Source organism: Papaver somniferum, chromosome 6 (assembly GCF_003573695.1).
Source record: "Papaver somniferum cultivar HN1 chromosome 6, ASM357369v1, whole genome shotgun sequence".
Lineage (NCBI taxonomy): Eukaryota > Viridiplantae > Streptophyta > Magnoliopsida > Ranunculales > Papaveraceae > Papaver > Papaver somniferum.
This window is the reverse complement of record NC_039363.1, coordinates 122,840,633-122,912,721: the sequence shown is the minus strand read 5'-3', so window position 1 is coordinate 122,912,721 and position 72,089 is coordinate 122,840,633. Positions and strand designations below refer to the sequence as shown.

General features: G+C 35.8%; 1 protein-coding gene and 1 long non-coding RNA gene across 5 annotated transcripts; one reads left to right on the top strand and one right to left on the bottom strand.

Annotated features, from left to right (window-relative positions):
- Positions 1–14,460: 14,460 nt before the first annotated feature.
- On the bottom strand, positions 14,461–19,093 carry LOC113289121. 4 transcript variants are annotated; one of them, XR_003330862.1, is made up of 6 exons: positions 18,251–19,093; positions 17,549–18,143; positions 17,098–17,433; positions 16,445–16,983; positions 16,270–16,307; positions 14,461–15,260 (listed from the first exon to the last, which is right to left on the bottom strand). It is a non-coding gene; the product is annotated as an uncharacterized LOC113289121 (long non-coding RNA). The 4 variants fall into 4 exon arrangements; XR_003330863.1 differs by lacking the exon at positions 14,461–15,260 and having other exon boundaries at positions 16,116–16,307; positions 17,549–17,662; positions 18,009–18,143; XR_003330864.1 differs by lacking the exon at positions 14,461–15,260 and having other exon boundaries at positions 16,116–16,307; positions 17,549–17,649; positions 18,009–18,143.
- A 1,198-nt stretch (positions 19,094–20,291) lies between these two features.
- LOC113289120 (DEAD-box ATP-dependent RNA helicase 1-like) lies at positions 20,292–25,355 on the top strand. The gene is made up of 10 exons (XM_026538301.1): positions 20,292–21,048; positions 21,184–21,401; positions 21,483–21,741; positions 21,812–22,060; positions 22,859–23,010; positions 23,370–23,541; positions 23,812–23,996; positions 24,151–24,355; positions 24,794–24,899; positions 25,025–25,355. Exons 2-10 carry the CDS (start codon positions 21,253–21,255, stop codon positions 25,141–25,143), a joined length of 1,596 nt encoding a protein of 531 aa, XP_026394086.1. The 5' UTR covers positions 20,292–21,048; positions 21,184–21,252; the 3' UTR covers positions 25,144–25,355.
- Positions 25,356–72,089: the final 46,734 nt, after the last annotated feature.

The following is a 72,089-nucleotide window of genomic DNA, read 5'->3' as shown; positions in this document are numbered from 1 at the left end:
AATTCTTTTAAGACTTTTGCATTAATTTTAATTCAAATATGATTTGAATTAATTGGTTATCATTTAATTTGATGAGGTATGCCTAACTTAAATGTTTTGATACATCATGCTTAGGATTTACAACTAATCTTTTGAGAATCTACCTTAGCAAAATCAGAGTCCATGTTAATTTTATTTATTGAGCTTTAATTGTTGAGAATAAATAAATCGAACTCTATGCTATGAATTCGACGAAATCCTAGTCCCAGTAACTCTCTTCATCTTGTGACAATATTTTGTATATATTTTTCTTTTATTTTAGTTTATTAATTCTTAAAATCAATCTCATCAAGTCCGAGTGAACGACAACTCTATTTACCACTATATAAAATTCGATCAGGTAGCATATACAAATGGTAATCTTATGGTGAAGTCTGATTGGACTGGTGAAGTGGTTTAATATCGCCAAGGTGGGGATTGTTGGAGTATGTGGCGCGATAAACCACTTAAGTATAGCTAGGGATAGTCTCACACGGAAGAAAGAGGAGAACATGTGGAGCTTAATAAGCTTGGGAATCTCCTTACGTAGCACTGAGGCATTTTAGATTAAAACTGCACACCTATTATCCCAAGATGGCCAAGTAGGGACATCATCGGTGCTATGTTGTCGGGCCCATAGTAGGTTCCTATTGTCCATGAAGATCCTAGCATCGTTTACTAAAATAAGGAAGATGCAGAAAGGTAATACCGTTTCAAAAGATCGATAAGATATCTTTTTAAACTAAAAAACATATCAAATAATTATTTTTTTTGGGGAAAAATATGTAAAAATTAATTTCGACATAATTTCATTGCTGGCTTGAGGATACAACTCGAAAAAGGAGAGACATAGTATGGGAGGATATCAAGGTGGAAAATGCTGGAAAGGATTTGTGAAGTGAAGAATAAAAATATCTATCGGGTTTCCCTTTACTTTTGCAACGATAAGACGGGTAAACTTGATATTAATACATATTATATTTAATATTCATATGTCGGAAAATACATAACTAAATAAAAATTATGTCCGTGCCGTTACGGCACGGGTTAAGCCCTAGCCACTTACATTTTACAAAAGGTGACCATATAGAAGGTCCCCTCTCCCTCGTTACGCTCCGTCAGTGAGCCCGATTATTCTAGTCCCCCATTTTGTTAAGGGTCAGGTTCCCGTGACAAAATCTTTTGACAAAGAATTTTGACAACCCCTACGAGACGTTAGATTTGCTACATCTAGTGGTTCACATCATTGTTCATGTGGCAGTCTAACAAATTCCATTTTGTGTTTGGCTTAAACGAAATATTGTAGAGAAAATATCTAATTTAGGATTTGTTAAGATCTTCTTTGACTGAGGCTTCGATTAATCTTGATTGATAAGAGGGATCTGATGAACTTTTATGTCTTGAATATAGACCGAAGCTCCATATATTCATCATCATCACCACCATTCTTTATATCTTCGTGATGGTATACGTCATAAACTCATTCTCCCACCCAAGATCAGGGCATGATGAATAATTGATGATAACGATACACCATTTCATAGTCTTAGTTAGAGAAATAATCTCACTTAAACCATTATTATTACTTGCGTCAGGACTTGAATTATGAGGTAAATAATGTTGTTTTTAATTTTAATTATTATTAGAATAAACATTAATTCAACTCAAATCCATAGATTCTGTTGGATTTACTAGCTCCATGTATTTACTTTTATAACTTGATTAACATTTTTAAAAGAAACAGATGATGCTTATCATCTTGTGTTAATTCTGATGATAAAGTAGCAGAAACAGATGGAGATAAGATACTGACAAATGAAGGAAACAAACCATTAATGTGACAGTAGGAAAAGAAGAAATTGGCGACGTGACTGACTATAAACACGATCAAGGAGATGGCTTTTAATTTTTCCAAGTGGAAATCGATTAGGACGATGAACATAATTAATTGGGACCTATGGTGATTAATTGGGGCCCATGAATTTCTTCATCCACCCCATTGAGAATGATAAGGGGTGTCTAAATTTGATGAAACTACCATTTTACCCTTTATAAAATTTTAATGCTACCAATTCATCCTCATTAAATCCTAATAACACACAAAAAAAAAAACTAAATCAAATCAAAATCATTTCCATTTCCATCGAAATTAAGAATTCAAAATCAAACGAAAACATAAAAGATAATCACCAAATTCACTAAAATAGGTAATTTTTCGTTTTAGCTCGAATTAGGTACTTTTCTATTAACCCAATCCCCTAGAGTAGGTTTCAATAACATGTAATCACTCAAACAATCCAATATTTTTAAATCAAACTTTTTTGGGTTTATAACAACCGGTCTACGTCAATGCACTTGTAAACCGATTTCATTTAGCAACGGTTGTTGTCTATGCCCACAAAGACCGATCGTCCTGGAAGGGCATTCTGGTTGGAGGAAATTGAACCAGAATCTGTTTACGTTAATGCCCACATAGCCCGATTCTGGTATGGAAGAGATAATTATTTTTCTTTGTTTTTTTTGTTAGAATCGGATTACATGAACAATTTTATAAACCGATTCCTGTTGTGCAATGTCAGGAATCGGTTTTTATATTTGTATCGTGTAACCGATTCTGGTTAACCCATTTTTTTCCAGTTAATACTCGATCATAAAATGAGTATGAAATCATACTCGATTTCATTTCGATTACAAAAGAAAATTAAAATAGTTCCGTATGATTTTACCCAATTTGAAAACGAGTATAACTTTATACTCGAATTGAAAACGAGTATAACATCTTAAGCGATCTGAGATTGAGTATGAAGTCATACTCATTCTTAACTCAGGTACAGAATGAATTTTAATTTTATTTGATGTTTAACAACACATAATTCACAGATAAAAAAGAAAAAATTTACCCATAATCGGTTTATGTTCATGCCCATATAAACCGATTCTGGATAATCGGTTGATTTTCATGTCCATATAAACCGATTATGGGTAGAAGCAAGTTTCAAAAAATCTTTGTATGTTTTTGAGGTTCCAATCGCTTGATACCAATGATAACATGTACCGATTCTGAGTTGGTGTTCTTCAAAAAATTTCAAATTTTCAAATGTTTTCATGTTCAGATAATTCATTAACACAAGTTAATTTCACATCTAACACGATCTTTTACCACTAATCACCCGAATTAACACTAATTAATCAGGGGTAAATTAACCATCAAAAAATAGTTGGTTAAGAGGTTTTTCATTTTATTTCAAAATATCTCTTTTTTGTGACGTAGTGATAGGCCCAAATTAATCCTTATAATCTCCAATTTAGCCAGGATAATTAATGCCTATCGGGGTGACTGATATTAACTCTTCACCTCGGCATAGTTATACCAAACAGGGAACAGTGGTAGTTACTGCCACATCAGTTAAAATTATTAGCCGTTTGATAAATCGAATCTAATGGTTCAAAAAATTTGTCAAAACACTTTGCCGCAGGATCCTGACCATTTTGTTAAATCAGAGGTTAAGTTACTGTTTGGTCCCACTTTTTCCAATTGAAAAGTCCTAAATAGCACTAAACCCGTTAGGTAAACCCTAGAATAGTAAAAATGTTTCAATCTCTTCGTCTTCTCTTTCATTTATCTCCTGTTAGACAACAGAGATGAACCTAGTCATTCACTCTAACTTCTTTAATCTCTTTCTCTCATCTTTATAAAGCATTATTTGTTACAAGCTGAGTTTTTCTTTAAGACGATCTAGATTGGTGATGGAGAATTATTAATATAGGTAACCTCTTACTCTTAATAAATTCATTTTTTATATCTATTTAGAGAAAATTAATGTTGGAAACTGGAAAGAATAGGGATGATGGGTTTTGATTCATGTGTAGCTCTAAAACAGTCTGTTTTTGTCGTTGTTTGTTACTTACTCTGAATTAAAAAGCTATGGACTTTGTGTTTCCATCTCAAAATAAATAACTATTTTGCATTACCCCCTTTTTAATTGATTATTGTAAAATCCCCCTCTCCGTCATAACGACCATTATCCCCCTCTCCATTCTTTATTGAATGATGATCAGACTTTATGATCAAACTATTTGACTTTTGTTTATCTACGAGTTATGATTGAGAAAAAGAGTTGCCTGAAAATAACTCATTCATTTTTACTCATTATAGATCTCTGAAACCTTATGAAAATAGATCTGGGTAATGTTTGTGAACCGAACTGATAGACGAGCTAAATTGGGGATTCGATGAAATGGGAGTTTTGATTTTATTTATTTTTATGTTTGTAAATGCTAGTGGTGGTATTAAACGTAAAGTAGGATGGTATGAGATTTGAAGCAAACCGATGTTTTCATGGAGGATAACATTGCGTCAGTACATCGATCATTTGGTAAATTGATATCATGACAGTAAACAGCCAACCATTAACCACCAATAATGGCTTACCTGTTGAGACAATTACAACTAGAAATCTTTTAGGGGGAAAAAATGCCCTAAAAATATCCCCAATTTTCCGCCATCACTTCTGTTTTAGTTCGAATTTCTTCTCAAAATTCAAATCTAAGTAGAACCTAACTGATGATTCTTCTTAAACTATCAAATAATTCTTTAATCCTCACCATCCATCACCATTACCAAAGGTAACAGTTCCACATTCTTTTACTGATTTTTCTCATTTTAAACTTTGCCGATATACTTAACAACTTCAAATACATCATTAGAGAAAAAAACCCAGAAATGCTCAGAGAAGAGTATTTAGAATTTAGAATAAACCTGGAGATGACACTTGGCGAGACTCTATTGGTCTGAGTCCGGAGTTAAACCCTAATAAATAATTTAAAAAAAAAATCCCTGAAAAGAAAAAAAAAAAGAAAAAAAAAACTAAAATCAAACCGTTCCTTCTCTGCCTTTCTGTTCATACCATCTTCACCGTCTTCGTCTTCTCTCTGTTCCGGTGATCCTATTTAACTCAAGAACAATCCATCGCCACCATCAACAACAATCGATCGCACTGCTTCATTGAAGAGCATCTCTTTTAAGGTATCACACTTTTCTCTTTGTGTCTCTTCTTTTCAATTCTAAATTCTGAAGAAAAAAATCTTGGAGAGAAAAGAAAATCACTGCTTTAATAATTTTCTCACATTTTCATCATTTGTAAACCACTTTTTGAGCCATGAATAAATATTTTAAGTGTGTTTTCGACGTGATGAGCTAATCCCCAACACTGGGACGACGGAGGAAGACGAATTTCATACATGGGTAAAATTATTTAATTCTTTTAAGACTTTTGCATTAATTTTAATTCAAATATGATTTGAATTAATTGGTTATCATTTAATTTGATGAGGTATGCCTAACTTAAATGTTTTGATACATCATGCTTAGGATTTACAACTAATCTTTTGAGAATCTACCTTAGCAAAATCAGAGTCCATGTTAATTTTATTTATTGAGCTTTAATTGTTGAGAATAAATAAATCGAACTCTATGCTATGAATTCGACGAAATCCTAGTCCCAGTAACTCTCTTCATCTTGTGACAATATTTTGTATATATTTTTCTTTTATTTTAGTTTATTAATTCTTAAAATCAATCTCATCAAGTCCGAGTGAACGACAACTCTATTTACCACTATATAAAATTCGATCAGGTAGCATATACAAATGGTAATCTTATGGTGAAGTCTGATTGGACTGGTGAAGTGGTTTAATATCGCCAAGGTGGGGATTGTTGGAGTATGTGGCGCGATAAACCACTTAAGTATAGCTAGGGATAGTCTCACACGGAAGAAAGAGGAGAACATGTGGAGCTTAATAAGCTTGGGAATCTCCTTACGTAGCACTGAGGCATTTTAGATTAAAACTGCACACCTATTATCCCAAGATGGCCAAGTAGGGACATCATCGGTGCTATGTTGTCGGGCCCATAGTAGGTTCCTATTGTCCATGAAGATCCTAGCATCGTTTACTAAAATAAGGAAGATGCAGAAAGGTAATACCGTTTCAAAAGATCGATAAGATATCTTTTTAAACTAAAAAACATATCAAATAATTATTTTTTTTGGGGAAAAATATGTAAAAATTAATTTCGACATAATTTCATTGCTGGCTTGAGGATACAACTCGAAAAAGGAGAGACATAGTATGGGAGGATATCAAGGTGGAAAATGCTGGAAAGGATTTGTGAAGTGAAGAATAAAAATATCTATCGGGTTTCCCTTTACTTTTGCAACGATAAGACGGGTAAACTTGATATTAATACATATTATATTTAATATTCATATGTCGGAAAATACATAACTAAATAAAAATTATGTCCGTGCCGTTACGGCACGGGTTAAGCCCTAGCCACTTACATTTTACAAAAGGTGACCATATAGAAGGTCCCCTCTCCCTCGTTACGCTCCGTCAGTGAGCCCGATTATTCTAGTCCCCCATTTTGTTAAGGGTCAGGTTCCCGTGACAAAATCTTTTGACAAAGAATTTTGACAACCCCTACGAGACGTTAGATTTGCTACATCTAGTGGTTCACATCATTGTTCATGTGGCAGTCTAACAAATTCCATTTTGTGTTTGGCTTAAACGAAATATTGTAGAGAAAATATCTAATTTAGGATTTGTTAAGATCTTCTTTGACTGAGGCTTCGATTAATCTTGATTGATAAGAGGGATCTGATGAACTTTTATGTCTTGAATATAGACCGAAGCTCCATATATTCATCATCATCACCACCATTCTTTATATCTTCGTGATGGTATACGTCATAAACTCATTCTCCCACCCAAGATCAGGGCATGATGAATAATTGATGATAACGATACACCATTTCATAGTCTTAGTTAGAGAAATAATCTCACTTAAACCATTATTATTACTTGCGTCAGGACTTGAATTATGAGGTAAATAATGTTGTTTTTAATTTTAATTATTATTAGAATAAACATTAATTCAACTCAAATCCATAGATTCTGTTGGATTTACTAGCTCCATGTATTTACTTTTATAACTTGATTAACATTTTTAAAAGAAACAGATGATGCTTATCATCTTGTGTTAATTCTGATGATAAAGTAGCAGAAACAGATGGAGATAAGATACTGACAAATGAAGGAAACAAACCATTAATGTGACAGTAGGAAAAGAAGAAATTGGCGACGTGACTGACTATAAACACGATCAAGGAGATGGCTTTTAATTTTTCCAAGTGGAAATCGATTAGGACGATGAACATAATTAATTGGGACCTATGGTGATTAATTGGGGCCCATGAATTTCTTCATCCACCCCATTGAGAATGATAAGGGGTGTCTAAATTTGATGAAACTACCATTTTACCCTTTATAAAATTTTAATGCTACCAATTCATCCTCATTAAATCCTAATAACACACAAAAAAAAAAACTAAATCAAATCAAAATCATTTCCATTTCCATCGAAATTAAGAATTCAAAATCAAACGAAAACATAAAAGATAATCACCAAATTCACTAAAATAGGTAATTTTTCGTTTTAGCTCGAATTAGGTACTTTTCTATTAACCCAATCCCCTAGAGTAGGTTTCAATAACATGTAATCACTCAAACAATCCAATATTTTTAAATCAAACTTTTTTGGGTTTATAACAACCGGTCTACGTCAATGCACTTGTAAACCGATTTCATTTAGCAACGGTTGTTGTCTATGCCCACAAAGACCGATCGTCCTGGAAGGGCATTCTGGTTGGAGGAAATTGAACCAGAATCTGTTTACGTTAATGCCCACATAGCCCGATTCTGGTATGGAAGAGATAATTATTTTTCTTTGTTTTTTTTGTTAGAATCGGATTACATGAACAATTTTATAAACCGATTCCTGTTGTGCAATGTCAGGAATCGGTTTTTATATTTGTATCGTGTAACCGATTCTGGTTAACCCATTTTTTTCCAGTTAATACTCGATCATAAAATGAGTATGAAATCATACTCGATTTCATTTCGATTACAAAAGAAAATTAAAATAGTTCCGTATGATTTTACCCAATTTGAAAACGAGTATAACTTTATACTCGAATTGAAAACGAGTATAACATCTTAAGCGATCTGAGATTGAGTATGAAGTCATACTCATTCTTAACTCAGGTACAGAATGAATTTTAATTTTATTTGATGTTTAACAACACATAATTCACAGATAAAAAAGAAAAAATTTACCCATAATCGGTTTATGTTCATGCCCATATAAACCGATTCTGGATAATCGGTTGATTTTCATGTCCATATAAACCGATTATGGGTAGAAGCAAGTTTCAAAAAATCTTTGTATGTTTTTGAGGTTCCAATCGCTTGATACCAATGATAACATGTACCGATTCTGAGTTGGTGTTCTTCAAAAAATTTCAAATTTTCAAATGTTTTCATGTTCAGATAATTCATTAACACAAGTTAATTTCACATCTAACACGATCTTTTACCACTAATCACCCGAATTAACACTAATTAATCAGGGGTAAATTAACCATCAAAAAATAGTTGGTTAAGAGGTTTTTCATTTTATTTCAAAATATCTCTTTTTTGTGACGTAGTGATAGGCCCAAATTAATCCTTATAATCTCCAATTTAGCCAGGATAATTAATGCCTATCGGGGTGACTGATATTAACTCTTCACCTCGGCATAGTTATACCAAACAGGGAACAGTGGTAGTTACTGCCACATCAGTTAAAATTATTAGCCGTTTGATAAATCGAATCTAATGGTTCAAAAAATTTGTCAAAACACTTTGCCGCAGGATCCTGACCATTTTGTTAAATCAGAGGTTAAGTTACTGTTTGGTCCCACTTTTTCCAATTGAAAAGTCCTAAATAGCACTAAACCCGTTAGGTAAACCCTAGAATAGTAAAAATGTTTCAATCTCTTCGTCTTCTCTTTCATTTATCTCCTGTTAGACAACAGAGATGAACCTAGTCATTCACTCTAACTTCTTTAATCTCTTTCTCTCATCTTTATAAAGCATTATTTGTTACAAGCTGAGTTTTTCTTTAAGACGATCTAGATTGGTGATGGAGAATTATTAATATAGGTAACCTCTTACTCTTAATAAATTCATTTTTTATATCTATTTAGAGAAAATTAATGTTGGAAACTGGAAAGAATAGGGATGATGGGTTTTGATTCATGTGTAGCTCTAAAACAGTCTGTTTTTGTCGTTGTTTGTTACTTACTCTGAATTAAAAAGCTATGGACTTTGTGTTTCCATCTCAAAATAAATAACTATTTTGCATTACCCCCTTTTTAATTGATTATTGTAAAATCCCCCTCTCCGTCATAACGACCATTATCCCCCTCTCCATTCTTTATTGAATGATGATCAGACTTTATGATCAAACTATTTGACTTTTGTTTATCTACGAGTTATGATTGAGAAAAAGAGTTGCCTGAAAATAACTCATTCATTTTTACTCATTATAGATCTCTGAAACCTTATGAAAATAGATCTGGGTAATGTTTGTGAACCGAACTGATAGACGAGCTAAATTGGGGATTCGATGAAATGGGAGTTTTGATTTTATTTATTTTTATGTTTGTAAATGCTAGTGGTGGTATTAAACGTAAAGTAGGATGGTATGAGATTTGAAGCAAACCGATGTTTTCATGGAGGATAACATTGCGTCAGTACATCGATCATTTGGTAAATTGATATCATGACAGTAAACAGCCAACCATTAACCACCAATAATGGCTTACCTGTTGAGACAATTACAACTAGAAATCTTTTAGGGGGAAAAAATGCCCTAAAAATATCCCCAATTTTCCGCCATCACTTCTGTTTTAGTTCGAATTTCTTCTCAAAATTCAAATCTAAGTAGAACCTAACTGATGATTCTTCTTAAACTATCAAATAATTCTTTAATCCTCACCATCCATCACCATTACCAAAGGTAACAGTTCCACATTCTTTTACTGATTTTTCTCATTTTAAACTTTGCCGATATACTTAACAACTTCAAATACATCATTTTTTTCTTCTTTCCTAACTTTCCTAATCTCAACAGTTCCTTAAAATCTAAAATAAAGCTTTCAATGGAGCTTTTATGGAGGAAGAGAGTGATAGAGAAGAAGAGAGTTTAACTAGTACAACAGTTGCCACGGTAGGAGGGCCGACCGAAGAAGAATATGAAGAAAGGTTTGTATGCGACTACTTTCGTCCCGTTCCAAAAAAGTGATACTTTCGCCCGTTTCAGTAAAAGTATCGGTGAAAGTAACACTTTTCTCTAAACGGAGCGAAAGCATCACTTTTCCCGAAACGGGACGAAAGTATCACTTTTTCTGAAACGGAATGTGAAAGTATCACTTTTTCACTTAAGCAATGGTACTCAGTGAATCTTCCTTTCGATGACTTATTTTCCATTTCATTCTTTTTTAGATAATTTTGTTTTCTTACAACACAAGGTACAGTAAATCACACTAAAAGATAATTTATTTTCCATGTCGTTATTTTTGTAGACAATTTCGTTTTCTTACAACAGAAGTACAGTAAATCGCTGAAAAAAACATAAAAAAAGCACATATAAACACAGTAAGGAACCTCTAATGCTGACCATCGTTGTTCATATTTCTGGTCAGTTTATAACTTCTGGTATTTCCCCGAATTTTTCCAAATCTCCATACACCTTTCGCTCTACCTGCCTGATACATGTACAAATTGGGTTATGCTTGAGCATATTGGAATATATGATGATGGGCTCCAAACAATACGGTCTTACAATAAATGGAACTCTAACTTTAGGCAAAATGATAAACAAGATATCTGACGAGTACTGGAGAACATAACCGAGAAAATGATAGTGATAAAGCAGATGCTAACCTTATTTCAAGCTGGATTTTTCTGTAGTTTACCATCCAATGCGCTTTTGTAAATGAAGAAAGCTACCATGTAACCACTGTACAAATGTCATGTCCCTTTTGTCATGTCCTTTTGTCCTTGTCTTTTAGGGGCTAACCTTCTTAGTTGGTTTCTTGAGTGAAGTCAGTATTGCTTTAGTTGTAAGCGTGTGAGTCACGCACTGGCCTGGCGAGTGTAGTCCATTTAATTGTCTTGCGGCAATTGTCTGAAGGGAACCAGTAAATGAATTATTGTTTTCGTATCAATCTCTTATCTCTCCTATGCTCTTTTCTCAACCCTAACTCTCTTCTCATCTCTAATTCCTCTATTCTCATCTTAATTCTTCTTAACCTAATATCAAGAGCTGTTCTGTATATCAATTGTAGTGAATTCACTACAAGTGGTATCAGAGCACTCGATTCTGAGTGACCCTAAATCATGGTGAGTAAACCTGAGTTTGAAGCTCTTATTAAACAGCTAACATCAGTTATTCAGTTTAATGAGAATTTAGCAAAGGAGGTGTTAGAAATTAAAGCTAAGCAGGATTCGCCGTCTCCGCTGCTGCTCACAACTATGATGGACGTGTTTAAAACTGAATCCAGGAAGTTATTGGAAGAATTCAAGGACAAATCAACTAGATCTAGTGGACCAATATTCAACAATCCATTGGTTCATAACACACAGGAGTGAACTGTTAGTCATTTTCTACCTGGTGAGAATTCTAATTTTGCTCATACACATAAACTCAAGGTTGATTTTCCTATATTTGATGGAGTAAATCCTAGGTCATGGGTAAGGAAGTGTACCAAGTATTTTCAGTTGCACCAAATGAATGAGGAACAAAAGGTACATGTAGCTTCCATGTATTTAGAAGGTAAATAAGATGTATGGTTTCAGGATTATCAAGTTGGGAAGGAGGTTGTTAGATGGGAGACGTTTATGAAGGATATTTGTTCTCGTTTTCAAGAGTTGGGTCATGATTACATAGTGGGGGAGTTTAACAAATTGAGTCAAGTAGGTACTGTTTCAGAGTACCAAGAAACATTTGAAGAACTCTAGGCACTAATGTTAGCTAAGAATAAGCACCTCACGGAAGAATACTTCACATCAAGCTTTATCAGTGGGCTGAAGGAAGAATTAAGAATTGCGGTACAAATGTTTCCCCAACTACTTTAGAGAAGGCAATCTACTTGGCGAGAATGCAAGAGATGCTTTTTGACAGTTCCAACAAGAAGGCCAAGATTAATAGACCACCACCATTGTACATCCCCAGAGCCACAGAAGTATGGTGTCGAGCCCAAAATCTACATCTCCTTCACCTAGAGGCTCAATCCCTAAAAGTCCAAAGTTTCCTCCAATAAGAAGACTCACTTATGCTGAAATGAAGGCCAGAAAGGATAAAGGATTATGCTACAATAGTGATGAAGAATTCAAGGCTGGTCACAAGTGTCAGAGACAACAATTATTTATGTTGGTGGCTGATGAAGAGGAACCAACTTTGTCTGAAGAAGATTCACCCTCTAATTCTCCCTTAATACAAGAAGTAGCAGATGAGGATGTGGAGATATCAGTTTATGCCCTGTCAAGTAATACATCCCCAAGCACCATTAAGATTCATGGCATTAATTTAAACAAGCATCCCATTACAATTTTGGTGGATAGTGGAAGTACACACAACTTCTTAGACCCTGAGATTGCAAGGTTAAGTGGTTGTTTGATAGAACCAACTGCCAAGTTCCAAGTAGCTATAGCAGATGGAAACCAGTTGATGAGCTCTTCGAAGTGTCATAGTTTTCAATGGGAAATACAGGATAATAAGTTCCAGTTTGATATGATGATCCTACCTCTAGGAGGGTGTGACATGGTGTTGGGAGTAGATTGGATGAGGGGAATCAGCCCTGTAAAGTTTGACTTCAAGGAGTTATCTGTCTCCTTCAGCAAAAAGGGAAGGAACGTAGTATTACAAGGCATCACTGAATCCGCCAGCATTTCTCTCATGACAGGCAAGGAGTATGAAAAGTACAGGAGGAAACACGAGCATGGATTCATGGGGCACTTATCCTCTCTTACTGGTGAGGAAGAACAAACTTTAACACCACCCACCCACCCCCCACCCCCACCCTTCCCTACAACCTTTATTAAGTTCTTTTCAATCCATTTTTCAAGAACTCACTGGCCTTCCTCCCACCAGAACCCATGACCACCATATACCACTACAACCATTGTCAGTTCCACCAAATCAAAGGCCTTACAGAATTCCTTACATTCAGAAAGATATAGTGGAGAAATTGGTCAGATAAATGCTAGCTTCTGGTGTCATTAGGCCAAGCCATAGTCCATTTTCATCTCCAATACTCTTAGTCAAGAAGAAGGATGGCAGTTGGAGATTTTGTGTGGATTATAGGAGGCTAAATAAATTCACAATCAAGAATAAGTATCCAATACCTGTCATTGATGAGCTTCTTGATGAATTGAAAGGTGCCAAGGTGTTTTCCAAGATAGATTTAAGAGCTTGGTATCATCAAATAAGAGTTTCTCCTGCTGACATTCAAAAGACAGCCTTCAAGACACACCAATGGCATTATGAATTCTTGGTAATGCCATTTGGGCTTACAAATGCTCCTGCAAGTTTTCAAACTTTAATGAATGATGTTTTCCAGCCTTATTTGAGAAAGTTTATTTTAGTGTTCTTTAATGACATACTCATTTATAGTCCTGATATGGAAACTCACATTAAGCACCTAACCATCACCTTGGAGTTACTTAAGAAGCACTCCCTCTTTGCTAAACTCAGTAAATGTTCTTTTGGACAACCACAGATTGATTATCTAGGTCACATTATATTTGGGGAAGGTGTTGCAGCTGATCCTGAGAAGATTTCCTGCATGGTTAAATGGCCAGTTCCTACTTCACTTAGAGATCTCAGAGGGTTCTTAGGGCTTACAGGGTACTACAGGAAATTTGTTAAGGGTTATGGCCTCATATGCAAGCCCTTGACTGAGTTACTCAATAAGAACAAGTTTCAATGGAGTGATGCAGCTGAGTCAGCCTTTCAACAACTTAAGGAAGCAGTCACCACTACCCCTGTGTTAGCCTTGCCAGACTTCACCAAGCCATTTGAAGTGGCAACAGATGCTTTTGATGTTGGAGTTGGAGCTGCATTGATGCAGGAGAGGAGGCCAATAGCCTATTTCAGCAAAGGTATGGGCAGCAGATTCTTGGCTATGTCTACTTATGAAAAAGAAATGATGGCCATAGTTTTAGCTGTCTCAAAGTGGAGAACTTATCTACTGGGTAACAAGTTCACCATTTATACAGACCATCAAAGTATTAAATACTTTATGGACCAAAGAATCCATTCAGTATTACAGCAGAAATGGCTCTCAAAACTTTTGGATTATACTTATGAAATGAAATACAGGAAGGGTGTTGATAACTTAGTAGCTGATGCTTTATCTAGAGTTAAATTTGGGGAGGAGGGTGCTTGTCAGGCACTAACTCATGTACAACCATCTTGGCTACAAGAAATCCAAGATAGTTACACTAATGATGCCCTTGCCCAGACGTGGATACCTGAAATATCAACTAAGAACCAAGAATCAGGTGATTTTACTTTTCAGCAAGGGATCTTGAGATATAAGAAGAGGATATATATTGGACAGAATGGTGGCTTGAGGAAGACTGTATTAGATGCCCTACATTCTTCACCTATTGGAGGACATTCAGAGGGGCAATTAACTTATCAAAAGGCCAAACTCTGTTTTTATTGGACAGGTATGAAGCAGCATATCCTTACGTATGTCAAAGAATGTGATGTTTGCCAAAAACTTAAGGGTTTCAACACTTCACCAGCTGGCCTGCTTCAACTTTTACTTATTCCAAATCAAGATTGGGAGCACATTTGCATGGACTTCATCACAGGGATGCCCAAATTGAGGGAAGAGAAGTCATACTGGTAGTGGTAGACATATTCACCAAATACAGCCATTTCATTGCACTCAGCTACCCTTATACAGCTGCTTCAGTTGCTACCAGGTTCATAGATAATATCTTCAAGTTACATGGCATGCCAAAGTCCATAGTATCTGACAGGGACAGTATCTTCATCAGCAATTTTTGGCAGATACTGTTCGCTAAGGTAGGAACTTCACTATATCTTAGTACTGCCTAACATCTACAGACAGATGGACACACAGAGAGAATAAATGCTTGTTTAGAATCATACTTGAGATGCATGACTAGCTCTAGACCTACTAAATGGGTTTCATGGTTACCTTTGGCTGAATGGTGGTTTAACACCACTTATCACACAATCTTAAAGTTAACTCCATTTGAATCCCTGTATGGATATGCTCCTCCATAGTTTGGTGTCCTTTCTTCTCAAGCAGGGATTCATGCTGCAGTTGAAGACTATTTGCATCAGAGACAAGAAATGAGTCAAGTTCTCAAAGAAGCTTTGGAATCTGCTCAACACAGAATTAAGCAGCAAGCAGATAAGAAGAGAACTGAGAGGTCTTTCAATGTAGGAGATTGGGTTTACTCAAGGCTACAACCCTATAGACAGTCAATAGTGCAACTGAGAAGGAATTTGAAACTAGCTGCTAAACTTTTTGGGCCTTATCAAATTGTGGCTAAGGTAGGTGTTGTGGCTTATCAGCTGAAGCTACCAGTTGGTTCCAAGATCCATCCTACCTTTCATGTTTCCCAACTGAAGCCAAAGCTAGGTGCTGGGATAGTAGCTCAGACTGTTCTACCAACAACTGATGGCAAGGGACAGCTCCAGATGGTTCCTGAGAAGGTTCTGGCTACCAGGAGTATTGTTAAGAATCATCAAATGTTAGCTCAGGTGCTGGTGAAATGGCAAGGCCTGACTGATAGTGAAGCCACTTGGGAGGACACACAATTAATGAAAACACAGTTTCCAAAGCTGATCCTTGAGGACAAGGATCTTTTGGAGTAGAGGGTATTTTTCATGTCCCTTTTGTCATGTCCATTTTCCTTGTCTTTTAGGGCTAACCTTCTTAGTTGGTGACTTGAGTAAAGTCAGTATTGCTTTAGTTGTAAGCGTGTGAGTCACGCACTGGCCTGACGAGTGTAGTCCTTTTAATTGTCTTGCGGCTATTGTCTGAAGGGAACCTGTAAATGAATTATTGTTTTCTTATCAATCTCTTATCTCTCCTCTGCTCGCTTCTCAACCTTAACTCTCTTTTCATCTCTAATTCGTCTATTCTCATCTTAATTCTTCTTAACCTAATATCAAGAGCTGTTTCTGTATATCAATTATAGTGAATTCACTACAACAAATAACCAAAAGATAAAACTATTTAATCTCTAATGAAGCTGGGAAAGCTCTTTAGCCGCAGATATTACAAGGAATTCAAATTCAATTTAAAATCTAGAAAGGACCTGATGATAGTCGTAATAAAACTTGAAAACGAGAGGCCCTGCAAGAACAGACAGGAGTGTCAGTCAATATTAGCAGATTGCAGAAAAACTAAGGTGTACATGAGTTTGCATTATTAACACCATTCGAAAATATGGTGTTACTGTAAACCATATATGAGTTTTCATTTGAAATTACCTGAAAAAATAATCGCAGAGGCCTCGAAAAGAGTATACCCGCAATTACTGTAAACCCAAGTTCGCAAAATTGGAAATTGTTAGTAAGGATGTTAATATCTTGAAAATCCTACACTAAACTCCTCCGCACAAAGCTGAATCACACATTATGAAGAGAAGAGAATTAAGAAATGTATACCCAAAGTGCAAATATGAACTATCCAAAACTAAAGATTTCATTTCGTTTAGCTAAACAACAACAGAGATACTTTGTTTAGCTGAATAAACTGTCTTTTGCTTATCGGTAAGAAAATTGTTTTTTCAGAAGTTTCATTGTGCTTAGCATATGTTTCCAACAATAGATATCAATCCAAAATTATCGCTTAATTTTACATGCTTCCCCTTTCAAAGCCAAAGCGGATGACTGCCCTCTTTTGAATGATCTCATGCTCGATATACTTAAAGCCAATAGAGCACCACCCAAAATTGTACCAAACCTAATACCTGAAATGCTTCTGGTTAGCATGAAGGAAAGAAATCCTTCAAGACAAAGAAATGAACCTGCACAACAGACAATAACCCACGAAGAAACTGTAAATCGGCAAATTCCATCCCTCAAATAATAAAACACTGTAAAATGGCGCACTCGACTAAGATACACAGGTCTGTACGTACCATATAGAATGCCAAGTAAGAAATGAGGAACTTTGTCAACATTTTTCTAATCATCCGTTGATGAGGTTGCAAAAGTTTTCACAAAAGAGTAAAGGTTGGTGATATGAACTAGCGTAATGTTTTAGTCTTCTAGAAGCACTGAGAAATGAAATTTCAACACAAAAGGCTCAGGATAACAAAATAAAAGGTCGATATCCATACTCTCCTTCTCTGCATTTTCTTTTAACTCAATCTGATATGCTTGCAGATCATCGAGTGTGTTCTTGCAGTCCTGGATATGCTGGTTTATCTCCTCTTTGAACTTGTCCTGTATGATCTTCAGGCGCTCTTGTTGCTCTGCAAAATAATGAAAGCTATCAACCCTCATAGTATATATAGAATAAATTTCGTTTACTATCCTCAGCAGCACTGGAATTTATCTCAGTGCCTAACTCAAAAATCAATAAATCACCTTCAGGTTGACTGCGGCAGCAGTCATCTAGTTAGCTATTTACTTCTTGTACTCTAGATGACGATCCACAAGCTTGCAGCAAGCTCTTGATTTTTACTAAACTGCCAAAGACACCTTAAGCACATAGAAGTTAAGCCAGAAAAACAGAAAAAACTGAACGATTCAACTGAAACCGACCTATACAAAACATTACAAACAGAACGATTCAACTGAAAAAGTCATAAAACGAGATAACTTTATTCTATTGCTCAAGCACAGAAGCTGAATTCAGTTCCATTGCATCCAACATTTTATTATATTTTTTCTTTAATTTTATTGTACCGAACAGCTACTCACCATATCGCACTACTCCAACAACATTTTGCAAGCAAACTATCACCTAAAACTACTCTCGTTTCTATAAGTACGAGACATTCACCAAAAAATCTTGTAGAATGAAAATACAAGTTCATGAACTAACCCCAACTATCTAAGTTTTCAGGTGAAATAGTTATCTTCAAGTTACTTTCAAGTTATCTTCCAAGATACAGGTAAAATAGTTCTGAAGCTCAGACCCTCTAAAGTATGTCAATATTTCCTGCCAATCAGGTTGGTTCTACAAAGAAACATCAAACATGACATCCATTAGTTTCGTCCCAATATCAGTGTACAACCAAGAGCAGTAACCATACGTGCAGTAGAAAAAACAGACGAAGCACTTACATTGAATCGATCCAAATTAGGCTTCAACTTCCCAGCCTTGGAAACCCTTAGTTTTGGCCCTGCCACCATCACCAGCTTTACTGCCTTATTCATGAACTCTGCTGCAGCATCCACTGCTGCTTCGAACCCCAAACTATTACTCAACTTGCATTCCCACAATAAACACTCAAAATAAACACCTAGCAAAACCAACACTCCAATATTGAAAAACACATGTGACTAAAGGCTCTCAACAAAATGTAGGATGCGGTATCAGTATGGCAGATAAATTGCAGAATGGAACGTAGATTCTAACTTGGGTGCTAAGCAGAATGAATCAAAGAAATCGTCTTCTCTGCCCCCACTCATTCAAACTTCTCAAGAACAACCCCTAACTCACTAAAACGTAAAATCATCACCTGAAACTTGATATGATCTGTAATTTTAAACCTAATCCGTCAATTAATTCAATTCCCAACTCAAATCTCGATCGGAATCTTATAAATGAAACCAACCTTCTAAATCTGCAATCGATTCAATAATAGCGGAAACCCTAATTCCTAATCTTCACAATAATTATGCAATTCAACTATCAATTCATCTGCATAGTTCTCACGTCCGAAAACCCCAGTAATTATTCAACTATCAATTCATCTACCTGATTTATCCTTTCCCGTAGCTTGAATCGATTCCTTCAATCAATACCACTACCAACAATCATTACATGATCTTTTCTCTCAATTTTCATCATCTCCTCTCTAGATCGAACCACGAAGGAGAAGAAACAACGAAGTTTCTCTGTTGGAGTTTAGGGGACTACGAAGAAAAAACAACGAACGAGAAGGAAGAAGAAAGAAAAAGAAAAAGGAGGTGGTCGGGATTAGGAGGGGTCGGGATTCGAACCCGCGACCTTTAGATGACTTTACCCTAGAATTTACTAAACTGCCCCTCAACAATTACAACATTTCCAACCTCTGTGTCCTTTTTTCTGCCCACGAAATTTACGTGATTACCCGTCGTGTTGTGTTATATTTACGCTAGTTTTAGTGAGAAATAGATGCATGGAGGGACTCTTTAGTCCTTTCGTTGTTGATTGAAAATGGTTTGGGACACCAAAATTCAATTTTTTTGTGTCAATTAGGGCTGCACAAGACCCGCCCGCCAAACCCGCCCGTACCCGCTAAACCCGTGGGTTTTTAGTCCATACTCGCCCGTTGTGGGTGCGGGGTTGGTTATGAAAAAAAACCCGTTATATGTGGGTGCGAGGTTGGTTTAAGCTATTACCCGCCCATACCCGTCCAAAAAACCCGCAGATTATATACCATTAGATAAAACTAATCCTACCCGTCCATTATGAAATCCTAATACTAGTAGATAAGATCACTGATAACCCTCATTCCTTTTCTATACTCTTGTCTCCGTTCGGCCTCTCCTCTTCTTCCTCCTCAGTTCTTCTTCTTCACCTACGAACGACAATTACCAGAAATCGACAACAACAACTTCGAATTTTCACCAAAAATCGACAACAATCGAAAAATAAACAGATTCGGCACTTAATCTTCATCTGTGAACTTAAGTAAAACATGTGTGTGTGAATGAGTATTGAATTATAAAGCTGGTTTAAGCGGGTTTAAACCCATACCCGCCCAACTCGCCCGCTATTTGTGGGTGCGGGGTTGGTTTAAAAAAAAAACTCGCAGTATGTGAGTGCGAGGTTGTTTTCATCTTATACCCGCCCATACCCGCCCATGTGCATCCCTAGTCAATTGATCACTTACTATTTAGAAAAAAAGTGGTCATATAGAAGTCCTCACTGGCTTCGCTCGTCGGCCCTATCATTTCCGCTCCGACCGTGATTCCACCGTCCGTCCAGTTTTACCAAAGGGAATTTTGAGGTTTCTAATCTTTAATCTTTTAATATAGCACACACGTGAAATGCACGTGCTCGCTTAACCAGGAGCAGGAGGTAACGGCAAAGTTAACGGAAAAGGGATTTGCCAATTAATAGTTATAAAGGGATTAATGCAAGATAGCTATTTATTTCGAGAGGGAGACACAAAATCCCCCATTTTTGGCTTATTGCATTAAAAAGTACTACCTTAATTTTAGCTTATTGTGATAACAAAACCCAATTTGCCATATTGTGATGATTGCTACAAATTTGTGAATCTGTGAATGATCTTAGTTGATTATTTTGTTATGAGAATGTGATGTTGATTCTAATACTGCTGGTCCTCGTTGATTATTTAATTAATTGACCTTTTTATGAGTTATCTCTGGTTGATGGTGATCTAGTTAGTTTAATTGATCTGTTGAATACTTAAGAGATGATCTTCAGTGCTCTAAAAACTTTGAATATGAACTAATTTGCAATCTTATTATTATCTAGAGTTTGATACACGACAGAAATGCTCAACAGGTAGGAAAATCCTAATTCCGTGGTTGAGCAAAAGTGTTTCTCGGAGGATCACTTCTATATACGCATAACTCCTTGTAAACTCTTAACTAGGAGTTAAGTAATAATCATGTATAAATTTAAACATGGCAACTATAATACACCTAGGGATATACATGCCATCTTAACAACTGAATTCAGGCACTGACATTTTGTTTGTAGGTCACACCTTTCCTTGGAGATTTCAGTTTACCAAAATTTTATTTTACATATTCGAGGCAGTCAATCGACGAAAACAAGAAATAAAACCTTACAATAAGCTTCTTTTTAACAACATTTCCCTTACAACAACTACTTCTAATCTTCACCAACAGTCCAATACCAATCGAAATCAACACTTCATCTTCAACTGTGAACTTCCTAGGTACGAAACATTTGGGGTTTTGATTTTTTCTCATTCATTTAAGATTAAGATTATATATGAATCATACAAAATATAAATGGGTTGAGAGTGATTTGTTATGTCTAGGGTTTGAATAAAGATTTTGTTTGTTTCCAGGGTTTAAATAATTTTCAAGATTCAATTTTAAATCAGTTTCAGGGACTGTATTACATCCACTAGTTCGAAATGGTTAGTACTAAACGAAAATCATCTGAAATGGTTGAAGAGGAGCCGAAACAGAAGAAGATCCCCGTTCTCCCATGGATGAGAGCTCCTATAAATGTTAATCTTATTGAAGATATTCTATTGGAACATGTTCCTGGTCTTGATCCCAGGTATCCCCTCTCCCTCTTTATCTGTCATTCACTTTCGGTGTTTCTGATTGTTTCTTTGATTATTGAATTATTTTTGTTTAGATTGGTGGAGGCATTAAGTAATATCAATGAGAATTTTACTACATTGTATCCAATTCAATATGCAGTATGGAAACAAACAATTGGACCTGGTCAATTCGAGAGAGACCTTTGTATTCATTCACCAACTGGAAGTGGAAAAACCTTATCTTATGCATTGCCTATTGTTCAATCTCTTTCAACACGGAATGTTAGACGCTTACGCGCGTTAGTCGTCTTGCCTTCCCGTGATTTGGCAGTGCAGATTCGTCTTCGAACGTTGGTAATTGATGTGTTAATTTTCTAGAGTTGGGCTGTTTAGTGATTTTTTTTTCTTTTTTTGCATTTTATAGGTAAAAAGTGTATTTGAATCTATAGCACCAGCTGTGGGGTTAACTGTTGGTTCAGCTATCGGTGGTAAAGGTAAAATGTCAGATGAGATAGCACAGCTCATTAAGCGGCCTGAGCTCGAGGCAGGTGTTTGGTATGACCCAGAGAAAGAATTAGAAAGCGGAGTTGATATTTTAGTGGCAACACCTGGAAAACTGATGAACCATATTAAAACAACAAAGGGATTTACTCTTGAGCATCTTCAGTTTCTTGTAAGTGATAAACTGTGTGAACAAAGTTATCTATGCACTATTTTTAGACTGAAATTCTTCTACTCTAGTTTCTTATGTTTATATGAAGCTAGCAGAAGCACCTTTCCGTTTGTTTGTCCCTTCCCTCAAGTTTTCTCGTTGATGTATCAACTTGCTATGCTTGTATGAATAGATTTAGACTTTAAACTCGTAATCTCGCCCTTCAAATGATGAATCTAAGGACATTGACTGTCTGGAGAGGTTCTGTATACGTACCATACTCAAGTAGATATTTTGTTGCTAGAGCAATTTTGTGTTTACAGTTATATGTGTGGTATGGGATTCTGAATTCGTAATTAGCTTGTGCCTTGCTAGTATGACATTCTAATTTTGTTAAGTGATATTTCACTTGTAACCTATAAGGAATTCAAAAAGTTGACGAATATCTTGGCAAGTTAGATTTGTCACATGATTGTATGCTTAGATACTAATGATTAATACAAATTCATTGGCGTCAATTGATCAATCTAAATGATTCACTTGACGAGAATGTTCGGGTTTGTTTCTGCCAGGTTTAACTCCTATCACTCTAAGCTCCCTATCATTTTGGATCAGTAGTCAGTATTGTCGTAACCCAAGGTTCATCATGCCTTTTGAATTAAATCAATGGCATAATGTCTCAATAACTAAAGGCATGGGTCATTGAAACTGTTTAGTTAGAAGAATCACAACAAACATATCATTGGCCAGTTCTATCATAGGACCTCAGCTAACTGTTGTAAGATAATATATATAAGCTTACATACTTGAGATTTTCAGGTAGTTGATGAAATAGACAAGCTACTTGGAGAGGAATATCAAGATTTTCTTCGTGCTGTGCTTCTATTGACCCGTTCAGATGAGGAACACCAGTTTTCACATATGAGGGCTTCTCAATCTTTGTTCGGTCCCCTGAGAACTATAAGAAGATCGTAAGTTTTATATGATCCCATTTTGATACTTATTTTGTAAAATCAATTGTTTGTTAACTTCAGATAAATTAACCTTTAAGAGGACTGGGACAGATTTGTCCGCTAAAAGTTTACCTGATCGAGTGCCAATACATTTCGTCAGTGCTCCCGAGTTTGTTTTATTACAGTATGATACTACATATACATGTAATAACAAACTATGCCAATGACCTTAGAAAACCGCTGTTGCAGGATGATTATTTGAATACTCCACGGTTGTGGATTTGTCAGAGGCCATTTCCGTCTCTCACATAGTCTGCAGATTTCTTTAAGCCAATAGTAAACCTAGTCACCTTCAAAATATCTTTTTTTTGATGTAGCGGTAATGAAAGGGGGTTTAAAGGTAAATCTTCCCCGAGGCTTGTGAAGATGGTTTTGTCTGCCACTCTGACCCAAAGTCCTAGCAAGCTTTCCAAGCTTGATCTGCATCATCCTCTGTTTTTGTCAACTGGCCGCTATAAGTTACCTGACAAGCTACAATTATTCAAATTGGTACGTCTCCTTGAGCATTATCTTACTAAACAGTCCGTTCCTTTATTTTATTTTTTATTTTGTTTGAAGCATCAATTCATTCCTTTGGAGGTTCTGTATTATTTCCCGTACTTGGTTACAGAAAAGAGCAATCTGGTTAGACTACTTTAATATTGTTAAATAATCTATGTATCATGTGAACATTCTTTTAGTAACCTTCTATTTTTAAGAGATTCCAAAGTTATTCTTTTCATCAATTCACGTATATTTTCCTTTGATTTCTTTGTTCAGACATGTGAAGTAAAATCTAAACCTCTTTACTTGGCGGCACTTCTGCATGAGCTAAAAGGAGAACAAAGTGTTGTTTTTGCAAAATCTAAGGATTCAACTCACGAACTTTGTACCATGTTAAATTGTTTTGATTTGCCCTTTAAGATCAAAGAATATTCTGCTTTTCAACCTCAATCTCTACGAAGGTAAATCCTGTACTGATTAAGAAAATCTACGTTTCAACTTCTGAGCTGTATATGTACTCTGCAGCCTGAAGGTATCACTCGGTTATATTTGCAATACTAGAGTCTGTTTGATGCTGGATATTCTCCTTAGTCATATTCCGTCCTTCGTTTGCAGCAAGACGCTCGAAAAATTTCGGGAGGGAAAAATACAGGTGCTTATTGCTTCAGATGCTATGACTCGTGGTATGGATGTTGCAGGGGTGAGGAATGTGATTAACTACGCTATGCCTTTCCATGTTAGGACATATATCCATCGCGCAGGTCGGACTGCCAGGGCAGGGAATAGTGGGCATTGCTTCACCTTTCTGGCAAGAAATCAGGTATACGAACTCTATGATTTCTTTGCAAGACATTTGTCGAAATAGGTAATAATACCAGAACAAGTTCCTTCACCCTTTTTTACCCTATATCTAATAGTAAAGGACGGCCTATCAATTTGTATTTGTTATTTATTAAGGCTTAGTAGTCTAAAAGAGCATTAGGTTTAGTCTGTCAAAAGGTTCTCGATGATGAGGTATAAATGAATAATTTTGAAGAAAAAAAAAAGATCCTTTACCACTTCTTCCCATCGAACTAAAACAAAAAGTTCTTTAATGTTTAATGTATTCAAAAGAAGAGAGGAAACAGGCCGACATTAAAGTCTTTTCGATGAACTTTTATCTTGAAACACGATTTCTCTTTTCTGTTGTGTAATATGTGAAACTCATTTTCTACTAGTCTGCTTAATGTCTTCTTTTTTCACTGATTTTACATTTCAGGTTGTTGAGTTTAAAAAACTTCTGAAAGAAGTTGATAAAGACTCTTGTAGTGTTCATAATGTACCCGAAGATATATTCGAAAAACTTAGCTCAGTTTATGATTCTGGTAGTTTCTCAATCTTTATTTCCATAAAAGAATATACAGTAGTCAATTTAACTTGATCAGAACTTGAGTACTAGGTTGATCTGAGTTAGCCTATCTCTTAAGATTTCTACTCTATATTAAAACAGCAAAGCAGAAATATAAGGAGTGCATGCAACAGGAGAAGTTCAAAAAAAGACGTCAAATGAACTTCCAGTCTTCCAGAGCCTCGGAAGGAAGCATGGAGATCAGCCAGGAAGTGGAATAGTCAAACGATTTAGGGTTTGGTATACTCCCATCACCAAACTTTGGTTCTTCTGTATGTAAAAACTAGTTATTGCACAAGCCATTTCTTAGAAAGTAAATGTGATAGTAATGCGAATAATTCCTTTTTTTATGTTACAGTAATTCCTCAAGTGAAATTGTGTACCAAAATGTTAATTAATATTTCAATCACATGTTTTAACCAACAACTTGAGACATTAATGCAATCCAGGGAGATTTCTGGTGGGGAAAGGGATGTTACTTAAAATGTTTTTATTTTTTGTGCACACCAGTAGTTATGGGAAATTTAGGGTTCAAAAAAGCCAATAAAATGAAAATCGCTATGATGGCCAAATTAGCCTGGAGATTAGCTTCTCAACCAAAGGTTTTGTGGCCTAGTATTCTAAGAGACGAGTACTTTTAAAATACAACAATTTTTCACACAAAAAAGCATTACAATGAGACATGGATATGCAAATGTATTAAATAGGGTGTCAATGATTCACAAATTTAGCTGTTTGGAAGTAGGGGTCCGTGGTTCAAAACTAAACTCTTTTAACACTTGCATCCGAGTTCAAAACTAAGCTCTTTTAGCACTTGCATCCGAGTTAATCTATTCAGATACTCAGAAGTGGAACTTAGATAAAGTTAGAAATAACTTTCCTTCATGTATCTCAGATAAAAAGTATAAAGATCAAACTTTTCCAGACATAAATGGGAAAATGGAAAAAGACATCTTAAGATGGCTTTTAACTAACAATGGTAAATTCACTTTAAAATCGATGTACGATAAATTGCATAACAATGTACCTAACCAGACTACGCAGCCCACGGTCGTCTTATGGAAAGCTTTTTGGAAGTTGAATGTATTGCAGAGAATTAAGATCTTTTTGTGGAAATACATCCATAGCACATTATCAATTAGGAAACTGCTAGGTCGTTAGTTAGAAAACATAGACTTACATTGTATTTTTTTGTAATCATCCATGCGAGTCTCTGAAACATTTTTTCTTTTGAATGTGCTTAAACAAAATTTGTATGAATGCTACCACCGTTGCTAGGTTTGAATTATAACTTAAACCCAGACCTTCTATTGACGAATCTTTACTCTAACGGGATTGTCGAAAATTCAGAGAATAATGTGATAGAAATTGTAGCCACAAAATGTTGTATAATATGGAAAGAAAGATGCTTGAGAATTTTCCAAGAAAAATCAAAAACAAGTTTGCAGAGATCTTAAATTTTGCTCACCTTCTTTGTTAAATCTTTCTTTTGAACTGACATCAGGATGCACAACTGTTTTAAGACCAATACCAATACCTCTTACAATTCATAATACTAATAACACCAAAAGATGGATTTCACCTGAACCAAATACATGTAAAATCATTTTTGATGCTTCATGGATTAATGAAAATAATCTCACAAGTTATGGACAAATCTTACGTGCTGTAATAGGTACAACTATCCAAGCTGGATCTGGGACCATCTATGCCTCCAGCCCTGAAGGCGCAGAAGCACTGATTTTGCTCGAAGCAGCAAGATGGGCGACAGGCACGAGTCATAAATTCTTATGGATTGAGGGAGATTGTAATGGAGTAATTGATTTCGCACAAGGTCAGGAAAACACAATTCAACGGATAAATCAAGCAATTATTTTTGAAGCCATGAGGGTTCTGCTGACATATGAGTCTTTTTTGGGTTTTACTTTCAATTGTAAGAGTAGTAATAAGGAAGCAGATGCTCTAGCAAAACATGCAAGAATCCAATGTGCACACAAACAACAATGGGGACAAATGCCACCTTTTATTCATTATGCTTTAGAACATGACACTATGTTTTTACTTTCAAATGCTATATTTTCACATTCTGAGTGTAACAACTTGTCGAAAGTTCCCCATATCTCAAAATTCACAAATGAGATAAGGGAAGCCAACATGGTTAATAGCCTCCCGTAATTTTGTGTTGTTTCAATATATTTTTAAAGAACAAAAAAACTTAAGACATTAACTCAATATTCAGCCTCTTAACCACACCGAGTGGAATACCATATGAAGTAAATTAAATTTCCAAGCAGGCTTATTGAGTACAAAATGTCTATTCACTTGCATTACTCTCATTTGTATTTTCAGATACTCTGACGTCGAAATGTTTTTCAAGATAACCTTAATGTTGGGAAACTTGCCAAGAGTTAAACAAGATCCATTGGGAAGAATGTTTTTCAAGATAACTTAAATGTTGGGAAACTTTCCAAGAATTAAACAAGATCCAGTGAGATTTTTTATGGGGAAAAGTTGTTAAAAATCCGAAAGAGAGGTCTTCAATAGTGCTATAATAAGAAAAATTAAACGGATTGTAAAAAAGCGGGGGTCTAACAACCACACCCAATATTTCGTTCGGCAACCTGTATGGACTAACTCCAATATAATTCCAAGAGAATCAACTAGACAATCAAACTCAATCAAGGAAAAAGATCCAAGAGTTATACCGCAATTTCTCAATACAATCTGCAATAAAACAGATAGAGATATGTGGGCCTGATAGAAATAACATGATCGGTACCAAAGACATATGTTCAAGTGTCAATCAATTTCAATCAACAACCAGAGGTTGGATTTACCAATTGATTGAACAACGCAGAACCTGTGATATTTCAATTATATAAACAAATATAATACGAAAAAGAAATAACACAGACACCAGAAGTTTTGTTAACGAGGAAACCGCAAATGCAGAAAAACCCGGAACCAAGTCCAAATTTGAACACCACATTATATTAAGCCGCTACAGACACTAGCCCACTACAAGTTAACTTCGGAAGGAATGTAGTTGATCCCTAACCAAGCCTCACACCGATTAAGGTACAGTCGCGTACCTTACGTTTCTGAATCCTATCATGACTCTACGCACTTGATTCCCTTAGCTGATCTCACCCACAACTAAGAGTTGCTACGACCCAAAGTCGAAGACTTTATAAACAAATATGTCTCCCACAGAAAAGTCTATTCTGATAGATAAATCTGTCTCCCACAGAAGTACCTACGAAGTTTTGTTCCGTCTTTTGATAAATCAAGGTGAACAGGAACCAATTGATAATTCGTTCTTGTATTCTCGAAGAACAACCTAAAAATAGGGAAAAATACCGTTTGGTCCCATGTCTGTTTAGTCCTTTCAGAAATCACCTTTTCCGTTTAGTCCACAATTATTTAAAAATATTAAATGGACCAAAGTATCCTTCCGTGTTAATTTCTACTTATTTTTTGTAGCAGTTCATTTGTCAAAATAAACTCATGTTAATTTCTACTTAATTTTTGAGAAAACATATAAACCAGAGTTCATTCCAGAAATGAACTCCTGATAAAAACCTATAGAAACCAGAGTTCATTCCAGAAATGAACTCCTGATAAAAACATATAAACCAGAGTTCATTCCATAAATGAACTCCTAATAAAAATCCATAAAAATCAGAGTTCATTCCTGGAATGAACTCCTGATAAAAACCCATAAAAATCATAGTTCATTCCAGAAATGAACTGCAGCAGCATCATCTTCATCATCTTCGTCGTCTTCAACAGCAGCAGCAACAACAAAAATCGTCTTCATCATCTTCGTTTCAATCTTCATCTTCTTTGACATCAGCAGCAACAGATCTTCATCTTTTTCATCATCTTCAACAGCAGCAACAACAAAACATGACGACAGAACGAAAAATCATCATCATCATCGTCGTCTTCATCATCATCATCTTCATCTTCTTCATCATCAGTGGGAACAGAGACAAAAACATTCAAAAAAAGTTCATCACAAAATCGTCTTCATCGTCTCCACCATGTCTAGGAGAGAGAAACGAAATCTAAAAATGATTTCTTTTTTTGCTAATAAATCCTAAATATATGGATCTAAAAGGCAATTTCTGTCACTCCCAGAAGAAAATTACATCATCCATGATGTCATCCCGCGTGGGTATTGTACACCCTAGGACAAAACAATAATTTCTAGGACCAAACTATAATTTATATTTACAAAAAGGACCAAACAGACAGTTGACTGAGTCAACTGGATCAAACTCACTCTAATATATTATTTCTAGGACCATATGGTATTTCCTACCTAAAAATATCAATCACCTTAAATAAATTAACTATATGGTAGTAGAACAAGTTATTGTACGGAATCACAAAGAATGAGACGAAGATTTTTGTGATTACTTTTTTATATCTCACCACCTATCGGAGATAAATCTCGAGCAAATCTTAGAGAAGATAGTACTCAATATAATAGAACAAGTAAGATCAAAACACGCAACTACACAGAAAATAGTTAGGTCTGGCTTCAGAATCCCAATGAAGTCTTTAAGTCGTTAATCTATAATGGTTTTAGGAAAAACCTAGGTTAAAGGAGAATCGACTCTAGTACGCAACTAGTATCACACATGAGGTGTGGGGATTAGGATTTTCAGTTGCTAGAGTTCTCCCTTATATAGTCTTCAAATCATAGCTTTGAAACCAAGCAATCAATATTCACCGTTAGATGAAATCCCGATTTAAGATTCAAGTTAAGTTTGCTTAAAACCAAAGCAATATCTCTCCACCGTTAGATGGTCTTAGCTTTTTACACACAAATGAAATATACCTTCATTTAGATATGGGTAACCATTTCTAAACGTGTATATTGCGTTGTTTCTACAATAGTTAACCGAAGTTATCAATATGAACACTTTTGTATTAACCACATTCATCTAACACTTCCAGATCAAATGATAATCAAATGAACTTAATTTAGCTACTCATAGAGTTTTTCAATTGTTTATATTATCATAGAAGTATACAAGACACAATTGAAACAAAATCGGATTTGATTCAAAAGAATCAATTCATGAACATTTAGCCACGGTTTGCAAAGATTGCATTCCTTAATTTATAAATGCATTTATTCATGAGTATGAAATCATACTTGAACGATTTTAGAACTTTAACCAACCCAGTTTGCAAACGGGTACGCAAACTTAAGTTCTGGACTATAGTATTGACCGACAGTTCGTGAACGGGTACGCATACTATCGTTTCGGACCTAACTCAGGTAGAACCGTTAGCATACTGGTATGCAAACTTGGTTCCCAGACTTTGACAGTTAAAACCGTTCGCATACTAGTATGCAAAATTAGTTTCCGGACCTGAATCATACCACAACATTTTGCATACTGGTATGCATACTATGTTATATCCATACAATGGTTAATTGTTCTAAACTCCCATTTCAATCATTGAAACATCCTTAGAAGACGACAATATCTGTCTCACACAAACTATTAGCTTACAAGTAATTTCAAGTGATCGAATGATCAAATACGAAACATTCCGAGTCTACATCAAATGACTGTCTCACACAAATCATGTAAGATGTTTCAAAGCAATTTTCACATGATTATCTTTTGACTCATTATTTAGTTTCCAACAAATAAATTGTTTTCCAACTAAACTCGTCAAGAATAATGATGAACGTAGCTAAAGCAAAAAGCTTTCCAACACATATTTCGAGAAAGATATAAGCGAGTTAAACTCAGCTCGAAATATCAAATGTGCATAATGTAAAAGTCTATATAGATATATGACTTAGTCTTATTAGGAGATAGAATAGAATAGACTTCTGAGTGATAGATAAGTTTTAGTCTCCACATACCTTTTATTTACGAAGTTCTCCTCAGTATATCTTCGTCTTGTATCGATGAACGTCGTGAAGTCTAAATCTCAACTACACATTCTATCCTAATCCGAGATATAGCTATAAGTAGACTAAAAATCAAGACTTATAGTTTTGATCACTTAAACTTGAAAAACAAGTTTTAGATAGCAACGCTTGCGAGTTCGACCAAGCAGTGCTCTAACAATCCCCCCCTTTGTTAATTTTAGTGTCAAAACTATCAATACATATGGATTACAAAATAAATAAACTTTGTAGATTCTCATCCAACATGCTTGATTTCCTTGGTTCTTCAACATTCCTTGAATTCTTCGTCACTCCAAGTACTCCAGTGATTCTGAACGTGTTCAACTCAACATCATTGTTGTTTAAGATCTGTATCCATAACAATAAGAAAACATATATGTTCTCAATAATTGTTATACAGTGTCATAGTATTATTACACAACATCAAAGTTCAATTGTATCACAACTTTGACAATAATACTACGGTGATATGTGTCACTCCCCCTTAGTCAATACTTCATCTCACAATGAAAACCACTCCCCCTTACATAATGATCCGTAAAACATATGTATGTAGTGTGAACTTCAAAATAATTCTCCCCCCCTTTTTGTCAATATAAATTGGCAAAGGTACGAAAACTAACGGGATCATAATGAAATTCTCATAAAGATACTTCATGACTAAAAGAGAACATATCAACTTTGTTTCCATGATTTCACATAGTCGAAACGTAGTATTTCATCAAGGGGTTTATAAAGATACAAGATAACTCCTACAATTGCACAGCTGCACTTCCCACAAAGATTTGGAAATTAATCACAAGTTTAATTAAGAACTCTCCCTCATAAAATGTCATTCTCGAAAGAACAACAAGAGCGACCTTACTTTTACGAGGAAATAAGGATTTCTTTGGACATTAACAAATCACATGAAACATGAATTTGTATCCAGTAAACTCGAATAAATCAACCGCAAGAGAACCTTAATGATTAATCGGAAACGCTCAACATAAGAAAACTTACAGAGTCATTCAGTACTTTCACATAGAAGTGGATCAGGGAAAGATCAATACTGCAGAATATACAAAAGTTCATTCTATCTTTTATAAATATTTGCATAAAGACATAATAGACTTAACTTTTTTCATATGAGATATTCATAGTTCACGGACGTAAACACACATATCCCATAACATTTTTGCAATATATAAAACCATAAAATTAATACTGCAAAATCATCTTCTAAAAAACTTAGAATTTAAATAAATAAATCTAAAACATTGCAAGATGAAAATCGGCGGCAATAGATACGGGTAATCAAAATATTTTTTATTCCAAACCCTAGTTATCCTTATTAAAACACAATAATAAATTCTCATAAGAAGTTTTCTAGACAAAATAACCAAAATTTTGAGACATCAATAATCATCTTCATCATCGGACTCCATCCAAGAGGCTTAATCTTTTTCCATTTCTTCCTTGATTTCGGGAAACTTTGTAGCAATCAAACATAATTGTTCTTGCACACATTTTATCTTGGAATTGATATTACGCACACCCTTGTAAATTTGATGAAGAATACCCAAGGTGGTAGGATCACAAGAACCGTCAAGGGAATCACATCTTTGTCTCTTGAAAGCATTCATCTTTATACGTTTGAAGGTGCAAGGACGGAAAAGTTTGGGAGTTCCAATAGAGTTGCCAATGGGAGAAATGGAATGTTCACGACATATTTGCTAAATTAAGCATGGAAAGCCTAACTTATTGTTGGATGACATCATCGAGACCATTTGAAGAATGATAAATCCACAAATATCAAGACCTTGAGCACCCAATTCAAGGAAATTGACTAACTCCGCAAAATCACGACTCCATAGAGAGTTCTCAATTGTGTAGGGAAAAAGATTAGAAATGCCAAGTTTTCCGAAAATCATCAAAGCAAGATTAACATCAAGGGTAGAAAATTTTCCTTCAAACCAATCAACATTCTTGCGACAAAGACCATTAGAAATGGTTTCATATGATGGTCTTTCTCCTCTTGGTCTAGGAAGGCGAAAATTACCCAATAGAATTTTAGTAATCCTTGAAATCAACTCTCTATCAACTAGAATCCTTTTCTTGTATATCATAGTTTTGAGTTCCGAGTCATCGAGAATAACACCATGGATGTTAGCATAAAAGATTCTTATGAGAGTGTCAAAGCCTTCACCAAGACCATTAAATATGTTACCAAGTTTATATTTTTCAAAACACATCAAATCTTCTTTATGACCACTTTCTTTTTTCAATTTCTTTTCTAGAATGAAACCACTAGATGAAATCTTTTCAAAGATCTTACTACTAGAATCATTGATGAATCTAATTCTAATAGAATCTTGGTCACTTGGTATGTTCATACCCACAAGAGAAGAGTTATGATTTTTTGCCATCTTCTTTGAATTCTTAACATAATTATAGATTTTCTTCATGAACCCTAAAATAGAGAGTGATAAGAAACAGAAAATCTTACTTGATATGCTCCTTGAAGATGATGACAAGCCTTTGCCCGTTTTTTTTTACTTCTAAAAGAAGATTAATGGAGATGGTACGTGAACCCTAGAAACGCCCTTGTTCACGAATGCGGACAAATAGATGAGAAAGATGAAGGGTACGCGTATTGGAACCCTTAAAAGAAAACCGGGAATGGGCTTGAACCCGTACTGGTTTGGTAACTCATAAAGGAAACATGGTTCCATTTCTAAATCCTGAACCTAGAGGTCCGCACACTGAAAAGAGTTAAAACAGTGTGATGAAAAGCATAGTACAAGACTACAGAATATAATTTATCCTCAGGTGGACAGAAAAATTATGTCAAACAAGTTTTTATTCAAGGAAAAATAAATTTCAAAGACTAAATTAACCCATAATACAAAGACACAAATCAAATCAAACTGTTACTTGTCCCATTTCAAGTTATATAAAAATGGGTTGGAGTCAATCTCGTTACCAAGAGGCTGGATGGGAAGAGGAACCCTCATACACCTTCTCTGGTCGATATTTGTGAAATGTACCAGAAGTATAATCATTGTAATGATGATACTCAGGGTTAATTGAAAATTTTGACTTATTTCTCATAAGATTAGAGGAAGGTTTTTTCCGACAACTGGAACTTGCAACACCACTAGTAAAAATATTTTTATCGATTTTGACCGCGTTGTTGCCAATACCCGAATGTACGTCACGAATGACAGAATCAGAATTTTTACCAGTAAAAACCTTTTCCTTAATCGAAATTAGTCGTTCCAGAGATTTAAAAATGTTTTCAAAAGCCATAAATAGATCTTTGTCAATTGATCCATCACGATAGTATTCCTCAAAAAGATTGATAAGCAGTCTAGAGAGGTTCCATATCCTTGAGCTTTTATTCACACGTTTCCTGCAATGAACCTTTTTTAAGGAATATTTAATTTTTCCTTTATATTGTTTTACATCATCTAAGATTTCTAATGTCTTAGATGATGTGAGATTATCTTGAGAGACCAGAGGTCTTGAGAAGAATAAACTCTGAACAATCTTTGAGGATTTCTGGTGTGTGTTACAGATGCACATAACAAGTTTCCCAAAGTGATTTCCCATGGGGACAGTCTCTAGGATCAAACAAACACAAACTTATTAGGTTTATCGTGTTTGCCTGCTCTGATACCAATTGAAAAAAGCGGAGGTCTAACAACCACACCCAATATTTCGTTTGGAAAATTGCATGGACTAACTCCAATATAATTCCAAGATAATCAACTATATAGTCAAACTCAATCAAGGAAAAACATCCAAGAGTTATATCTCAATTTCTCAATACAATCTGCAATCGAACATATAGAGATCTGTGAGCCTGATTGGTATGAGAAATAACTTGAACGGTACCAAAGACCAATGTTTAAGTGTCAATCAATAACCAAAGGTTGGATATACCAATTGATTGAACTACGCACAACCTTGTATTTCAATTATATAAACAAATATAATGCGGAAAAGAAATAACACAGACACCAGAAGTTTTGTTAACTAGGAAACCGCAAAGGCAGAAAAACCCCGGGACCTAGTCCAGATTTGAATACCGCACTATATTAAGCCTCTATAGACACTAGCCTGCTACAAGTTAACTTTGGAGTGGAATGTAGTTGATCCCTAACCAAGTCTCACACCGATTAAGGTACAGTCGCGTTCCTTACGTCTCTGAATCCCAGCAGGACTCTACGCAGTTGATTCCCTTAGCCGATCTCACCCACAACTAAAAGTTGATATTACCAAAAGTCGAAGACTTTATAAACAAATCTGTCTCCCACAGAAAAGTTTATTCTGATAGATAAATTTGTCTCCCACAGAAGTACCTACGAAATTTTGCTCCGTGTTTTGATAAAATCAAGGTGAACAAGAACCAATTGATAATCCGGTCTTATATTCCCGAAGAAAAGCCTAAAAATATGAATCATCTCACAATAACTTAACTCTATGGTAGTAAAAGAAGTTATTGTTGAATCACAAAGAATGAGACAAAGAGCTTTGTGATTACTTTTTATATCTTACCTATCGGAGATAAATCTCGAGCAAATCTTAGAGAAGATAGTACTCAATACGATAGAACAAGTAAGATCAGAATACATAACTACAGAGAAAATAGTTGGGTCTGGCTTCAGAATCCCAATGAAGTCTTTAAGTCGTTAACCATATAATGGTTTTAGGAAAAACCTAGGTTAAAGGAGAATCGACTCCAGTCGCAACTATTATCACACAGAAAGTGTGGGGATTAGGTTTTCCAGTTTCTATAGTTATCCCTTATATAGTCTTCAAATCAGGGTTTAATAGCTTTGAAACAAAGCAATCAATATTCTCCGTTAAATGAAATCCTTATTTAAGATATAAGCTAAGTTTGCTTAAAATCAAAGAAATATCTCTCCACCGTTGGATGGTCTTAGCTTGTTACACACAAATGAAATATACCTTAAATTAGATATGGGTAACCAATGTGTATATTGACCTGGCTCAACAATAGTTAACTGAAGTTAGCCATATGAACACTTTTGTATTAACCACATTCATCTAACACTTCTAGATCAAATGAACCTAATTGTGTTACTCATAGAGTTATTCAGTTGTTTATATTCTCATAGAAGTATACAAGACACAATTGAAACAAAATCGGATTTGATTAAAGAAAATCAATTCATGAACATTTAGCCACGGTTTGCAAATATTGGATTCCTTAATTTACAAATGAATTTGTTCATGAGTATGAAATCATACTTAACAAATTTTAGAACTTAAACCAACTCAGTTTGCAACGGGTACGCAAACTTAAGTTCCGTACTTTGGTCATGTCCGACAGTTCGCAAACCGGTATGAATATTGTCGTTCCTGAACTAACTCGGGTGAAACCGTTCGCATACTGGTATGCAAACTTGGTTCCCGGACTTCGACAGTTAAAACCGTTCGCATACTGGTATGCAAACTTGGTTTTTGGACCTGAATCATACCACAACAGTTTGCATACTGGTATCAATACTGTGCTATATCCAGACAATAGTTATTTGTTCTAAACTCCCATTTCAATCATTGAAACATCCTTAGAAGACGACAATAGCTGTCTCACACAAACTATTAGCTTATAAGTAATTTCAAGTTACTGAATGGTCAATACAAAATATTCCGATTCTACATCAAATGACTGTCTCATACAAATCATGTAAGATGTTTCAAGGCAATTTTCACATGACCATTTTTTGACTCATTATTTAGTGTCCAACAAATAAATTGTTTTCCAACAAAACTCGTCAAGAATAATGATGAACATAGCTAAAGAAAAAAGCTTTCCACAATATATTTCGATAAAGATATAAGCGAGTTAAACTCAGCTCGAAATATCAAATGTGTGTAATGTAAAAGATTGTATAGCTATACGACTTAGTCTCATTAGGAGATAAAATAGAATAGACTTCTGAGTGATAGATATGTTTTAGTCTCCACATACCTTTTGTTAATGAAGTTCCTCCAAGCTATCCTCAGTAGATCTTCGTCTTCAATCGATGAACGCTGTGAAGCCTAAATCTCAACTACACATTCTGTTAGAGCATAGCTCGGTTGAACCCACCAAGGTTGGTATGTCAAGTTTGGTTGTCATATTTTAGTGAATCAAAACTCATTTAAAGAGTCGCTTAATTATTTACTAGAGTCAACTTCGTATAGGTTAGCTAGAAAGTTACTAGGATATGAGACTTACAAGTATTACGTGAAGACTTGAAGAATGTGAAGAAGTAAAGAGATACAACAACGACATCATCCTTCCTCTTGAGGTTAGTGATATTTGATTTACACTGTTTCATTCCTAACATATCTTTCAAGTCGTGCATGTTGAAAACATAACTGCGAAGCTGTAAATGATTATACTCTAGTTAGACATAGTATTAAGGAATTACAATAGGAAGTATAACTTTTATCTTTTGAACTTCGTATATAAGACATCGACATAATCGTATGAATTATATTGTGATTACGTATGTGTATGGGTGAAGATTTCGTCATAGGAACAATGTTTTACATTCGTTTAAAGGAAGTACAATTCATAAACTTGTTTTATGAATCAAAAGGGAAATCGCTAGGCTTATTGGTATTGTTATTCATTGCAAATCTTTGGATTACCAATATGTGTGTTTAGTATAACCGCTCATAACTTTTTTATGTATCTTGGTAAAACTATTCACAATCACCTGAGCTGGTATGATCGATATATTGGAATTGGTATGACCAACTCTAGACATTGGGGAACCGATCCTAGTAAGAGGTGCAACCGATTACAAGTATGTGGATTCGATCCTTGTAAGAGGCACAACAAGTCATAGTAATTGGTAACCGATCCTATGACTTGTGCAACCGATTACAAGTAAATACCATAAATATGTGATAACCGATCCTAGTACCTAGTCAACCAATTTTTGGAAAGCTAGTGTGACCGATCCTAGTACCCACATGGAGGTAGAACCGAAGCTTTGTGTTTTGGTAGAACCGTGAAACCCATTAATGGTGATTTGATAGGATAATCAATCACATAGTTCTTGTAAGTCAGATGAACCAATTCTAAACTCGTTTCGAAATGTGGGAAATCGGTTTCAAGATTGTAAATATGAAAAAGGATTTACAAAGTAAAGGTGTCGACATACTTTGAACATGTGCAGTAACTCTTATATTTTATTATTCAAAGATATTCCTTAATAACTAAAGGAGAATCCCGGATCGAAATAAATTAATAATCTTTTAATTAAGGTTTTTAGTTTTATATGATTTTAATTTCCAGCAATTAAATGCATATCTTTAGAAGATAAAAATCGGTAATGTGCATTTACTAATTGGAGATTTTCTACTGAGATTTCGGTCAATATTTGGACAGTCCATTTACAGGAATTATGAAAACCGATTTTGGCTTTATTTCATATCTTTGAGAATATTCGGTTTTGGAAATTCCTTGGTGTCCAAACTTCCTTGGTCTATAAATATTGAAGTTTGCATTTCGAGCAAACTAATCCTCAGAGCCAGCAAAACTACCTAGTTGTGTTGTTACTGGTGGAGTCGTCTATTCGGAGAGGAAAGAATTAGGCGAAATCTCTTACGATCGCTCGTTTTAAAGACTTCTTTGGGATTGGGAAGCTCTACGAGTACCGTTGGTGGGAAACTAGATAATTGCAGTTTATTATTAGTTTTCGATTGATTTGGTTGACTAACGGTTATTGAACTTTGATTGCACCTAGTTTGTTTATGCTTAAGAATCTTCTCTTCTGACATAAACTTCACTTAAACTAGATCGAAGTATCGGATCTTTAGAAATGTTTGTAGATCTAAAGACGTCTTGTGATAATCCATCGTTAACAGACTCCATTATGTGTGTGATTGACCACAAGAGATTCTAGTTGTTTGTGTGCAGGTGTTTATTGAAGATCTAAGAAGATTTGAAGACAAAGAAGATTTCTTATTTGAGTTCATAATATTTGGTGTGCACAAAACTTGGTCGGCTGGGGATCCAACTATAATCGGTTTATCTTTGTGATAACCTTGATTGATTAGTTGAGTAGATCGGCTTCAATATATTTCTTTGTGATGATAGTCTAAACAATTACTTCGGTAGTTGTTAAATAGATTGATCTAAGAACTTGACAAAGGAGTTTATTGGGATAAACAGAAGAGCCTTTTGTCAAACTCATATCACTTATTTAAAAAGAGTTGTTACCGAACAGATTTGTTGTTCCTTTACTGTTTGGAATACGAACCAAAGGAATTATTCCAAGTGTGTGACTAATTACAAGTTGGAGGCGCAGGGATACTGAGGGAACTAGGTGAAATATAGGTTTAGTTGCTTGGTCTCAACTATACGAAGTTGGTTTAGATTTTGTATAGCGGCTTAATTCTGAGAGTATTCAATTCTGGACAAGGTCCCGGGGGTTTTTTGCATTTGTGGTTTCCTCGTTAAAAAAATCTTTCCATGTCTTTTACTTTTCTATTTCTGCAATTATAATTATGTTTATTATAATTAGAAGTAAAATACACAAACGTTAATTCCTAAAACTTGATAGCAATCGTATAGTGTTTGGTTAAGTTCAAACCTATTATCAAGTAATCATACTTCGTTGTTGTATTATCTAGATCTTGTATCCATAGTCAATCACGCAAGTTATCTTGTTGTCGTGTTGTCTCGATCTCGTATCCATAGACAATCACTTTCGGAGAAAGGACTTATAAGCGGAAAAGTTTTAGATTGAGGTATATTTGGGTACCCTAGTCTTTTTCATATTCTATTCGAATCCGAGACATAGCTATAAGTAAACTAGAAATCAAGACTTATAGTTTTGATCACCTAACTTGACAAAAAATCTTGAGATAGCAACGCTTGCGAGTTCGACCAAGCAGTGCTGAAAAAGCGTGGGTCTAACAACACCACCTAATATTTCGCTTAGCAATCTGTATGGACTAACTCCGAAATACTTTCTAGAGAATCAACTAGACAGTCAGACTCAATCTAGGTAAAAGTATCTCAAGGAGTTAATATCTCTCTCTTGTTTTGATTTACTCGAGCTAATAGAAATCAACGAGTCTTTAATCAAACACAAGGAATAACTTGGATGGTACCAAAGACCAATATCCAAGGATCAATCAATGACAATCAACAACCAAAGGTTGGATTACTCTAATTGATGATCTAACGCACAACCTGTATTATTTCAATTATAAAGATAAAACAATATAATGAGGAAACTGAAATAACACAGACACCAGAAATTTTGTTAACGAGGAAACCGCAAATGCAGAAAAACCCCGGGACCTAGTCCAGATTGAACACACGTTGTATTAAGCCGCTACAGACATTAGCCTACTCCAAGCTAACTTCGGAATGGACTGTAATTGAACCTCAATCAGTCTCCCACTAATCCAAGGTACAATTATACTCCCTACGCCTCTGATACCGGCAGGATACTGCGCACTTGATTCCCTTAGCTGATCTAACCCACAACTAAGATTTGCTACGACCCAAAATCGCAGGCTTTAACAATAAACAAATTTGTCTCACACAGACAAGTATATCAAAGGATCAATCTGTCTCCCACAGAAAACCCCTAAAGTTTTTGTTCCGTTTTTTGATAATAATCAAGGTGAACATGAACCAATTGATAACCCGGTCATATATTCCCGAAGAACAGCCTAGATAAATCAATCACCTTACAACAATCTTAATCGTATGGTAGCGAAACAAGATGTTGCGGAATCATAAACAATGAGACGAAGATGTTTGTGACTACTTTTTATATCTTGCCTATCGGAGATATTAATCTCAAGCCAATCAATCTGATTGTACTCGTACGATAGAAGATGCAAGATCAGATCACACAACTACGATAAAAGTAGTATCGGTCTGGCTTCACAATCCCAATTAAGTTTTTAAGTCGTTAACCTGGTTTTAGAAGAAGAAAACCAGAGGTTAAAGGAGAAACGACTCTAGCACGCAAACTAGTATCACACGTGAGGTGTGGGGATTAGTTTTGCAGAGTTGCTAGATGTCCCCTTATATAGTCTTTCAAATCAGGGTTTCGCCTTGGTCACAAAGAAAACAATATCCACTGTTAGATGAAAATCTGATTTAGATTCAATCTAATATTTCTCAACCGTTAGATCGAAAATTTAGCTTGTTATAGACAAATGAAATGTACGCTTCTAGGTTTGTTAACCGTGCCCAAACGTGTACATTGTTGGATCAACAATATTTAACCAAAAGGTTAGCCATATGAGCATTTCATACCAACCATATTCTTCTTCACCATAACTATTTCAAGTGACTCAAATGAACTAGTTAGAGAGTTTTTCAATTGCAAGGAAATATTATGTACTACACAAGACACAATTGAAGCAAAGATGATTTGATTCACTTGAATCGGTTCATGAACTTTATAGCCACGGTTTGCAATTTGCATTCCTTAGTCTTTATAAGTTTAAGTCCAGAAATCATCTTCAGATATATAACCTTCTTAAGTTCGCACACTAGGTTCGCGGACTTAAGCAACCGGGCAGAGTTTACAAACTCCAGCAGAAAATCTCGGCAAAGAATTTCCTCCGGCAGAAAATCTCGGCAAAGAAAATCTCGCCAAAGAATTTCCTCCGGTTCGCGGACTGGTACTCACGTAACAAGTTTGTCAACTTCAGCATAATTCTCGGGATGAGAAGTTCGGCAGTTCGCGGACTGAGTTCGCGGACTTGGCAACAAGCCATTCTTCCGGTTTCTCTTGATCAACAAAATTCGCAAACTTTGTTCAAGTAATAGGACTTATGCACATATGTGTTTCCACAACAATACTTATGTCCATCATTGTTTATGTAATCTAAACTCTCATTCCAACCATTGAAACATTCTTAGCAGGCGTTATATAGTTGTTACACCATTTCTCGTCAAAGCAATTTTCAAAGTGATTGAAACATATAATGAATTTCGTCACTAGGTAAAGATAAACATGGTCGAAGCGAAACGCTTACCAACACATATTTATAGATATAGATAGGAAAGGTATACTCGGCTCGAAATACCAAATGTGTATAATCTAAGTCTATATATAGCATACGACTTTTTGTCTCAAGAAGTAGGAGATAGAGTAGATAGACTTTTGAGTGACAGATAAGTTCAAGTCTTCACATACCTTTTTGTCGAGAAGTTCCACCGGTTCCTTGAGTAGTTCTTCTTCTTGTATGATGAATCGCCATGAAGTCCTTGAGCTCAACTACACTTTCTATCATAGTCCGAGACTTAGCTATAGTAGACTAGAAATCAAGACTTATAGTTTTGATCACTAACATTGACAAACATGCTTGATATAGCAACGCATGCGAGTTCGACCGAGCAATGCTCTAACAATCTCCCTCTTTGTCAATTTTAGTGACAAAACTATCAATACATATGGAATACAAAAAAGATAAAGAAACTTTAGTATCTCCTATTCCACATGTCTAATCTTCCACATTCCTCGAAATCTTCGTCACTTCCAAGTATTCCAATGATCCCAAAGGTTGTAAGTTTAGCATCACCGTTGTTGAAGATCTGTAGCTATAACAATGAGAAAGCATCGGTCTCGACCATTGTTATAGAGCGTCATAGTATTATTACACAGTGTCAAAGTCCAATTGTATCACAACTTCAATAATAATACTATGGTGATATGTATCACTCCCCCTTAGTCAATACTTCATCTCACATGGAAACCACTCCCCCTTACACAATGATCCGAAAACCATATGTATTTGTAGTTTTGTCAATAAAATTGGCAAAGGTACAAGAACGGGATCATAATGAAATTTCCATAAAAGAGACATTTCATGACTAAAGTAAAAAAAAATACATACCATCTAATTTAGATGCAATCATATAGCTGATAAGCACGTAAGTGCTACATTTTATGCTCATATTTATATTAGATAGGACTCGATATTATGACTAATATCACTATTGTAGTGCTTTTATAGAAAGTACGGATGAATTCGATCACATAAATAAATGGCTGAATTGGAGGTCAATTGACATTTTGCTACCGAAAGTAACGTTGCTGTGATCTGCGGCACCAGACAGAGTCAGACCTTAATTGATTGTTGGTGGTCAAGTTAGCACTTTATGTTGTCAACCCCGCTTATTCATTACACTGCACCAGGAAGCACAGAAGTCAGTCCGTGGCCACTAGCTATACCTTGCAAGAGGAGCCAAATTAGTATTCATATAGTGCACCTGAAATGTCAAACTCCTTGGCATATGTGGTGAATTTTAGCTAAAAGGAGTCCATACTCCCTGGTTGCACATTAAGGGATTATCTTACATGCATCTTGCCCAGAAGAATTCGATCCCAAAAAATTGAAATGAAATTTTCACCAACAATAGCAGGTGATGAGAGAATCAATGAATGGCTTGGTGCCGATTGGTTTTGTTTGGCAATGGAAGGGATGATGCTGTGGTGGTGCTAGAAGGCTTGAGAACAGATGGGTATCGTGTGGCGGGTGTTCTTGATGCAAAGAATACAATGGTCTGCAGACGAGAATGGAGAAGTTCCGATGTGCATGTTGGAAGATGCTGCTGATGTTGATTGTTACGGTAAGAAGACGAAGGTGCTGGAGCTCAGTAAGAAGAGGAGTTCGAAGTTGAGCTTGATGTGATTGAAGCTGTGATGATAAAGAAGAGTCGTAGTCTGCAGTTTGGCTCGAATGGGAGTTGTGTTTACTTCTGCGAAGTAAACGGACAGGGATGAAGTACTCGGCCTGAATAGTCAGTCGCCGGAGTGAGAAGATGATTCGCAGTCGATTGACGAGTTTACTAGCTTGGGTCTGCTGAGAAACTTGGGTTTTCGTTACATTTGAAATTGCAGGGGCAGCTAAGCTAAAGAAAGGATGCGAGTGTTGGTACGTAACTGAATTGGTGCTGGTGATCGACTACCATGGTCTTGGACTGTGTACGAGAAGGTTAAGCTGGTATTTCGTTACAGCAACACAGAGAGGAAACACGAGAATGGATGTTTGATTGCTCGAAGAACTGAAATCGGGATACAAGAAGTGAAAACGATGTCTGTTGGCTCAGGTGAAGAAACGTGGACGGCCAGAAAGTAGAAAGTTACTGCTGCAGTTTGAATGGGAAGTAGCCGGATCTGGTGTTGTTGATGGCTGAGCTATTGGCAATCGATGAAACAATGGTGGAACTGGTTGCAAGTTGCAACTGACAAGATGTACGTACGAAGGTCAGGGAATGGAAAGAGTTGTTGCTGCCGTTTAAACAATAAGGAACTGTGGTCGTGAGATGGCTGCAATCAGTGATGGTAATGGGTTCGATTCGAACGAATATCAACTAGTTGGTGTTGTGCATGCCGGTACTGGAGGAAAAGACTCAAGTGGTGGAGTGGGCCTTGTAAGTTTTTGGTCCGAATGGTGTATGGGCTGGGCCTATGCGGACATTTGCGAGGTTGAACTGAATTCTTTCGCAGCAGCCGATCTTCTATTTATGAAGAGAACTAAAGAGAAACGAGAGGGGAGGCTGGAAGCAGCTACAGAGCCGTGAACGGTGAAACGAAGACGAGGGTTAGGAGTTTCATCTTTCGATTCCATTTTGATTAGCTATTGATTTTATATTTGTCTATGGTTTTTGAGAAATCCATGTCTAGATAATTCATGTTAGGGTTTAGATAAAAGTAAATTTAATTTATAAACTCTACGAGGATATCTCTAATAATAAATCATTGACTAGTAGTTTCTCTTCATATAGCTTGGTACTCAATTGTTTATGTGATTTTTCTTGATTATCTATGCTTTTCATTTGATATTTCGTGCTTCGGATAAATCCCTTGACGTGAAGCGAAGGAAGTTTCAGCGGAGAAACAATATTTTAGAATTTAACATTTCATCTTCCGAGACATGAGATTGATTTCGATATTTTTCTTGAGTAATAAATAGAAATTAGTAGAGGTATATATGATTGAATTGGTGGAAATCGAAAACCCTAACAATCCTTTCTCATTTTGGTTACGTCTTTGTTATTTATTATTTCATTTTGTCTGATTTCTGAAAACTCTCAAAAACATCATATTGCGATTACTTAGTTTTTGGTATTGGTTGGTAGAGTATTTCACACTCCTCGTGGGAACGACCTGTACTTGCCATTGTTTTACTAGTTAGACACTGTGCACTTGCAGTATTTTTATTGTAGGTTTCACGACCTATCAAGTTTTTGGCGCCGCTGCCGGGGAGTGGTAGCAAAATACTCACTAGTTGATATCAGCGTATATAGTTTATTTTTAATTTTTGTACATAATTTATTTTTCTTTTTCTTTTAGATTTCTTTTAGTTTTTTTATGCAGTTTGTTTGATTATTTTTTTTATGTACTTTAGTTTGAAGTGAGGGCGAAAAGAAAGTATGCACTCGCAAAACATTTGCAAGAGCCACTTGGAAGATCCATTAAAGGTTTGCTTAGCTCATTTTAAGTATGATTTTAATGATGATAGTGTTATTTGTGAAGTCAATGCCTTATTAGACTCCACATCACTGCTAGACACCATTAAATGGAAGCCCAAACTAGAACGTCTAGTTTTTCCCGAGTCTCGACTAGTTTCATCAGTCGAGAAAGCTCCGACTTTGAACAATAAGCCATTGTCTGACCTATCAAGGTCTGATTTTTCTCATCTTGATAATATTAATGAAACTGTTGTGGATGAGAATGGGTCTATTAGTCGTGATCACTCCATTGAGGCCTTGTTCAGCAAGTGAAATTGAACCAACATATGTTCATGTGCCCGACTTAGCTGAATTTGAACCAATATCAGTCGTGGAAGTTATTTCCGTTGACTTAGAACCAGATTTAGGGAGTACAACAACTGTTTAATTCTTTAGACAATCTTTACTAATTATCTGCGAACTTGATTTACTTCATATTCAAGGTTCGAATTATGTTTTGAATAAGATTGAATTCAGTTTTAGCTCTATGGGTACTAATCTTTCTTACTGCAGGTTCATGTTTTCGACTAATCAGATTAGTTGGGTTGATCCTCAACTTTTCAGACTCTACATATATGATTGTCAGCTTACTTTGGGGTACCAACCTCATCTTGTTTGAGTTTACGTGCTACTGAAAGCAGAGAAAAAAATACCTTTAGCTTCATGGGAGTCAACCCATCAGATTTATTCCCTTTTCTCTATCTTTTATCTTTGTTTGTTTACTTTTCGCATATTGGATTTTAGAATTTCCCACCTTAATTTCTACGTTGAATGACTCAATTACATTGAGGACAATGTAATGTTTAAGTGTGGGGGAGTGGCATTTTCGTTATGAATTTTGAAAAAAAAAAATTGCATATTATGACCAGCTTTTTAGCGGGTCTTTTAAAAAAATTACATATTATGACCAGCTGTTTAGCGGGTCTTTAAAAAAAAATTGATGATATGATCAGCTGTTTAGCGGGTCTTTCTGTCTAGTTGTTTAGCAGACATCTCTATCCACTGTTTAGTGGATCCGTCTAGATGTTTAGCAGACACTTCTAAACCACTGTTTAGTGGTTCGTCTCGTTGTTTAGCAGACTTCTTTAAACCACTGTTTAGTGGTTCCGTCTTGCTGTTTAGCGGACATCACTCTTTATCCAGCTGTTTAGCGGATATATTTTTTTGTTTTGCTCGAGGACTAGCAAAATATAAGTGTGGAGGTGTTGATAAGCACGTAAGTGCTACATTTTATGCCCATATTTATATTAGTTAGGACTCGATATTATGACTAATATCACTATTTTAGTGCTTTTGTAGAAAGTACAGATGAATTCGATCACATATAAATAAATGGCTGAATTGGAGGTCAATTGACATTTTGCTACCGAAAGTAACGTTGCTGTGATCTGCGGCACCAGAAAGAGTCAGACCTTAATTGATTGTTGGTGGTCAAGTTAGCAATTCATGTTGTCAACCCTGATTATTCATTACACTGCACCAGGAAGCAAAGAAGTCAGTCCGTGGCCACTAGCTATACCTTGCAAGAGGAGCCAAATTAGTATTCATATAGTGCACCTGAAATGTCAAACTCCTTGGCATATGTGGTGAATTTTAGCTAAAAGGAGTCCATACTCCCTGGTTGCACATTAAGGGATTATCTTACATGCATCTTGCCCAGAAGAATTCGATCCCAAAAAATTGAAATGAAATTTTCACCAACAACAGCAGGTGATGAGAGAATCAATGAATGGCTTGGTGCCGATTGGTCTTGTTTGGCAATGGCAGGGATGATGCTATGGTGGTGCTAGAAGGCTTGAGAACAGATGGGTATCGTGTGGCGGCTGTTCTTGATACAAAGAATACAATGGTCTGCAGACGAGAATGGAGAAGTTCCGATGTGCATGTTGGAAGATGCTGCTGATGTTGATTGTTACGGTAAGAAGACGAAGGTGCTGGAGCTCAGTAAGAAGAGGAGTTCGAAGTTGAGCTTGATGTGATTGAAGCTGTGATGATAAAGAAGAGTCGTAGTCTGCAGTTTGGCTCGAATGGGAGTTGTGTTTACTTCTGCGAAGTAAACGGACAGAGATGAAGTACTCGGCCTGAATAGTCAGTCGCCGGAGTGAGAAGATGATTCGCAGTCGATTGACGAGTTTACTAGCTTGGGTCTGCTGAGAAACTTGGGTTTTCGTTACATTTGAAATTGCAGGGCAGCTGATCGAATTTTTATATAGTGGTAAATAGAGTTGTCATTCGCTCGGACTTGATGAGATTAATTTTAAGAATTAATAAACTAAAATAAAAGAAAAATATATACAAAATATTATCACAAGATGAAGAGAGTTATTGGGACTAGGATTTCGTCGAATTCATAACATAGGGTTCGATTTATTTATTCTCAATAATTAAAGCTCGATAAATAAAATTAACATGGACTCTGATTTTGCCAAGGTAGATTCTCAAAAGATTAGTTGTAAATCCTAAGCATGTATCAAAATATTTAAGCTAAGCATACCTCATCAAATTAAATGACAACCAATTAATTCAAATCATATTTAAATTAAAATTAATGCAAAAGTCTTAAAAGAACTAAATAATTTTACCCATGTATGAAATTCGTCTTCCTCCGTCGTCCCAGTGTTGGGGATTAGCTCATCACGTCGAAAACACACTTAAAATATTTATTCATGGCTCAAAAAGTGGTTTACAAATGATGAAATGTGAGAAATATATTAAAGCAGTGATTTTCTTTTCTCTCCAAAACTCCCCCCAAATGTGCTCTCTAGCTCTCTATTTACACATACAAATACACATCACTCAAATATATTCTTCCATAACTCCAAAATCTTCTTCTTTTTAATTAAAAATATCTTCAAGAATTTTTCCTTCTCTTTATTCTAGATATGTCTTTACTAAACCCATATCTTCTTTAATTCGCAGAATAAAATCCAAGATAAAATCTTCTAAGGATATCTTTCTTGTTTAATACAAGATAACTTCCTTTTTCTTCAAAACTTCATGTTTGTAAGGCAAGAAGATATTCTTATCTTAAAGATAATAAATCCTTTACCGTTGAAACCAAATTTCCCGCCAATATTTCTTTTCAAATCAAGGAAGAAGATGGATCCCCCTTAACCAGTAATTGGGTGCGATTAGCAGTTGACTCCCTGGGGTGCCCCTTATCAGTTAGGTGCCCCTTATCCAAAACTGAAAGTCCGAATAACATGTGTCCTCCGGGTGCCTATACCAACTTTTCGAGCCGAATTTTCCAAAAATACCTACAAACACATAAAACACCATAATAAGTAGAAAATCGAGTACCAACAATACTGAAAATTGAGGACAATTCGGTCACAAAAATGTGTCTATCAAATCCCCCCAAACTTATTATTTGCTAGTCCTCGAGAAAATCTAATCTAGAAAAATAAAAATGACTACACTTAGCACGTGCAGCAATCTGTTAAACCGCTAGGTGGCCCTAGCGGGGGAGTGTTGTCTCCGGAGGGTTTACCAGAGGTGTACCCACAAAACCTTTACTCCGGACCCTAGCTATCTACGCAAAACCTTGGAAGGCACTAAAGAATCTCCTTGGTTGACATACTCTCATTGACTACAGGAGGAAGTACCCTGAAGCTAAATTCCAATTGTTGTACACGAGTTTGCACTCAAGCATACTGAAATTCATATAAGTGACAGATCTCTACTCAGATAGTTTCTGCACATCATAACCGGAGTCAACCAATCACATGGAAAGATTAAGAAGATGGATGTGGAGAAAAACATAGATGGTTTTGATGTTGACTAAGGTGAACCTATCCTAATGGACTGAGATACCGGTCTGACTAATATCAATACAGCTGGCATATATAAGGGAACCAGTGGGTGATAATCCTAACTCTAGGTCAACACAACTGGAATATACAAGGTCTCCAGTGGTCGACTTTATTGAATTTATTCCGGTTGGTCTGATGGTCTGGTCTCTTTTTTTTTTTTTTTTTTGTATCTCAATCACTCTATTTCACCCAATCACTTATAAGAAAATAAAAACAGAAGGTGAAAAGGATTCAACGAGTTATGGAGAAACTACCATGTTTTTTTTTTAATTCTAACACCTGAGCTTTGTGCTTTTATGAATATACTCTTTAGATGTTTCAATCTAATCAGATTGGTTCCTCAACTCCTATAACCAAGATGCTTCCATCCACTTAGATTGGTTAGTGCCATCCTTACTAGGCTCTGGAGTTTATTTATTGTAACTAAAAAGTTTCTCCCATACCTCCAAGCTTAAATCTAACATTATCCTCAATGTTCTAAAGATAAAATTAAAACCATATGAACAAGGAGAAACTGTTACCATTTGAAGCAAAAGAGTTAAGAAAATATATTACTGTATTGCATGAGATTGGGTTACCTCCCAAGAAGTGCTAAGTTTAAAGTCTTCATCCAGACTAAGAAAGGATTAGTCACCTTATAGAATCATAAAGTAATAGCCGGAATAACTGCGGATCACCAAAACCAAATAGAGTTATCACAAGTAAAAGGAATCTGCACCATGCCAAGAAAGTTAACAAATAAAGCATACCCTTGTCTAGTTTCCTGTTTAAGACAACTACATCTAGCTGTGGTTCAGGTTCAGGTTCTATAACTGGGTCTAGATAACATATTTTCCTGGGTTGCATTTCCTCAAAAGTTAGATCCGAATGTTCAGGTTCTAGAGTCTGGAAAAACTCAAATAAAAACTTAGAAGAACATAATAATAACCTAAATAATTGCGGATCCTTAAAGTCAATCAAATTTGACTTACACAACTGACCACAAAGAGAGTGGTGGTCTTCCTTAAAAAAATATGTCGACCCTAATCTCCTAAAGTAATTAGGTTTAGTCTCGTAACTTAATATCTGACACATTTGAATTTCATAAGTTCCCACAATTGGATAAAAAAATTTGGTGGTAGAACAAAGTCAATCGAGGTATCGTAGCCTGGGTTAACCACGTCAACCAGGGGATGGGTTTCTAACAACTGAACTTCTTTATGGACATCATTAGGTTCAGGAAAACGTGTATGAAGATAATCTTGTAAAATGGTTGAGGCATATATGTTAAGTTCCAAGTGAGGGACCTTTGTAAGAGTTAAATCACATGGATAATAAAAATAACCCCCAAACTTAGAGTTTTCAGTGTCTCTATAAAGACTAGTCACAACTTCCATAGTTTCAAGGTCATTAGATTCTGGAAATGGTCAATTGATTCTTCTAAGTCAGGTACATACTCACTCATCTCTACGATTTCATTTTGTTTTTCTAAGAGTAGTGTTTCTAAATCGCTAGACTCGAAAACAATATTCTCAAGATAAACCCGCTCTCCAAACTATCATCGCCTTGTAATCAAAAGGAAATACTACATCATCTAAGGAAGTCTTATCTTTAGTCAAATCCTCGTCCTTTTGAATAGGTGAATAATTATTAAAATATTTGGATTTGAACTAGAAATAATATTATCATTATAAAGCTCAGTTGGAGTAACAAATTCCTGATCACCATGCCTAAATATTTCAGATTCTTCATCAGCATTATCCTCATCATAATCATAATAACATGAAAATGGTTGAACCTCATCTAAAGTATTGCTTCCAATTCTATCCTTGTCATCTTGATTATGTAAATAAAAAAAATCCTTACTTTCAAGGTTGATTTTTGAAGCAATGTATTGGCAATTCAGTGTAATTCGAGCAATTCTTTCTTCCGTCTCTAACTCAAGCCTACGTGTTGATTCAGCAAACTCACGTGTTGACTCAATTAACTTACATGTTGACTCAACTAACTTCCTGAGGTTCTCTTCTAAATAAGGTTCACTCACTGTTACAGTTCTTTCGTCTATAACTAAGTCATCTGTGTCTGCTGACTTATGTGTCGACTCATATAACTTACACGTTGAATCAAGTATCTTACGTGCCTCATCTAGAGAAGAGGAATTATAGGAATTTTGTTCGTATGACCGGTGGGCATGTGGATAGTAATTGGGCTCACCATGGTATGACCCATAACCTTCAAAAGTTTGGTGTTCCCAACCACTATTCACACTATGGTCATAAAAAGAATAATGTTCATGTTGCTCAGTCGAATAATCATTGTATTGGCTATACCAGTTCGACATCCTAACTGCAAGGGAATTCTAAACAAAGACAAAGAAGGCTGACTCGACCACAACAAGCCTATTTTATCTAGCAAACAAAAAGCATGATGTCTCCCTTAGATTGTTTCTAGACCAGCTTTTATTCTTTCGAAAAGGAATTCATTACAATCTGAGCAAACCTCTCTGGAATCAATCTGAGCTAAAGTAAGTTGAATAGAGACGAGGGAAGCTCAGTGGAGATTTAATACCCAAGGCCTCACCGGTGTTACAAGGCGGCGTATTCAACTCACAGAAAGCATCATGAACTTCAAAGTATGCTCAAAAGAGTAACCAATATTTTTCGAACGACTTTCCTAATAAGCTCGTTACCCTATCGGTCTCGTTCTAGTCCAAATTTTAAGACTTAGATTCGCGTAGGTTACGTGTTCCTAAGGCGGGCAAGAAGGAAACGGTAATGAAATCCGAGTCCTTATCTTGATTTGGCCAGGCCTTGCCCTTTACTAGAAAATTAAATCAGATTTCAGGTCCTCAACATATATGCATACGAAATCATCCAGTAAACCCGCTGACAGGGGATTCACGGGTGTTTAGAATTCTTACCTCCCGTTCCAGACGAGGGATGAACTGTTGAAGTCGACTCGGTCCACGACTCCTATGTCATGTACGAACCCGAGAGGACAAGGCGATATTGTAATCGCCGTCCTTCTCTGCAAACAGTTTATTTAAAACTACACTTTCGTAGGGTTTTAAAAATAAAGTCCAATGTTCAATGTCCAAAAGAAAAGAAGAACAAAAAATGTCCAAAAATAAAAACCTTAATTACAGTTTCTAAAAAAATAAAAATAAAATTATTTACAAAATCTTCTTCTTCACTCCTTTTGGATTTCTCTTTTCTTTCCTTTTTGGGATTTTCCTTTCTTTTCAGCACTTTCTCTTTTCCTTTAGCTTAGCTCCAAATCTTAAAGCAAACAAAAATACCAAAACGCGTAAAAAAGAACAAATAAAATAAAATCTAAAAACAAATCCGCGTCGGCGGCGCCAAAAATTGATCGAATTTTATATAATGGTAAATAGAGTTGTCGTTCACTCGGACTTGATGAGATTGATTTTAAGAATTAATAAACTAAAATAAAAGAAAAATATATACAAAATATTGTCACAAGATGAAGAGAGTTATTGTGACTAGGATTTCGTCGAATTCATAACATAGAGTTCGATTTATTTATTCTCAACAATTAAAGCTCAATAAATAAAGTTAACATGGACTCTGATTTTGCCAAGGTAGATTCTCGAAAGATTAGTTGTACATCCTAAGCATGATGTATCAAAACATTTAAGCTAAGCATACCTCATCAAATTAAATGACAACCAATCAATTCAAATCATATTTCAATTAAAATTAATGCAAAAGTCTTAAAAGATTTAATTTTACCCATGTATGAAATTCGTCTTCCTCCGTCATCCCAGTGTTGGGATTAGCTCATCACGTCGAAAACACACTTAAAATATTTATTCATGGCTCAAAAAGTGGTTTACGAATGATGAAAATGTGAGAAAATTATTAAAGCAGTGATTTTCTTTTCTCTCCAAAACTCCCCCCAAATGTGTTCTCTAGCTCTCTATTTATACACACAAATACACATCACTCATAATTAAAAATATCTTCAAGAATTTTTCCTTCTCTTTATTCTATATATGTCTTTACTAAACCCATATCTTATTTAATTCCCAAAATAAAATCCAAGATAAAATCTTCTAAGGATATCTTTCTTGTTTAATACAAAATAACTTCTTTTTTCTTCAAAACTTCATGTTTTTAAGGCAATAAGATATTCTTATCTTAAAGAGAATAAATCCTTTACCGTTGAAACCAAATTTCCCGCCAATATTTCTTTTCAAATCAAGGAAGAAGATGGAGCCCCCTTAACCAGTAATTGGGTGCGATTAGTAGTTGGCTCCCTGGGTGCCCCTTATCAATTAGGTGCCCCTTATCCAAAACTGAGAGTCCGAATAACATGTGTCCTCCGGGTGCCTGTACCATCTTTTCGAGCCGAATTTTCCAAAAATGTTTATTTTCCAAAAATGTTTATTTTTCAAAAATACCTACAAACACATAAAACACCATAATAAGTAGAAAATCGAGTACCAACAATACTGAAAATTGAGGACAATTCGGTCACAAAAATGTGTCTATCAGCAGCTAAGCTAAAGAAAGGATGTGAGTGTTGGTATCGTAACTGAATTAGTGCTGGTGATCGACTACTATGGTTTTGGACTGTGTACGAGAAGGTTAAGCTGGGATTTCGTTACAGCAACACAAAGAGGAAACACGAGAATGGATGTTTGATTACTCGAAGAACTGAAATCGGGATACAAGAAGTGAAAACGCCGTCTGTTGGCTCAGGTGAAGAAACGTGGACGGCCAGAAAGTAGAAAGTTACTGCTGCAGTTTGAATTGGAAGTAGCCGGATCTGGTGTTGTTGATGGCTGAGCTATTGGCAATCGATGAAACAATAGTGGAACTGGTTGCAAGTTGCAACTGACAAGATGTACGTACGAAGGTCAGGGAATGGAAAGAGTTGTTGCTGCCGTTTAAACAATAAGGAACTGTGGTCGTGAGATGGCTGCAATCAGTGATGGTAATGGGTTCGATTCGAACGAATATCAACTAGATGGCGTTGTGCATGCCGGTACTGGAGGAAAAGACTCAAGTGGTAGAGTGGGCCTTGTAAGTTTTTGGTTCGAATAGTGTATATGGGCTGGGCCTATGCGGACATTTGCGAGGTTGAACTGAATTATTTCGCAGCAGTCGATCGATGTATGAAGAGAACTAAAGAGAAACGAGAGGGGAGGCTGGAAGAGGCTACAGAGCCGTGAACGGTGAAACGAAGACGAGGGTTTGGAGTTTCATCTTTCGATTCCATTTTGATTAGCTATTGATTTTATATTTGTTTATGATTTTTGAGAAAGCCATGTCTAACTAATTCATGTTAGGGTTTAGATAGAAGTCAATTTAATTTATAAACTCTATGATGATATTTATAATAATAATTCATTGACTAGTAATTTTTCTTCATATAGCTTGGTACTCAATTGTTTATGTGATTTTCTTGATTATCTATGTTTTTCAATTGATATTTCGTGCTTCAGTTAAATCCCTTGACGTGATATGCTTTAGGATTGATACATAATGCTTTAGAATCACTACCCATGAAGCGAAGGAATTTTCAGCGGAGAAACAATATTTTAGAATTTAACATTTCATCTTCCGAGACATGAGATTGATTTCGATATATGTCTTGAGTAATACATAAAAATTAGTAGAGGTATATATGATTTAATTGTTGGAAATCGAAAACCCTAACAGCCCTTTCTCATTTTGGTTACGTCTTTGTTATTTATTATTTCATTTTGTCTGATTTCTGAAAACTCTCAAAAACATCATATTGCGATTACTTAGTTTTTGGTATTAGTTGGTAGAGTATTTCACACTCCTCGTGGGAACGACCTGTACTTACCATTGTTTTACTAGTTAGACACTGTGCAATTGCAGTATTTTTATTGTAGGTTTCACGACCTATCAAGTTTTTGGCGCCGCTGTCGGGGAGTGGTAGCAAAATACTCACTAGTTGATATCAGCGTATATAGCTTATAGCACCGCTGCCGGGAAGTTATCATCACTTTGATAAAAAGAAAAGAACCAGTTTGAGGAAGGAACTTTACCATTAATCGCAGCCTTCACTTTCTTCACCCTTGTGGAGGAAATTCATGTACACCGTCGTACATTAGCTGCTTCAACTGTATCCTTGCTTGTGTTTCCTCTAGTTACAGGAGCCATGAAACAGTAATCCTTTGGAAAATAACACAACGTTTACGAACGACTAAAACCCTAGACAACAAGATTTCTGTAGTTCATTATTTGTATAGTTTTAAACAAACCTTTTTAACCAAGAAAATACTACTTGAGCCAAAAAGACGCATAACCCCATTTTCTCAAGTTAAAGATGAGGATGTGAACGTCTATGGAGTTAAATAGAGACGTTGTGAGCCAAAATCTCCCATTGCTTATCACATCGTGAAATTTCAAGGTTTGTTGTGTGAGCATAAATCCTCCTCCTTTTGATTCTGGAAATACTTGTCTCATAGGACCTATGACGATTATCCATTCGAAATAGCGTGTCCTTAGGAAAACAAGCATGAGCTAACAAAAGTAGAGTGGACTCAGGGCATCCCACAGGAATAGGTGTTTCGTCAAACTCAAATTCTTCAATCAGTGATATCCTTGAGTGACAAGTCTGGCTTTGTTTCTGACAGTTGTGCCTAATTTATTAGACCTATTCTTGAATACCCATTTGAAACCAATGAAATTGGAAATACATGGTACAAGATCCCACACGTCTTGTCTTTGAAATTGATTTAAATCTTCATGCATTGCATTCACCCAAAGGGGATCGTTCAGAGTTTCACCAGAATTTCCTGGTTCTACTTGTGAAAGATAACAACCAGACTTGCACATATTGTGAAGTTGTCTTTTTGTTTTGGATGTAGACTCTCTTCCACCTTCATAGTCGATAGATGACACAATCCATGAAAGACTGCCTATCGTATGTAGTAATTAACTACATCTACTGTCAAGAAAACATTGAAAGGGAGATGTAGGACTTAAAGCAAAGGTACCCATACTATCAGTACTTTTCTGTTTAGAATTTCCTGATAGTTTTGTATGTCTTTTTAGAGTAACACAGAGTTGTTTAGTTTCCTTACAAGGATCACTTGCAACATTCAGACTTTTTTCAAAATACATACAAACTTGTTGAATGTGATTGAAGGAATCACAGTACCAATACGGGCCAATACCTTGAAGTTTGTCTGAGTGGTTCCTAGTCATATCAGTTTTCACAACATTTGATCGTTGTTTACCATCTGATTTATGACTAATCTCAAAAGAGGAAAAACTGGAGTTACTCAGATCCATCAAGGGACTATTACCAAGAATCAAATCTTTAAGAAGTGCAATTTCTGCAACAAGACCAGAGTTGATCTGGATTTGTTCATCCAACCCTTTTTGAAGAGTAACCAGTTTATAAAACCTTTTCATACGATTGGTTTTTAAACCTGGTGAGGCGTCAATTGAGACTTCGTGGTCCATATATTCATATCGCTACAAACGCGCACTTTTGAGGTCTTGAACGTGTTTGCCTTCTCTGATACCAATTGAAAAAGCGGGGGTCTAACAACACCAACCAATATTTCGCTTAGCAATCTGTATGGACTAACTCCGAAATACTTTCTAAAGAATCAACCAGACAGTCAGACTCAATCTAGGTAAAAGTATCTCAAGGAGTTAATATATATCTCTTGTTTTGCTTTACTCGAGCTAATAGAAATCTGTGAGTCTTTAATCAAACACAAGGAATAACTTGGATGGTACCAAAGACCAATATCCAAGGATCAATTAATGACAATCAATAACCAAAGGTTGGATTACTCTAATTGATGATCTAACAAACAACCTGTATTATTTCAATTATAAAGATAAAACAATATAATGCGGAAACTGAAATAACACAGACACCAGAAATTTTGTTAACGAGGAAACCGCGAATGCAGAAAAACCCCGGGACCTAGTCCAGATTGAACACACATTGTATTAAGCCGCTACAGACACTAGCCTACTCCAAGCTAACTTCGGACTGGACTATAGTTGAACCCCAATCAATCTCTCACTGATTCGAGGTACATTTATACTCCATACGCCTCTGATCCCAGCAGGATACTGCGCATTTGATTCCCTTAACTGATCTCACCCACAACTAAGAGTTGCTACGACCCAAAATCGCAGGCTTTAACAGTAAACAAATCTGTCTCACACAGACAAGTCTATCAAAGGATCAATCTGTCTCCCACAGAAAAACCCTAAAGTTTTTGTTCCGTCTTTTGATAATAATCAAGGTGAACATGAACCAATTGATAATCCGGTCATATATTCCCGAAGAATAGCCTAGATAAATCAATCACCTCACAACAATCTTAATCGTATGGTAGCGAAACAAGATGTTGCGGAATCACAAACAATGAGATGAAGATGTTTGTGACTACTTTTTATATCTTTCCTATCGGAGATATTAATCTCAAGCCAATCAATCTGATTGTACTCGTACGATAGAAGATGCAAGATCAGATCATACAACTACGATAAAAGTAGTATCGATCTGGCTTCACAATCCCAATGAAGTCTTTAAGTCGTTAACCTGGTTTTAGAATAATTAAACCAAAGGTCAAATGAGAAACGACTCTAGCACGCAAACTAGTATCACAGGTGAGGTGTGGGGATTATTTTTGCAGAGTTGCTAGATGTCCCCTTATATAGTCTTTCAAATCAGGGTTTCGCCTTGGTCACAAAGAAGCCAATATCCACCGTTAGATGAAAACCTGACTTAGATTCAAGCTAATATTTCTCAACCGTTAGATCGAAAACTTAGCTTGTTATGCACAAATTAAATGTACGCTTCTAGGTTTGTTAACCGTACCCAAACGTGTACATTGTTGGTTCAACAATAGTTAACCAAAAGGTTGGCCATATGAGCATTTCATACCAACCATATTATTCTTCACCATAATTAGTTCAAGTGACTCAAATGAACTAGTTAGAGAGTTGTTCAATTGCAAGGAAATCTTATGTACTACACAAGACACAATTGAAGCAAAGATGATTGGATTCACTTGAATCGGTTCATGAACTTTATAGCCAAGGTTTGTAATTTGCATTCCTTAGTCTTTATAAGTTTAAGTTTAGAAATCATCTTCAAATATATAACCTTCTTAAGTTCGCACACTAGGTTCACGGACTTAAGCAACCAGGCAGAGTTTACAAACTCCAGCAGAAAATCTCGGCAAAGAATTTCCACGGGTTTGCAGACTGGTACTCACGTAACAAGATTGTCAACTCCAGCATAATTTCTCGGGATGAGAAGTTCGGCAGTTCGCGAGTTCGCGGACTTGGAAACAAGCCATTCTTCCGATTTCTCTTGATTAACAAAGTTCGCAAACTTTGGTTCAAGGAATTGGACTTATGCACATATGTGCTTCCACAACAATACTTATGTCCATCATTGATTATGTAATCTAAACTCGCATTCCAACCATTGAAACATTCTTAGAGGACATTATACAGTTTTTACACCATTTCTCGTCAAAGCAATTTTCAAAGTGATTGAAACATATCATGATTTTCGTCACTAGGTAAAGATGAACACGGTCGAAGCGAAACGCTTACCAACACGTATTTCAAGATATAGATAGGCGAGGTATACTCGGCTCAAAATACCAAATGTGTATAATCTAAGTCTATATATAGCATACGAATTTTTGTCTCAAGAAGTAGGAGATAGAGTAGATAGACTTTTGATTGAAAGATAAGTTCAAGTCTTCACATACCTTTTTGTCGAGAAGTTCCACCGGTTCCTTGAGTAGTTCTTCTTATTGTATGATGAATTGCCATAAAGTCTTTGAGCTCAATTACACTTTCTATCCTAGTCCGAGACTTAGCTATAGTAGACTAGAAATCAAGACTTATAGTTTTGATCACTAACATTGACAAACATGCTTGAGATAGCAACGCATGCGAGTTCGACCGACCAATGCTCTAACAAGTGCTCTAACAGACTGGTACATGATAAATCTTCTATATTGTTGTAAATATTTACTGCTAAGTACATAAAGATCACGATATCCTCATAATGGATACTAGACCAAATGTGGGAGACTCTTGAATTTGGAAAAGAATTTTGGAGGGAACTGAAAATATTCAGGAACAGTACATGTGGAAAATTTGAAAGGGAAATAAATTAAATATTTGAGAGGATAATTGGAGTAGTAACCCAAGCATTTCCTTCACCAAACCAACAAATTGTCCTAGTGATCTCATCTTGTGAAGAATCTCATTACAATCAGTGGTTTCTAAGATAATGATAAACTGGACTTTCCATCTTACCAGAAGAAAAGAAGTGCCCTATATTCCGAGAAACTTAACAACGAGGTTGATTTTATTGTCCAGCCTATATACCGGGAAGATAAAAAAGGATTAAACTAAAAATATACTCAAAATACTGATTAGAACATGATCTGCAAAATGGATACTTCCCAAGTTATAAAAACTGTTTATGTGGAAATGTGCTCATGATATCCTTCCAACAAATGCAAATATTACAAGTTTCCTCCACTATATTGACCCATTATGAAACTCTTGAAAAAGTGGGAAGGAATCACTGACACACTTGTTTATGCATTATCTTATTGATATTGTTGTTTGGGAAAACATTATTGTGAAACACCAAGTCTGTTTTTGGCTTAAATGCCTATTTTTAGATTTGATAAATTTTTGGTATACTCTTAATGTGTCTTTGGAAAGACAATAAAACTTTGGTACGTGCTTGCTAGTTTATATGAGATCTAAATATAGCCTTGTCCTTAAGAAAATTATACTTGATGCCTATTTATCTGTTAAGATAGAGAGAAAAAAACGTATGTGCTTTACAACAGAGTTAGTAATAACCAGAGTCATATTCTAAATAATCTTTGTTGCAGAAAGTATGGTAAAATCCAGAATAACCTATGTCAGCGACTCTTTTGCTATTATCATAAAATTTTGCACCATACAAGATACCAGCAATCATAAAAGTTGTACAAATTTATCTAGTCTATCTAGTATTGGTGATGACACATGCTCTATCAGTTGGTGGACAGAGCACCATGAAAAGGACTTATACAAATCTTTCATGTTGTTTCCTGTTTTTGTATTAAAGAAAGAAAGAAAAATACAACGCATCTTCGAATAATTAGACATGAATTTTCTATTTTTTCATTCTACAAATATTTTCACGAAAAATATCTCTACGACTGGTTATGGTAGTACCGAGCTAGACCACAAATGTCTCTCGAACTCAAAATACTCCCGTGCAGTACATTTGTTTAAAGGTTCATATGATTTGCTTCATCGGGCACTAGCCCGCTCCACCACTATTTACCTGAAAACCAGCGAGTCATTTTTACCCGAAAATACCTTCTCTCCAATATTTTGTCTAAGAGTATTAGTTTATGTTTTCAATTTCAACCTCGGTGGACAGAAAACTAATAGGCTTTATGAGTTTGGCCAACTCTTTTCGAGCATCTCTTTTCGACATCAGAATTAGACATATAACATGTGTTATTAATTATCTTATCTCTAGGGTTATGAGATGTAGATGTAGCATTAGATGCAACTGTCGACTTTCATAATCTTATAATACGTTAATAAAACCATTCTTAGGGTCTTCCATGACCATGTCTAGATTCAAGTCTTATAGGTTAGATCACACCAAACACAGATTGTTAGATTTTTTCGTGTTTCCCTGCACTAATACCAATTGAAATGACGAGGATACCAAATAAATCATAAGCTTTTCGATATCAACCTATATGGTACACACCCTGCGTGATCTAATATAGACAGAGACTGTCAAGAAGATAGCAACTACAAGCTGTCCACTTGGTATATAATATAAGTTCGGATCAAACCAAGTGTTTGATTAACGTACAATGCAATTTATTTATTATAAGTAAAATTGTAATTATAATGCAGAAAGTAAAGTAAAAGCACACAACAAGATTTTGTTAACGATAAAACCGAAAATGCAAAAAAATCTCGGGACCTAATCCAGTTTTGAATACTCTCAGAATTAAGCTGTTATACAACGACCACTAATGATAGACGCATTTATGTGTCTAATATGTCTCTATTGTATGTATTGTTAGTGCTCAATTTTGTATTTATTTTGTTCTTTTATGTCTTTGTAAGAATTTTTAGAGAAATAAGCCCTTGCGGCGAAATGGGCTCAAAAAGCAGTGTTTTACACCCCGGAGAAATGTATCGTAGGCACCCCAGAAATGCACAGGAAGCATCCCAGAAATGTCCCGGAGGAACCCATAAAAATTACTATTTCCACCCAAAAATTACTATTTCCACCCAATTGCTATTCGCACCCAAGCTCTGGTTAAGGGGAATCCATCTTCTCTTTAAATTCAAAAACAACTTTTTGGCGGGAAAAATATATTCAAAACTGGCAGATTTGTGATCGAGAAAATGAAGGTGTTTTAGTGCGATTCAATCGCTGAAATTTGGTGGGAAGTTGTGATATGGGATAGGGAACACATTGTGGGCATCAGATTCGATCGGAATTGGCTGGAAATCCTGGTTTGAGTCACGAGCTCAAAACAGAGCAACGTGTCCTGTCTAATTGTGTGTTTTCCATGCATGGAGTGTTTTGGAGGAGTTCGATGACTTCGGAGGCGTGGGGAAGGTTAACTAGAGCGTGCAGGATCAAAGTTTACGTGTATAGAAGCCAAAAATGGAAATTATTGTTAAATATGGGCAGCGAGCAATGACGGGATTAATGGGAGATTATACGGTGTTATGGTCGGATATTTTTGTTTTAAAACACTATAAATACAAGTCTAAAGAGTTTAGAAGAGTTGGAGAGTCTTTGGGAGAGTTTAGGAGCCGAAAAGAATCGAAAGAAAGTCACGCAGGAGAAATGCTTGTTGCTGGTGCAAGGAAGAACACGAAGAACATAATACCCTCAGGGACAGTCGTTGATTAGTGTCGCTTAATTGCGACAAAACTCAATTCCTTTCCCCGACTTCGTAACAACAACACCTCTGTTGTATCGTTCTTTTTGAACGCTCTATATGTGTCGCAAACACTGTTGTAAACCGTTTTTCTCCATTTTCTCTTGATTGTAAACAACTTTTGAGTATCAATGAATCAATTTGAGAGGTTTTTCATCATGAGTAGCTAAACCCAATCCTAGGGGTGACGGAGGAAGCCATTCTTCCAAAAGTTATGCGGTAAAATTTATTTAAATTTATTTATGCAACTCTTTTATGATTAATTGCACCGAATAAAAATGGAGTAAATGATTTTTATTAATCAATTGTGTTTTCTCTTGATGGAGTATGCTTAGTAAATTGCTTTTGATACTTCGTGCTCGCGATCAGTGGATGTTTTGAAAGTCTAATTTAGGCAATGATTAGAATCACAATTTCCTTTGATTGGAGTTATATTGTCTAGAATTGCATGATAAGAATTGTTATTGAATCACATAAATTTTGGTGAATGGTGGAATCCTGATCCCCGGTAAAAATTCTCTCCCATATTTTGTTAATATTGTGCATACAAAATTATTTATTTATTTTTATTAAGTCTAAAAAAAAATTATCCTTCACAAATCCGAGAGTTTGAACCTTCACTACTACAACCACGAAAAATCATTAATCATTTTGGCGCCGCCGACGCGGAATTGTGTTTAGGTAGAATTTTTTTTTTTAGATTTATTTTTCTTTGTTCTTTTTTACGTTCTTTGGGTATTTGTCTATGTGATACAGGTTTTGAGGCTTGGATCGAAAAGAAAAAGAAGAAGAATAAGTTGTCAAAGATTTTTGGCGATTTCATAAAGACTAGGAGCAAAGCTTAAAGCAAAAAGAACGGAAATAAGACGAAGGACTTTTTTTATTATTATATTTTAGATATTTTTTTTTATTAATTTTTTTTTAGAAACTGTAATTAAAGTTTTTATTTTTGTAATCTTTTATTTTTGGACATTATTTTTTTTTCCGGACATTAAAACATTGGACATTATTTTTAAAACCCTACGGAAGGGTTATAAATTAAAAAAAAAAATAAATACAAACTGTTTGCAGGGAAGGACGACGATTACTATATCGTCTCGGCCCCTCGGGTTCACACACTGACACCGGAGTCAGTGGCCCGAGTCGACTACAGCGGTTCTTCGCCCGTCTGGTACGGGAGGTAAACTTCTAAACACCCGCGAATCTCCTGCAAGCGGGTTTACTGTTTGCCTTAAGGTGAATATATGCTGAGGACTTGAATACGGCTGTTTTAAATTCCTAGTAAAGGGCAAGGCCTGGCCAATACAAGATAAGGGTTCGGATTTCATCACCGTTCTCTTCTTGCCCGCCTTAGGAAAACGAAACCAAACGCGATCCTAAGCCTAAATTTTTGACTAGAACGAGACCTATAGGGTAACGAGCTTAATAGGAAACTCGTTCGAAAAATATTGGTTGCTCTTTAAGCACACTTCAAAGTTCATGATGGTTTCTGTGAGTTGAATGCGTGACTGCGGCCGCCTTCTAATGCGGTGAGGCCTTGGGTATCAAAGATCTACTAAGCTTCCCTCGTCTCTATTCAACTTACTTTGACTCGGATTGATTCCAGAGGGGTTTGCTCAAATTTCAACGAATTCCCTTTCGAAAGATAGAAGCTGGTCTAGAAACAATCTAAGTGGAGCCATCATGCTTTTTGTTTGCTATAATTTATAGGTTTGATTTGGTCGAGTCAGCCTTGTTTGTGATTCTGTAGAATTCCTCTGTAGTTTGTGTTTCCTCGGTGATGAATCCTTTTCAGGAGACGCCACCTGAGATGATGTTACGAGAATATATGTCTAGAAATTCACGTTATCAAGAGACGTCTTCGGAAATGACTCTTGGTGAATATATGCGTGGGCAACGATATATGGATACTCCAACTTTTATTGAGGAATCACCTCTAACGATCTATGATAAATATTATAAACATAGACCATGTAGTTGGGAACAAAGCTTGAGAATTCGTGAATATCAAAAATTATATTGTGATGATGATGAGGAGGAGGATGATGATATTTCTAGTTCAAATCCAAATAATTTTAATAATTATTTACCTATTCAAAAGGACGAGGATTTGACTAGAAATACCCCCGTTTTGGACGATGATTACGAAACCGATGATGGTTTAGAGGAACCAGTTTATCTTGAGAGTACTGTTTTCGAGTCAAACGATTTAGAAACAATATTCTTAGATGAACTCGTAGAGATTAGCGGGGATGAACCTGACTTAGAAAAATCAATCGCCCACTTTCAGGAATCTGATGACCTAGAAATTAGGGATATTATGACCAGTCTACCTAGAGACGCCGAAAACTCTAAGTTTGGGGGTGATTATCATTCTCCATGTTCTTTAACTCTTACAAAAATCTCTCACGTGGGACTTGACATCAATGCCTCAACCATCTTACAAGACTATCTTCGTACTCGTTTTCCCGAACTTAATAATATTCAACACGAGTCTCAACTGTTAGAAACCCATCCTCTGGTTGATGAGGTTAGCCCAGGCAATAATACCAAGATTGACTTTGTTTTCCCACCAAAAAATTTTCTACCAATTGTGGGAACATATAAATTTCAGATGTGTCAATTATTAAGTTTTGAGACTAAACCTAATTACTTTAGGAGATTAGGGTCGACACATCTGTTTAAGGAAGACCACCACTCTCTTTGTGGTCAGCTGTGTAAGTCAAATCTGATTGACTTTAAGGATCCCCAGTTATTCAGGTTGTTATTATTTTTAATTGAGTTTTTCCAGACTTTTAAACCTGAAATGTTGGATCTTAGATATGAGGAAGTGCATCCAATGAAAATATTCTATCAAGATCCTTTCATAGAACCTGAACCTGAACCACAATGGGACATAGGTATCTTAATCAGGAAACTAGATAAGGGTATGCAGTACATGTTCATTTTCTTGGATTTTTGCATATTCCTTTTACTTGTGATAGCTCTATTTGGTTTCTATAACCCACAATTATTTCGGCTATTGCTATATGATTCGAGGTGATTAAACCTTTCTTAGTCTGGCTGAAGACTATAAACTTAGCACTTCTTGGGATGTAACCCAATGTCATGCAACCCGGTAATATCCTTCCTTCACTCTTTTGCTTCAAATAGTAATTGTCTCTCCTTGTTCATGATTTTAATTTCATCTTTAGAACATTGAGGACGATGTTAATTTTAAGTTTGGGGGTATGGGAGAAACTTTTTAGTTGCAATAAATAAACTCCAGAGCCTAGAAATTTACGCCTATTAAGGATAGCACTAACCAATCTAAGTGGATGGAAACATTTTTGTTTTAGGAGTTGAGGAACCAATCTGACTAGATGGAAACATCTATAGAGTCTATTCATAAAAGCACAGAGCTCAGGTGTTAGAATTAACATGATAGTTTCGTCATATCTCGTCGAGTCCTTTTCACTTTATATTTTTAGTTTTCTTTTATTTCAAGTGATTTGATGGGGCACACGATTCAAGTTGTTACCTTTGCTAGGGTGAAATAGAGTGACTGAGTAACCTTTTCAAAAAAAAAAAAAAAAAAATTAGACCAGACCAGTAGACCAATCGGAATAAATACTAACACTTGGATAGCAATATGTGTGTGTTCTCCCTGTCTCCGTCGCCTAAACAAGCGTGGAATGCAGGATCCACGGGAATCACCATGTAATCTGCTGACAAGAAACATGCGATTCGGTCCACAAGGTCCAATCATGTTGTTAGTTCTTAAATAAATGTGTGTTTAATAAAGTCGACCACTGGTACCCTTGTATATGCCAGTTGTGTTGACCTAGAGTTAGGATTATTAACCACTGGTTCCCTTGTATATGCCAGTGTGTTAATATTAGTCAGACCGGTATCTCAGTCATTTAGGTTAGGTTCATCTTGGCAGAGGCCTTCAGACAGATATGGGAAACACCGTTCGCTTTTCAACCATCTACATTTTCTTTTTCCATCTTCTTAATCTTTTCATGTGATTAGTCTGACTCCGAGTATGATGTCCATCGTGAAACTATCTTATTAGAGCTCTGTCACTTATATGAATTTTAGTATGCTTGAGTGCAAACTCGTGTACAACAATTGGAATTTCGCATCAGGGTTCTTCCTCTTAGAGTCAATAATTGTATGCCAACCAAGGAGGCTCTTTAGTGCTTTCCAAGGTTTTGCGTAGATATCTAGGGTATGGAGTAAAGGTTTTGTGGGTACACCTCTGGTAAACCCTCCGGAGACAACACTCCGCCACTAGGGCCACCTAGGGGTTCAAATGATTTTCCTTTCTAGAATAAATTTGCTCGAGGATTAGCAAATAATAAGTTTGGGGGTGTTGATAGACGCATTTATGTGTCTAATATGTCTCTATTGTATGTATTGTTAGTGCTCAGTTTTGTATTTATTGTGTTCTTTTATGTCTTTGTAGGAATTTTTAGAGAAATAAGCCCTTGCGGCGAAATGGGCTCAAAAATCAGTGTTTTACACCCCGGAGAAATGTATCGTAGGCACCCCAGAAATGCACCGGAAGCATCCCAGAAATGTCCCGGAGGAACCCATAAAAATTACTATTTCCACCCAAAAATTACTATTTCCACCCAATTGTTATTCGCACCCAAGCTCTGGTTAAGGGGCATCCATCTTCTCTTTAAATTCAAAAACAGCTTTTTGGCGGGAAAAATATATTCAAAACTGGCAGATTTGTGATCGAGAAAATGAAGGTGTTTTAGTGCGATTCAATCGCTGAAATTTGGTGGAAAGTTGTGATATGGGATAGGGAACACATTGTGGGCATCGGATTCGATCGGAATTGGCTGCAAATCCTGGTTTGAGTCACGAGCTCAAAACAGAGCAACGTGTCCTGTAACACGAGTTTGATTGTGTGTTTGCCATGCATGTAGTGTTTTGGAGGAGTTCGATGACTTCGGAGGCGTGGGGAAGGTTAACTAGAGCGTGCAGGATCAAAGTTTACGTGTGTAGAAGCCAAAAATGGAAATTATTGTTAAATATGGGAAGCGAGCAATGACGGGATTGATGGGAGATTATACGGTGTTATGGTCGGATATTTTTGTTCTAAAACACCATAAATACAAGTCTAAAGAGTTTAGAATAGTTGGAGAGTCTTTGGGAGAGTTTAGGAGCCGAGAAGAATCGAAAGAAAGTCACGCAGGAGAAAAGCTTGCTGCTGGTGCAAGGAAGAACACGAAGAACATAATACCCTCAGGGACAGTCGTTGATTAGTGTCGCTTAATTGCGACAATACTCAATTCCTTTCCCCGACTTCGGAACAACAGCACCTCGGTTGTATCGTTCTTTTTGAACGCTCTATATGTGTCGCAAACACTGTTGTAAACCGTTTTTCTCAATTTTCTCTTGATTGTAAACAACTTTGAGTATTAATGAATCAATTTGAGAGGTTTTTCATCATGAGTAGCTAAACCCAATCCCAGGGGTGACGGAGGAAGCCATTCTTCCAAAAGTTATGTGGTAAAATTTATTTATGCAACTCTTTTATGATTAATTGCACCGAATAAAAATGGAGTAAATGATTTTTATTAATCAATTGTGTTTTCTCTTGATGGAGTATGCTTAGTAAATTGCTTTTGATACTTCATGCTCGCGATTAACAGTGGATGTTTTCAAAATCTAATTTAGGCAATGATTAGAATCACAATTTCCTTTGATTGGAGTTATATTGTCTAGAATTGCACGATAAGAATTGTTATTGAATCACATAAATTTTGGTGAATGGTGGAATCCTGATCCCCGGTAAAAATTCTCTCCCATATTTTGTTAATATTGTGCATATAAAATTATTTATTTATTTTTATTAGGTCTAAAAAAAATTATCCTTCACAAATCTGAGAGTTTGAACCTTCACTACTACAACCACGAAAAATCTCTAAATCAACTACCAACTTCGTATAGTTGGGACCAAGTAAACTAAATCCAAGTTACCTAGTTCCTATCCCTGTGCATACTACCAATATGGTCACACACGTGAATCCTAGGATAGAGTCCAGGATTGTATTATGAATAGTAGAGGACTAAACTGTATTCGATAACCGCTCTAAATCTCAAGACCTAAATCAAAGATATATGTTGAGTTACACAAAGTTTTTTTTGTTTAAAAGATTAAACTCCTTTATATCGGTTTTATATTAACCAAGATCTGATTTATTTAGATAATCAAATCTTAGTTTACAACCTATCATATTTGGATCCCGAAGAGAACAACCAAATGATAGATCGACGATCTACATAACAAGTTATATGTCTGAAAAGGCGAGGTACCCATATATACTACAAGCTAAAACTTTTCCTACTTATAATTCCTTTCTCCGAAAGTGATTGTCTATGGACTGAGTCGAGACAATACAACTAATCGGTTCACACTTCGTGTGATCGTATATGGATACGAGATCGAGACAATGCAACAATGAAGTATGTTTACTTGATACAAAGGTTCGGACTTAACTAAACACAATAGGATTGCTTATCAAGTAAATAAGAATTAACGTTTGTGTAATTTACTTTAATTATAATAAAACAATTATAATGCGGAAATATAGAATAGATGATACAGCAAGATTTTGTTAACGAGGAAACCGCAAATGCAGAAAAACCCCGGGACCTTGTCCAGAATTGAATACTCTCAGGATTAAGCCGCTACACAAAATTACACCTAACTTCGTATAGTTGAGACCAAGCAACTAAACCTATAGTTCACCTAGTCCCGTCTGTATTCCCACGCCTCCAACTTATAAATAAGTCACGTACTTGGAACAATTCCTTTGGTTCATATTCCAAACAGTAAAGGAACAACAAATCTGTTTGGTATCAACTCTATTCAACCAAGTGATATGAGTCGGACAAAAGCTCTTCCGTTTATCTTAACATAAACTCCTTCGTCAGGTCCTTAAATTTATCTTATGTTCAATGACCGAAGTAATCGTTTAAGATTAAGCCAACAACACTCTTAATCCAAAGAATTGTGTTGATGCCGATCTACTCAATTAATCAATCCAATCTACCACAAGGATAAACCTATTATTAATTGGATCCTCTTTTACCAAAACAAGTATTGTGCACACCAAAGATTATAAACCCAAGTCAGATCTTCAATATATTCTTTGTCTTCAAATCTTCTTAAATCTTCAATAAAAACCTGCACACAATCACTTGAATCTCCTGTGATCAATCACGCACAGAATGGAGTCTGTTAACAATGGATTATTACAAGATCGTCTTTAGAACTAACAACGGTCTAAAGATCCCTGTCGAAACTCTAAACTAGTTTGAGTGAATCTTATATTATAAGAGAAGATCCTCAAGCATAAACAAACTAGGTGCAATCAAATTTCAACCACCATTATTCAATCAAATCAATCGAAAACAAAAGATAAACCGCAATTATCTAGTTTCCCACCAACGGTACACGCTAGAGCTTCTCAATCCCAAAGAAGACTTTAAAATGAGTGGTCGTAAGAGATTTCGCCTAATTAGGTTACTCTCCTCTCCGAATAGGCGGCTACACCAGTAACAACAATAAAAGAGGAGGTTTGTTGTCACGAAGGATTAGTTTGCTAGAAAGGCAAACTTCAAGTATTTATAGACAAGGAAGTTTGGACACCAAGGAATTTCCAAAGCTGAATATATTCTCAAGATTTTCATTAAAGCACAAATTCGGTTTCCATAATTCCTGGAAATGCTCTGTCCAAAAATAATGATCGAAATCTCTTGGAAAATATAATTACTAAATGCACATTACTAATTCTAATATTTCCCTACAAAATGAAATTAATAACCTTAATTAAAAGATTCTTAACTTATTTATGTTTCGATCCTGGGATTTTCTTCCTTTATTTATTAAGGAATAACTTTGAACAATTAAAGAAATAAACATTCACAACACGTGTTCAAAGTATGTCGACATCCTTACTTTGTAAGTTCTCTTTCACACTTACAACCTTGAAACCGATTTGCCACACTTCCAAACAAGTTTAGAATTGGTTCATCTGACTTTCAAGATCTATGTGATTGATCAAACAAACATTCAATCACAATCATGGGTTTAACGGTTCTACCAAAACAAGTTTCGGTTCTACCTCCATGTGAGTACTTTGCATAGTCACACTAGCTTTCCAAAATTCGGTTGACTAGGTACTAGGATCGGTTCCCCACATATATATGGTATCTAACTTATATGTGTTGCAAATGTCCATAGGATCGGTTCCCCTTTCTGCTATAAACCTTGTTGCACCGTATAAAGGATCGGTTCCCCTTTGTGATGTACTGCACCTCTTACTACGATCGGTTCCCCTTTCCCAAATTTGGTCAGACATAACACAAACCTGATCATACCATCTCAGGTGATTATTTAATATCGGTTTCACTAATAAAAGTCATACCAATACACAAGTCAGACCTTTGTGAATAGTTCTACCAAGAACACAAACAAGTTGTGAGCGGTTATGCTCAATCATACATATTGGTTGTTCATAAGATATGCAATGAATAACAAAACCAATAACACCTGGCAATTTCCTTTTCGGTTCACAAACAAGTTTATGAACTTACTTCCTTAGAACACATGTAAAACATTGTTCCCTAGGATGAAATCCTCACCTCATACACATAATAATCACAATATCATTCAAATGATTATGGTGATGTCTTATCTATAAAGTTTAATGGTTAAGCAATAAACCTCGTATTGTATTCCTTAATACTATGTCTATCTAGAGTTCAAATATGCTTCGCAGTTATGTTTTCAATATGCACGACTTGAAAGATACGTTAGGGAATGAAACGGTTCAAGTCAAATATCACTAACCTCAAATGGAAGGATGATTTTTGTCATTGTAGCTCCTTGCTTCTTCACATCTTTAAGTCTTCACAATACTTGTAATGTCTCATATCCTAATACTTTCAAGCTAACCTATACGAAGTTGACTCTAGTACATAATCAAGCGACTCTTAACATGAGTTTTGATTCACTAAAATATGACAACCAAACTTGACATACCAACGCTTGGTGGGTTCAACCGAGCAATGCTCTAACAATGTCTATCCAAGATAAACCAACTTGTTGGATCCCAACCAATCAATTGTGCACGAAGTATATCACAAAGTTCAAAAACCAATCATAAATATTTCTGTCTTCAAATCTTCGATCTTCAATGTACCTTCACAAATACTTGATTCCCTTATGTTAGAGCATAGCTCGGTTGAACCCTTTAAGCACATAATTTATGCGTCTATCATGTAACCATGAGTGAAAGTGAAGTAATTACATTTAATTCCTTCGAGGATCAATTGGAAGTACAAGAAAATGGTATAAAGGCTTAGAAATACGTTTTTGAACAAGTTCGTCTGAAGCCGTTTTACAATATCATGTACAAAACGATGAGATGGGTAAAATTGGTGAAGAATAAAGACATGTGTCATATACCATTCTCTTCATATGGATGTCTTCTACAACGTAACAAAGAATCATATGAATTGGGTGGATGATCTAAGAGGCATGGGTCAAAAAATGGACATCATCACTGCTGAAAATTTTCTGTTTCGCTGATTTGATCCCCTAAACAAGCTCAAAACTCAAAAAGCTTCTTAGATTTGGATGGGAAACTTTCTAGGCATGAAAAATTTGGGGTAGACTATCCAAAACGGACGTCGGATGAGGATTTTACAACATTTTTACGGAAGAAATTGTTTCTGAAAACGAATTACAAGGAGATTCCTCATTCGTCCATATAGTCCTTTATTCATTCAATAGAAGAATAAAAGGATAACAATACATGTAATCAAATGATATTAAAGGAGTCCCAGTTTAGGCCACATGAAGCAAAAACTACCGGAATATCAAGATTAAGACAACATCTACAAATTACAAAAAATAAAATCCACATTTGGTAAGATTG

Coding starts and splice junctions, on each gene's coding strand:
- LOC113289120 (XM_026538301.1), top strand. CDS start 21,253: ATGGTTAGTACTAAACGAAAATCATCTGAAATGGTTGAAGAGGAGCCG. Junction 21,402..21,482: donor GTTCCTGGTCTTGATCCCAG/GTATCCCCTCTC, acceptor ATTTTTGTTTAG/ATTGGTGGAGGCATTAAGTA. Junction 24,356..24,793: donor CCTTTCTGGCAAGAAATCAG/GTATACGAACTC, acceptor TTTACATTTCAG/GTTGTTGAGTTTAAAAAACT.